This window comes from Scyliorhinus torazame, chromosome 11 (assembly GCF_047496885.1).
Source record: "Scyliorhinus torazame isolate Kashiwa2021f chromosome 11, sScyTor2.1, whole genome shotgun sequence".
Classification (NCBI taxonomy): Eukaryota; Metazoa; Chordata; class Chondrichthyes; order Carcharhiniformes; family Scyliorhinidae; genus Scyliorhinus; species Scyliorhinus torazame.
This window is the reverse complement of record NC_092717.1, coordinates 8864179-8936267: the sequence shown is the minus strand read 5'-3', so window position 1 is coordinate 8936267 and position 72089 is coordinate 8864179. Positions and strand designations below refer to the sequence as shown.

At 48.4% G+C, this 72089-nt stretch overlaps 1 protein-coding gene across 1 annotated transcript; it reads left to right on the top strand.

Annotated features, from left to right (window-relative positions):
- The first annotated feature begins 14943 nt into the window (after window positions 1–14943).
- On the top strand, window positions 14944–43707 carry has2 (hyaluronan synthase 2). Its single transcript, XM_072466918.1, has 4 exons — window positions 14944–15904; window positions 30144–30770; window positions 37710–37811; window positions 40580–43707. The coding sequence occupies exons 2-4, from the start codon at window positions 30144–30146 to the stop codon at window positions 41507–41509; spliced, it is 1659 nt and encodes a 552-aa protein (XP_072323019.1). The 5' UTR covers window positions 14944–15904; the 3' UTR covers window positions 41510–43707.
- The last annotated feature ends 28382 nt before the right edge of the window (window positions 43708–72089 follow it).

Below are 72089 nucleotides of genomic sequence, written 5' to 3'. Positions count from 1 at the left end.
CAGGGAGTGTACGCATACTTTATGGGCGGCATGGTAGCACAGTGGTTAGCACTGTTGCTTCGCAGCGCCAGCAACCCGGGTTCAATTCCCAGCTTGGGTCACTGTCCGTGTGGAGTTTGCACAATCTCCCCGTGTTTGCGTGGGTTTCGCCCCCACAACCCAAAATATATGCAGGTTTGGTGGATTGGCCACGCTAAATTGCCCCTTAATTGGAAAAATGAATTGGGTACTCTAAATTTGTTTTTTAAAAATCATAGAATTTATAGTGCAGAAGGAGGCCATTCGGCCCATCGAGTCTGCACCAGCTCTTGAAAAGAGCACCTACTTTAGTCCACACCTCCATCCTATCCCCGTTATCCAGTAACCCTACCTAACCTAAGGGCAATTTATCATGGCCAATCCACCTAACCGGCACGTCTTTGGACTGTGGGAGGAAACCGGAGCACCCGGAGGAAACCCACGCACACACGGGGAGAAAGTGCAGACTCCGCACAGGCAGTGACCCAAGCCGGGAATCGAACCTGGGTCGCTGGAACTGTGAAGCAACAGTGCTAACCACTGTGCTACCGTGCTGCCCTATGATAAACAAGAATGTTATAACGTCCAGACAAGCTGTTTCTGTGGCGTTGATTGAGGGATAAGTATTGGATGGGGCACAAGGGGAGACTGCCCTGCTCTTCTTCCAAATTGAGCGCGCAGACATAGCCTCAGTCTAACCTCCCACCTGAAAGTTAGCGCAACCAACGACTCAGCTCTGGGGATTTCAACCTGGATATTTTGGTGCTTCGGTTCTGTAGGGGGATTTTGAACCCACAAGGTACTGGGCAAGAGTGCTACCAAATGAGATTTAAGGCCACACCACACTCTATCTTTTGGAAGCAAATAACCTCAGTTATAATTGCTTCCATCCAGTCAGCCCAGAAGCCCCTTATCAGTGAGTGTCTCTATTAGAAAGTTTTGTACTAGATTTGGACAATGTTCCACTGCTATGAGTGCATTCTCCGTGATGTTCATTCATCACCTCATTGTTCTTTCATCAGGTTCCAGGCTTTTAATTCAACTTCCCTACACCCCTCTCACTGACTCACGTATAAGGTCATATATTCAGATATGCTTCATTCTAAAGTGCAAGTACATCTTTGGCTTTTTCAAAACATGTTTGAATCATATTTCCTATCGCGATCTGCTGTTCTTATGATCCCTTCGGATCAATTCTACCTGGTAATTGTTTCCTTGCTCGAATGTCGTGTCTCGTGGTGGTAGTCCGACACGGTTCGCTTGCTAGCACTCTCGCCTCTGAGTCAGGAGGTTATGGTTCATGGCTGAGATTTGAGCGGAAAACGCAGGCTAAAGCTCAGAAGGCAAACATAACTACTTTCTGGATGGCCTCCCGATTTGGAGAGCTTCCAAATTTCAAAAGCACAAAGGGCTTTGTTGGATAACCGAAGCAAAGAAGTGTCACACATCTCAACGGGAGGGGGCAAAAAGAACTGGGAGGCAGGGAGGAGACGAGCGGGATTTATTTGCGGAGCGAGCTGTTGTGATCTGGACCGTGCTGCCTAAAAGAGCGGTGGGAGCAGAATATTAGCTTCGAAAAGCGCAGGGGAGTGGGTCTAATTGGATAACTCTTTCACAGAGTTAGGACTGACATGATGCGCCTCCTTCTCATAGAATTTACAGTTGAAGAAGGAGGCCATTCGGCCCATCGAGTCTGCACCGGCCCTTGGAAAGAGCACGCTACTTTTTTTAAAATAAATTGAGAGTACCCAATTCATTTTTTCTAATTAAGAGGCAATTTAGCGTGGCCAATCCACCTACCCTGCACATCTTTGGGTTGTGGGGGCGAAACCCACGCAGGCACGGGGAGAATGTGCAAACTCCACACGGACACTGACCCAGAGCCGGGATCGAACCTGGGACCTCGGCGCCGTGAGGCAGCAGTGCTAACCACTGCGCCAGCGTGCGACCCGAGAGCACCCTACTTAAACCCTCGCCTCCACCCTATCCCAGTAACCCCACCTAACATTTTTGGATGCTAAGGGCAATTTAGCATGATCAATCCACCTAACCTGCACCAAAATTTGGACTGTGGGAGGAAACCGGAGCACCCGGAGGAAACCCATGCAGACACGGGGAGAACACGCAGACTCCGCACAGACAGTGACCCAAGCTGTGAATCGAACCTGGGACCCTGGAGCTGTGAAGCAACAGTGCTAACCACTGTGCTACCGTGCCGCCCGTAATTAAATGATTCTGTGGGCCATAAGAAAAATGTCTGAAAGTGTTGAAAATAAAATATTGATTTACGTCGTTCGAATATTAACGGTCTTAATTTAGTTGGTGACCCAGAGATAACATGGCGATAGTTACCATATGGCGACCTTAATGGATATGGCAGATTTTTCATGTGAGCTTTAAGCAAGTGCCAATGTGTACAGTTACTGTTTGTGTGAAGCCGTACAAATCACTTAACCAGAACTGATTGTTCAAGTAGTAGTTAGTGGTAACGCGCAATAACCTCAGAAGCAAAACGTATTTATTCAAATGGTAGACAATTTACTTAAAACAAAAGGGGTCAATCTGAGGTTCGAGGCTCACGTAACGTTAGGTTAGCTTCAAAGCTCCAGGATAGGGAAACAAAATATTGATAAGTATTTTATCTTCTGATTGTTATCCCGTGGCCATACAGGCATGTTGCTTACAGAAATATATTTATAAAGCATCTTTCATGGCCTAAGCACATCCCAGAGCACTTTAGAGCCTTTGAACCACTGTAGGAAATGCAGCAGCCCGGTTGTGCACAGCAAGCTCCCACAGCCTCCAGTATGATAATGACCAGATGATTTGCTTTATTTCTGCTAGTTGAGGACGCCAGGGATACCATCCCCTTCTCCCCTTCGAAAAAGTGCCACGGGATCTTTCATTCCCACTCACGTGGACAGGTAGGGCTTGAGTTGGAAAGTGGGTCCCTCTGAGAGTGCAGCCCCCCCTCAGTTCCGCTGTGCAAACATCAGCTTTAATTTTGTGCTGAAGTCCCGGAGTGGGGCTTGATCAATTGGCCTTTTAGGCGTGAGGATAAGATTGGCTGTACTGCACCATGTGTTCAAACGGCTCATAGTGGCTGTTTGAGTGAGTTATTGAAGACTGATTGATGGACTGCGGGAGTTAATGCCTTCAAAAGACAAAGTCGGGGGAGGGGGTGGACATAATTGGAAAGGAAAGCAAAAAAAACCTGCAGAGCTGCTGAGGCAGAAACTGGAGTCCGGGCACAATCTGTTTACCCAGTCAAGGGTTGGGTTCCTTGGGAGCCCGATCCTGAGTGACACTTCTCTCCCTAACCTGTTGAGAGGTGAGAGGAGCGAAGGGTTTCTTATGTGTTTCTTGAATGCAATCGGTAAAGGCGCAAGACTACAAAGGAAACATTGACAAGCATGTCCAAAGAAGGAGGAAGGTAATAAACGACCACATACTGTGATGATGGCACAGTTTGGCTGAAGGTTTGTCAGAAGTCGTATGCACCCCATTCCAAGTCTCCACTATCCAAGCCGTGTTAAACTTTTCTTTCATACTGTGCATTTTACCATGGACATTTATTTTTCCGAAAATCTATGATATAATAAAATACGTCAATGGACACAATACTGTTTCCATCGGCAATTATTAAACCATGGCTTTATTTGTTATTTTGATTTAATTCGGTCACTTCCTGAGAACACAATACATGCCAGTGTCAATGATGATCGGCTTAATGTTAAATTGCACTTAAAACCCAACTCTGTGGTTACGGTTTTGTTATTTTACACAATGGTTTTCCCTTGCAGTTCTGATTTCTTATTTTATGTTGGTCAACTCCCCCGTCCAGTGACTTGTTTGAGATTCGTACTCCATTCCAAAATAAGAGCCGATTTTGGCCAGCTTTACCCCAATGCAAGTTTGCTCCAGAAAAAGACTTTGTTATATAGTTACTTATAACTAATGCTCACCAGGTGCATTCGCTTCCAGATCAAAGGACAGGGCTGTGCTAGTGGGGGGACAGAAATTAATGGCTCAGGTTTTACAGTCAGTGGCAAAGCAATGGCTCTCGCCACACAGCTTGAAGAAAGTTTGCAATATCTGTGACGTGGATTTCCATCTTCCCAACATTAGTTTGAATCTGGCTTCAAGTCAAGGGGATCTCCAGTGTGCAGCAACAGCGATGATATCCTGCATTAGGTAAACAACCAATCATATTGATGTATTCTCACAGAAAGCAAATCAGGATGTTATAGGCATTGATTATCCTTCATTTTTAATCAAATTTCAGAGACAGCAAATTAAATGATTGGGACGCAAGCATGGGAGCTGGAGTATAATAAACAAAGAACAAAGAAAAGTACAGCACAGGAAGAGGCCCTTCGGCACTCCAAGCCTGCGCCGACCATGCTGTCGGTCTAACCTAAAATCTTCTACACTTCCGGGGTCTGTATCCCTCTATTCCCATCCTATTCATGTATTTGTCAAGATGCCCCTTAAACGTCACTAACGTATCTCCTTCCATCACCTCCTCCGGCAGCGAGTTCCAGGCACCCACTACCCTCTGTGTAAAAAATCTCCCTCGCACATCTCCTCTAAACCTTGCCCCTCGCACCTTAAACCTAAGCCCCCTAGTAATTGACCCCTCTACCCTGGGGAAAAGCCTCTGACTATCCACTCTGTCTATGTCCCTCATAATTTTGTAGACCTCTATCAGGTCGCCCCTCAACCTCCGTCATTCCAGTGAGAACAGACCGAGTTTATCCAACCGCTCCTCATAGCTAATGCCCTCCATAACAGTCAACATCCTGGTAAATCTCTTCTGCACCCTCTCCAAAGCCTCCACATCCTTCTGGTAGTGTGGCAACCAGAATTGAACACGAAATTCCAAGTGCGGCATAACTAAGGTTCTACACAGCTGCAGCATGACGTGCCAATTCTTATACTCAATGTCTTCGTCGACCATAAACAAACCTCTTAAAAAATTATTTTCAAAATATGATTTTTTTTTCATCATTATGGAGAAACTTGACAGTATACAAATATAAAACAGGCAGACACAGTGGTTAGCACTGCTGCCTCATGGCACCGAGGATCTGGAGTCAATCCCGGCACTGGGTCACTGTCCGTGTGGAGTTTGCACGTTCTACCTGTGTCTGCGTGGGTCTCACCCCCACAACGCAAAGATGTGCAGAGTAGGTGGATTGACCACGCTAAATTGCCCCTTAATTGGAAAAATAATGAATTGGGTACTTCAAATTTGAAAAAGAACTCATAAAGTTAGCTTTCCAGGGCCAATTTAACAATAATATTTAAGTTAGTAAGTCATTAAAAACCCATATAGACCTCGCTTTTTAAAAAAATTTAGAGTACCGAATTCATTTTTTTCCAACTAAGGGACAATTTAGCATGTTCAATCCACCTACCTTGCACGTCTTTGGGTTGTGGGGGCGAAACCCACACAGACACGGGGAGAATGTGCAAACTCCACACGGACAGTGACCCAGAGCCGGGATCGAACCTGGGACCTCGGTGCCGTGAGGCAGCAGGGCTAACCCACTGCGCCACCATGCTGCCCCATATATAGACCTCACTTAAGAAGCTGTAATGCTTTCATGGGTTTGCAAGGTAGGACTGAGTATGAAAAGGCAAATCCCTGTCAGTTCAATGATTTCTACTTGGTTGCAATCTTGGGGGGGGGGGGATGCTTCAATAGCACACTCTCTGGAGGAGCACGGAATCACTGACAACAACTTCAGGATCTCTGTATTACTCTGCGCATGCTGGGCCCCAGAGGTCGCTGTCGGTTTCAGCTCGAGGAACAATGGAACCGACACTGACAGTCTGACCATCATTACCACTGCAAACTCCAGGCCGTTAATAACTAGGTCAATCTGATACAATTTGCAATGATCAAAACAAACCAACAGTGTCAGCTTTCGCTTCCTTGGTGGCATGCTCACGTCTGTGTCAGAGACCCTTGGACCACAGTCTAGGCCGAGATTTCCAGTTCAGCACCGAGAGAGAGCGGCATTGTCAGAGGCGCCATTTCTTTTGGGTGAGATGTTCAGCCGAAGGTATTCTGGGACACTTTGATGCCAACTAGTACAGCTTTCTTAGTGCTACAATGGACCTTCGCACTGCTAAGTTGGTGAAGGGAAGTTTGGCAACAAATGGTGGCTGCTGAAAAACTGTGTGTATGAACTTGTGGAGGATGTAATAAGACTGGCTATTAAAACAGAAAGAAGTTGCGGAAATGCTGCCCATCTTTGAAGAAAGGAACAGCTTGACATTTAAGAAACATCAATTACGTCATTCCAAAGATGTGCAGGTTAGGTGGATTGGCCATGCTAAATTGCCCCTTAGTGTCCAAAGATGTGCTGGCTAGGTAGGGTTCCAGGCTTACAGGATACTGCGAGGCCTGGATAGAGTGGACGTGGAGTGGATGTTTCCACTTGTAGGAGAAACTAGAACCAGAGGACACCATCTCAGACTAAAGGGACGATCCTTTAAAACAGAGACGAGGAGGAGTTTCTTCAGCCAGAGGGTGGTGAATCTGTGGAACTCTTTGCCGCAGAAGGCTGTGGAGGCCAAATCACTGAGTGTCTTTAAGACAGAGATAGATAGGTTCTTGATTAATAAGGGGATCAGGGGTTATGGGGAGAAGGCAGGAGAATGGGGATGAGAAAAATATTAGCCATGATTGAATGGCGGAGCAGACTCGATGGGCCGAGTGGCCTAATTCTGCTCCTATGTCTTTTGGTCTTCTGGGATTACATGGATAGGGCAGGGAGAGTGGGCCTAGATAGGATGCTCTTTCAGAGGGTGGCGGCAGACTCAATGGGCCGAATGGCCTCCTTCTGCACTGTAGGAATTTTATTCTATGGACCTGATGGAAGGGCATCAACCTCAAACATTGACCATGTTTTTCTCTCCCACAAAACTCTGCCTGGCCCGCTGAGCATTTGCAGCTTTTCCTGATTATATTAGATTTCCAGCATCTGCAATACTTTGCTTGGGATTATCCCCGTTACTCCTGGAATTTGAGTGGCTTGCCAACACTCACTGTGTTGGACAAGGTACTAGATTCCTACATTACAACAGCGGCTGCACTTCAAAAGTGCTCTGCCGGTTGCGAAGCCCTTTGGGACGTGGTGAGGTTGTGAAAGATGTGATAGAAATTCAAGCTCTTTCTTTCGCCGGACGATGCGGGGGGACTGGGCAGATGAAGGGAGCCCGCACCTTCAGGAAAGAAGCAGCAAGTGGGTGTTGAGAAAAAAAAAGCTGGCAGAGAAAGCAGCAAAGTTGAAAGAAAGGGTCACTGTTTGAGATGTCAGAGGAGAGCTGGTGACGGAAATCCGTGCTCCCCGATGAATCGTATAAGGCAGGGTAGAAGTAACAAAAAGAAAATCTGTGCGGCATTAATCAGACATTCCAGTGAGAATGGTGGACACTGCTCGGTTGGGCTAGAAGTGAAAATAAGAACAAACCGGGAAGATCAGTCACGTTCACCTCGTCCTTCCAAAGGAATCTATTCCCACACCTTCACTGCATCAAACAGTCTAATTAATAAATTCTGACTTGGTTCTGACAAAAGAACGTTCCAGTTATTAATCAGACTTTGCATGAACGATGTTTCCTGCGCCCGGTCTCAACATGCCTTTTACTGTTCTTCAGTTTAGGAGTCGATTATCTTGAAATACTCCGCTGGATTAACTTTCCCTTTCACATAACAGTCTGGATTTTGCATGTATGTTTTTAGTGGCGCATTGCCAGAGTTCACCCAGCTGCAGAATGGTGACAGCACTGAAGAAGACCATTTGGCCCCTCGTCTCCATGCCAGCTCTTTTCCAGGGCAATGCTGCTAACCCCCCCACCCCCCCCCCCCCCCCACCCCTCCGCCAGAGCCCTGATTCTTTTCATCTCCTCTCTGATATTTATCCAGCTCCCTTTTGAAAGCTATAGTTGGTCCTGCCCCCACCACGTTGCAGATCCTAATCCACGCGCGATGTTTAAAAACAAAATGCTTTGTCCCACTGCTTCTTTCATCATTTGCCTCACACCTTGCCCCTCGGAAACTGACCATGATTTCAAGATGTAGAGCCTGTTATGGGCCAGGCTCAGAAACTCCAAAGCGTATTATGAAGTTCACCTGACCTATAACCTTGATGTTGAATTTGGCTAGGATGAGCACACACGAGCCTTTACTTCAGGTGTGATTCATCAGACATCCTCGGGGCTTTTATCAAAACAAAGTTTATTATAAGAAAGTAGTTAACATACATAAAACAGAGCAATAATTTGTTATCAATTACAAACATAAAGAAAACACAATAGCTACAGTAATCTCTGTATATAACTCTTAATGAATTCCCCTTAGCTGTTCCAATTCAATAACAAAATCCAATAAACCAAAACCACTTTCAAGGGCGCGGCCCAGCACACTGTAATCTCACTTGAATGGGACTCGTCCTTTCCCTGAGATCCAGCCTCCAACCAGCAGATTCAAAAGTCCTTCCGGAAAGCAACCCTATCTTTAAAGTTACCAGGGCGGTTTGCCACACCCAATGTGCTTTCCGTTCCCCGGAACAGCTTTAAAATGAAAACAGAGAAAACAGGGAAACACTGCTTCTTTCTTCTGCAGTCCGAAGCAACAAACCGGAAATGAAACCCAAATGCTAAACCCCCTCTCACCTGACAGCCACAGCCCAGCTCCACCCACAAATGACATCACTGAAGCCGCGCTACAAGCCATGTGGTCAAACAAAACCTTTCTGAAAGGGACACTCACATGACAAGCCAGAACAGATTAAAGAGGAAATCCTGAGGTTGCGGTGTGACATTTGCGGCCCGACCATAAGCTGAGTCTGTGGCAGCCCTACGCCGCTCAGAGCTAGTAATCATTAAATCAGTTGATGCGTTCCCTTTTCTGCTCTGATATCATACTTGGAAATCCCATTAAAAGTTACACACTTCACATCTGGTTTCAGATTCCAGCATCTGCAGTAATTTGCTTTGATTTAAAAGTTACACATTATTCAGCCGGGTGTAACTGGATTTTTAACTGCAATCTGAGTAATAACTATTGCTGAAGAACGAATCTGTAACAAAAAAAAGATGATGTTTGTGGAATGTTGCTAAACATCACAATTACAAGATTTTTAAAACTGATTTTCTTTAAATAATGTTTTTTTAAAATATTTTCAATAATATTTCAGCTTCTTTTTAACGCCATCTTCAGTTTGCACTAGTTAAAAACATTTTTAAGCTGATTTGATTTTCATTTCCTGCTTTGCTGACTGTGGGGATGCTTTAATGTGAATGGTTGCTTGATGGAATGACTGTAGCTCCACGCTAGGAAGCCCTATTGACAAACATTGCAGTCCACTGGAGAGGGTGAGGGGAAAGCTCTCACCACAGAGACTGCTCCCGTCTCTCAGCAAGGCTTCTCCGAGCAAAATCCAGACCAATATTGTTTTAATGTCTATCCGCTGCTTGTCAGTATTGAGAAATCTGGACCTTCCTCGCCTTTCTTTTTATGATCGGTTCTCTGGCGTTATACTCCGAGAGCGGTGTTAGCCTGAAAACCTCTGCATCAGGGGTAAATACCAACGAGAGTTACTGATCCATGATCATGCACTGGTCACAACTTGTTGGAAATGTTTGCTCCCCTATGCAATGGTAAAATATGAAGAAAGGTTTGTATTGTTCTGACACGTTTCGCAACTCTTTGGCTCTTTCCGATCAATGAAATGCATTTGAAAAATAATCACTGTTGTTATGTAGGAAACAGCCACCAATTTTCTTTTAATATATTTAGAATACCCAATTATTTTGTTTTCCCAATTAAGGGGCAATTTAGCGTGGCCATTCCATCTAACCTCACCATGATTGTGCATGGATTACGGTAAAATGATATAGTGTAGATTTATTTGTTCTTAAGGGCAGCACGGTAGCATTGTGGATAGCACAATTGCTTCACAGCTCCAGGGTCCCAGGTTCGATTCCGGCTTGGGTCACTGTCTGTGCGGAGTCTGCACATCCTCCCTGTGTCTGCGTGGGTTTCCTCCGGGTGCTCCGGTTTCCTCCCACAGTCCAAAGATGTGCAGGTTAGGTGGATTGGTGATGATAAATTGCCCTTAGTGTCCAAAATTGCCCTTGGTGTTGAGTGGAGGTGTTGAGTTTGGGTAGGGTGCGCTTTCCAAGAGCCGGTGCAGACTCAAAGGGCCGAATGGCCTCCTTCTGCACTGTAAATTCAATGATAATCTATGATTAATCTAGGGCAAAGGTTCGGCACAACATCGTTGGCCGAAGGGCCTGTTCTGTGCTGTATTTTCTATGTTCTATGTAACCTGCACATCATTGGGTTGTGGGGGTGAAACCCACGCAAACACGGGGAGAATGTGCAAACTCCACATGGACAGTGACCCAGAGTCGAGATTTGAAACCGGGCCCTCAGCGCTGTAGTCCCGGTGCTAACCACTGCGCCACCGTGCTGCCCTCACAGCCACCAATTTAAACACTGCATACTCTCACAAACAACAGTGCGATAATGGTAAGAATATCTGCTCCATGAATAAATACTCCTCAGGACTCCGGGCAGATCTCCCTTCTTTTCTTTGAATGTGAACATCAGGACCGTTTACAATTAGCTGACGGGGGGGCCTCAATTTAACATCTCACCTGGAAGCCAGCACATCTGAAGGTGCAGCAGTCCTTCGGTGTTAAGTGTCAGCTTGGATTAGTTGCTCAAATTCAGGCGTGGGAACCTGTGACCACCTGTCCCAGAAGCAATAGTCCAGGGAGGCACAAACACAGGACTCAATAATTGGCTCTGACCACAAGTATAGTTGAATAAGATGGCACTCATTAAGCTCCACGGGCGAAATCATGGTGAGGCATTCAAATATCGCTGGCTCTGGAAAGAGTCACTACCTTCAGAAGAGAATAAGGAACTGGGGGACTCACAGGTTCTACCACAGTGACAGCAATAACACACAATTCACCCTTTCTCAAAGATCAAGAAGTGCTTTGGTAAACTTTGCTCTCAAAAGCAATCCTGCCCATTTTGAACGCCCACTTTAGAAACTGTAGCCAAATGTAACTTTGCAAACTTAAACACACAGGGCTTACTTCTAAATATAGAATCACAGAATGGTTACAGTACAGACGGAAGCCATTTGGCCCATTGCATCCCATGCTAGGTCTCTGCTAGAGCAATTTAGCCCGTCGCACTCTCCTGCCCTTTCCCTGCAGCCTGGCAGTTTTTAACCCCTTCATTTGCTCGTCCAAATCCCTTTTTAAAGCTATGATTGAATCTGTCTCCACCACACGCTCAGGAATTGCGTTCCGGCTCCAAAGCACCCACGGAATAAAATAATTTCTCTTCATGTCACCTTTAGTCCTTTGGCCAAACAGTTTCAAAATTTGTCTCATCTGGTCCCTGATCCCTCGGCCAAGGACTTTTGAATTAACCCTCGGGGATGACTGTTTGAGCAGTGGTTTATGAATTTTTGAAAAATAATTTCCAATTAAGGGACAATTCAGCGGGGCCAATCCACCTACCCGGCACATCTTTGGGTTGTGGGGGTGAGACCCACGCGGATACGGGGAGAATGTGCAAACTCCACACGGACAGTGCCCCGGGGCCAGGATCGAATCCCGGGTCCTTGGCCTGTGAGGCATCAGTGCTAACCGCTGCGCCACCGTGCCGCCCCAAGATTTATGAATTTTAACCCGTGGGAAGGAAGAGTGGGGGCGAGTGACCATGCCGACAATACTAATGACAATCTGCAACGTCCTCGCTCCCCACCCCTCCCTTCCAAGGTTGTTCAGGAAAGAGGCAGAGACAGAGGTAAAATTGGCTTTGTACCTTTGAAGTACATGCACCTGAAGTAGTGTCATTTCAGAGTTAGATTTACGGAGGATGTTCATCTCCTGGAGATGCCATTGAATAACAAGAAGCCAACGACATTCAGGCACATTAGGAGATATTGGCATAGGTGGCCAAAAGCTTGGCAGAAGTGGCAGGCGTGTCTTAAAGGAGCAAAGAAGCAGCGAGGAGTTTAGGGAGTTTGAAACTGGAGGCGTGCAAGTGGCAAGCATTTTCAGAGTGCAGAGATCTCAAAGGGTAGGGGGAGGATACAGATATGTAGCTCGTTCTTGGATATTGGTAATTTGCGGGGCTGAGGTGAGTCTTAAAGTGAACATTTCCCCCTTTCAGGAGAAGCAGGGTGGTTATTAGCGAAACAGGATTCTGTGCAACTGTGCTTTTTTTTTGAAAGAAAAGTCTAGTGAATGCCAGACACTCTTTAAACAAGAGTCATCCCAGGGCCCAGCCCTGCAGTGGGAGAGTCACCAAACACGGCTCCAATTATACAAGAACCATCCTTTGAAAAAATGGTTCGCTCGCTCACTCCGGGAAACCCTGTTAAATGTTCTGAGCTTCCTTTTCATTATTAAACTCTAAACCATTACTTCTGTTGCCAGAAGAACGTTTTCCTTGAACCAGAGCCACTTCTGACCAAATTATATTCAGTATTTGTGAGTATTTGATGAGATTCTGCGAAACAGGAACTCAAGCTGCATTTCCCCCAAAAACTGAACTGAACTATATCTAAGAATTCCACCGACGTTATAAACCGTGCTGCCAAACAGATGTGATTTGTACTTATTATAGCGAATGCACTTTTATGGACCCATAAATTTTTTTTAAAGACATATTTTAACATTGTAAGATTGCCTTTAATTTATTTGAAAATATCCGAACTCCAGCAAAATAAACGTTTTGTAAGCATCGTTACTGATATATTTTAAACTCCCAATGGGTTTCTTTTAAAGTTTTAACCTCTTTGTCAGATTTTTGCGAAGCATTCTTGTAAAACATGACATTGAAAACTCCGCTAAGACGTTAACAACACATGGGCTTTCACGAGGAGCCATGGTTTTGTCAGAATGATGTCCTCGGTGTAACCGTTCTGAAGAGGTGCGAGCGTGTATGCACCTCCTGGTGAATCCTGGCAGCTTTATCCTCCCCATTGCTCCTAGAGAGGAGTCACAAGCCTTTATCCCCTCAAATTTAACCCCTCTTTACCCGGAGCGCACTCGGTATCTGCTATCAAGACCAGTTAATGCACTTTACAACAATAACAAAATATTTGCAATAGGGAAGAGCAGGTCTTCATTTGTTGGAGGAATTCAGAACTTGGGCACAGATGACAGGCACTCATAAATCCAAAAGGGAATTCAGGAACGTAAGATCTTTATTCAGAGAGTGGTGAGAATGTGGAACTCACTATCACTCTGCTTATGGCGGATAGCATTGATACATTAAAAGGGAAGATGATCAAACAATAGCGGGAAGGAGGATAAGGAGGATATACTGACAGGCTGAGATGAAAAGGGGTGGGAGAAGGCCAGTGTGGAGAGCATAGACACCAGCACGGATGAAACGGGCCGAATGGCTTCTTCTTGTACTGTAAAAATCTATTCAATTTCACCTGAACTTTCAAACAAGCACCCAGACCTAGCTTGGCTAGTGGTGAGAATGGCCCTCCCTGTCAGATCCTTCCTATACACCCGGAGCCTCACTCCATCCGCACCTTGTCCTTGAGGTGACTGTGGTGGGAAAGAAACCATTGTCCACCTCCTTGTGGAATGTTCCTCTGCAAAGAACGTCTGGAGAGAGACGAGGTGTTTTTTGTCGAAGTTCATTCCGAGCCACTCCGTGATGCAAGACTCTGCTCTACTACGGGCTGTTCCCAGGGATGCACACCGAGTCTAACATTGGCTGTTGCTGGAGGACCATCAACTCGGTGAAAGATGCTCTTTGGACTGCCCGAAACCTGTTGGTCTTCCAGTGCAAAGAGTTGTTCCAGACCGAGTGTTGCAGACGGGCACATTCCAAAGCCCAGGCCTACGTGCTGAGGGAGGCACTAAAGCTTGGGGCAGCCGACACAGTGGCGCAATGGGGGACGGTCGTTTTCTAAAATTTACCAGCGATAGTGAACTGAGGGGAGGGGAATTGTATAGAACATAGAATATACAGTGCAGAAGGAGGCCATTCGGTCCATCAAGTCTGCACCTACCCCACATAAGCCCTCACTTTCACCCTAACCCAATAACCCCTCCTAACCTTTTTGGACACGAAAGGCAATTTATCACGGCCAATCCACCTAACCTGCACATCTTGGGACTGTGGGAGGAAACCGGAGCACCCGGAGGAAACCCACGCACACACGGGGAGAACGTGCAGACTCCGCACGGACAGTGACCCAAGCCGGGAATCGAACCTGGGACCCTGGCGCTGTGAAGCCACAGTGCTAACATTTTTTGAAGAAAAAAAAATCAGTTCACCTCGGGACTGGCCTTAAAGTGTTAATTCGGTTTCACCACTGTGTGAATATCCGCTGGAAGCGGATTTCTTGCACATCCCTTGCTGTCCCTGGGCTGTGTACAGTGTGGCCGCCAGCGGCGCCCTCTGTTGACCGTTCCAGAGCCATTGTTACAGAGCAGACGGAAAGGAAAACCTTTGGTAAAGCGAGTCTCCCGTATTCTAAATTCCGTCCCATTGTCTTTTTACAGAGGCCCGCTCTCTCAATCACACCCCAGATAAGACAATAGACAAGTTTTAAACTAGCCAGACGCTGCAGCCACTGAGTGAATATCAAGCACAGCCAGAAATCTTTGCACTGGCGATGGGCGGGGGCGAGGGAGGGGAGTGGGGACTGAATTTGGACAGCTCTTTCGGTGGGCTAGCACGCACACGTCGGGCCGGATGGCCTCCTTCCTAGCTGCATTATTCAATGTATGCATGTGTGTGTCTGCGAGAGAGAGAAGCAGACACTCAGATTGCACGCTCAGGTAAGCCTAGCATGGAATCATGGAATGGTAAGAACCAGAGAGAGGCGGCCATTCGGCCCCTCCAGTGCGGGCTAACTCTTTGGAAGCGGCACACAGCTTTCAAAAGGCGGCTGAGTTTGGTCCAGGTGATGTTCACCAGCAGTTTCTTGGGAAGGATGGACTGTGTGTGTGCTGAGTGTCTGCAGGGGCAAACATGTCCAAAGTTTAGGGGCTACTTTTTATGTGTGAGGATAAGTAAAGTGGCCGATTGAGCTTTCAAGGAGCTCTGATATGGCCATCTGTAAAGTCAGTGTGTGCCAGGGGGCGGGTTCAGACGTCCCACCCCCACAGGAACCCCCCTCCCGAAACCCCACCGATTCATTATCAAGGGAGAAAAAAAAAGGTTAGGCTTGTTATAAAAGTCCGCGACACTTCCTCTCGGCTGCACTTGGAGTTAGAAAAAAATCAGCTCAGAAGTAGGAGAACCGACCCACCAAAAAAAAAAAGGTTTGGCTTGTCCGAGAGTTTAGTTTAAAGGAACTTACGTTCATTTCAGTCAACCTGGGGGCTGGCTGCATTGCTGGAACGTGTACGAGATTCAATTGTGAATATATCACTTTTTCGTTTGGTCAGGAACTTTTGAGACATTTCGAACTATTTAATTATTTATTGCTGGTTGTGAAGTCTGCAGTAGCAGCGGGGGAAAGTCCTTTATTTAACACCCCAAAAAACTGCAATTGGAACTTGAAGAGTCCTTTTTATTTGGAAAGTTGGTGCGGGTTTTTTTTTTTGGGGGGGGAGGTGAGTGTTTGGAGAAGGAGGATTTCTGCACAGAACTCCGGTTTGAAATCCCAAGGAGTCTTTTTTCCCCCCTCCCTCCTGCTCCTCCTCTGATGCAAGTACATCATGAAAGGCACTGACTTCAAAATCCTGAAGACTTGAACATTTGAGAGCGATCAGACTTGTGGACCACACACACACACACGGGGGTCCCAGTGAACTTTGAAATCCAGCAGAAAGAAGCAGGACAACTCCAAACCGCGGATCAAAGGTAAGTCCAAACCTTTTGTATTAACACGTTCACCCAGAGGAACTCGCCTTTAGTACTTTTAATTGCAAGCAGAGGTTGGGGTAGGGGGGGGGGGGGTGATGATTGTGAATGTGAACTGTAATTCCAAGTGACTGATTTGGAAAGATTAGGGCAAGAAATGAAAGAATCTCTTGTGTGAAAACCTCCTCCGTTTTATTTAAGTGAAGATTTGGATGAAGCTCTGGCCAGATGCCCTGACGGTTGTCTGTCACAGTGGTCGCATGTACCCAGGGATCACCATGCAGACCCCAGACACCAAACCTTGCCTCGGAGGAAGGTACAGAAAGCGAGGAGCCTCCTCCCAGCCCAATCCACCCCCCCCCCCCCCCCTCCATTAAACTGCATTTCTGGTGTGTTTTGGAGGGATTTGAAGATCATGTTACACAGGGATACAGCACAAGGCGTTTCCACACTGCCTTACACTGGAAACACAAATGATAATGCCCGTCTCTGTAACCCACAGCCTGCCACTTACAGCTTTGATGTTAAAGAAACGGTACGTTTTCAAACACAATTTTTACGCTCAATTATTGACCAGTTTTCAGTCTTACTTTGAACTAAGACTTAATTTTCTTTGGGAGGGAGCCTGGGCTAATTATGCATGTTCCAGTTGGGAGTTTTTTTGCCTGGTTTGGGGGTGGGGGTGAATGAGAAGCAAGTTGGAGAAGGCAGGTTTTTTTTGGTTTGTGTCAGTGGGTTTGGGGAGTGAGTGTGTCCGAGACCGTCTGCACTCTGGACTGGAACCCTCCTGTCTGCAGCCTGGGGAACTCCCCTTCCCTCTCCCCCCCTCCCTCCTCTCTCTGTCACAGCCCCAGCCCACGTCACTCCCAAAGATCCCATTGGCTGCAGAGGAATTTCCCCACTCGGGATTCGGGAGCTCCCCGGGAATGACGCGTGAGGAGCAGAAGATGAGAAGCTTTAACAATGGATCTGGAGGATATCCCCATCATGCTACTGTAAAGCACCTGGTAATGATCCAGTACTGTGTGTGTGTGTGGGGGGGGGGGGGGGGGGGGGGGGGGGACCGGGGGGGACATTCCCTCTTCCATTCCTGATTTCTGGAATTAACTCAACTGATACCAACTTGAAATGTCACCAAGTGAAAGCAGAGTCCTGACCAGGTCTGGTGCCAACTTGCAGCCTGCCCTCAGACTGCCCAGTCCCCCTGGCCAAACCCACCCTTGTGCATTGACAAACATCTGGGTCATCCTCAAATTAAATGTTTGGGCTCTCAATAGACAACACAAAGAAATCCCTGTGTCCGAGAAAGGCAGAATTGCAGAGCCCAGCTCAGTTAAACATTGATGCAATTGTGTCCATCTCACAAACACACACACTCTGAATCGCGCCCTCTTCCCTTTTCCACCAGGGTGTGTGTGTGGAATATTCAGTCCTGAGTCTGCCTTGAGGTGTCTGCAAGTTGGTAAAAGATTTAAACGCACTGACTGACTAGCTGACAGGAACATGGTCAGAGGCCTGAATATTAACAATCAATGGGGATCCATTGAGTGGAATGTGCCCGTGTCTTTTAACGTTCCCATCAAGGTTCCAGGCAGGAAATGATCGTTTCATCGCCCTGGCCGCAGGGGTTAAATATGATGGGTGAATGATATCTGTATTTAAAATTACAGCATTGTATTGAGATGGCGGTGGACATGCATTCATCATTAGTTACAAGTGCAGCCAATGTTTACCTCCCCTCACCATGGAGGGGGGGGGGGGGGGAGGGGGACCCTCCCCAACCCTCCCCCTATTCCTCCCTCCCCAAATCCCACCCTCTTCCTTTATCCTGCTCGCCCTCAAAGGCTGAGCTGGCTCTTTATTCATTGTCGACAGGGACCCCATTGCAATCTCCGCTTCTCCCACCACAGGAGCTATTCTTCAATTGAGCTCAGAGCAGTCACTTGATTTCTGACTGGCTCCTTATCTGGAAGTGAAATTATGCGGGATCTGTGAATCCAGGGATTGTTTTAGCGAGCAGGGTACAGTGTCCTGATTGTTGCTCGGTTAGTTCAGTAAATCAGTTCCAGATGTAACCCCGAACTCCGCATCTGCAGGGTGGGACTCTCAGTGAAGTCAGGCTCACTGCTTACCAGATGGACGTGATTAGCGTTGAGGCTGGGTTTGAATGTTATTAGAAACAAGTTCCTCTGAGCTTTAGTGCAGAGAGAAGCGATAACCTGTCCTACAATAACCATATGCAATAAGAGACCTCGGCCGGGGTCATCTGGTTTCATTCTGTGGGGACAATCACACTCCTGTTCATCTCTAGTTAATCTGACTCCAAACTCCCTCCTCATGACATTCATAAAACCCATAGAACCCCTACAGAACAGATGGAGGCCATTCGGCCCATTGAGTCTTCACCAACCCTCTGAACGAGCACCCTACATAGGCCCACTCTGTCGCCTCCATGCCTGTAACCCACCTAACCTGTACATCTTTGGACACTTAGGGGTAATTAAGCACAACCAATGCACCTTAATAATCATTAATCTTTATTAGTGTCACAAGTAGGCTTACATTAACACAGCAATGAAGTTACTGTGAAAATCCCCTAGTCGCCACATTCCGGCGCCTGTTCGGGTACACAGAATTCAGAATGTCCAATTCACCTAACAGGCACGTCTTTCGGGACTTGTGGGAGGAAACCGGAGCACCTGGAGGAAACTCACAAAGACACAGGAAGAATGTGCAGACTCCGCACAGTCACCCAAGATCAGAATCAAACCCTGGTCTCTGGTGCTGTGAGACAGCAGTGTTAACCACTGCCACCCCACTCTAAAAATATGGATGCTTCATGAATTTGCACAGCATTGGTAAGAAAGTAGTAAGACTTCTGGAACCACAAGGCCATCATTCAATCCATTGAGTTATCGAGGCGCTGGTCTCAGCTAGTGCACCTTTGGAAAGATTTTCATTTATATAACACTGTTCACATTGCAAAGCCGTTGGAAGAGAGGGCAATGCAGCAGCCAATTCATGCACAACTTCCCACAACAGTAACATGTTTTTAGTGATACTGGGTGAGGGATAACTATTGGCCAGAAGTCCAGGTGGCAACTCACCTGCTCTGCTGTTCAAAATAGTGCCATAGAATCTTTGACGTCCATCCGAGAGGCCACTTTCCACAGTGCCGGCCTCTCCCCCCAGCCTCCCTACCACCCCCCCCCCGTACATACCGCCTCACTGTAATGTCAGCCCCAGCCTCTGGAGTGAGATTTTAGCCCGCAACGCTCTTGACATAGAGACCAAAGTGTTAACCATTGAGTCAGGGCTGATACAGCTACCATTCATCAGAATGAGTGCCCAGGTCTGGAGGTCTCACTACCTCCATGTGTAAACTGTGCTGTATATTTTGTATACTGCGGGATCGATGTTTGACCAGGTGTTCAACTATTTAAAACCTAGACTACCAAGCAGGCAAACCCTCTTAAAAAGCTCAGCACTGGGTAATACCATAAAAAACACAAGCAGAATTAGACCATTCGGCCCATCGAGTTTCCTTAACCGTACACACTTAGCCACGGCTGCCGTTTCATGGAGAGAGTGTTCCGTTAAGTGATATTGTTACAGGAACCTTTGTGTTTAACTGTGACAAATTTTGTTTCACATGTGACATCATAGATTCTGCCTTGTCCTGTCCCTCAAATACCTAGCACATCACTTTTTTATTATGCTTTCATTCATGAATAACAAGGAGCTTTGGATATAGAGTTTGATGATGTATCAATCTGAATTATCAAATAGATCGAAGCTGTTTGAACATATTCTATAGATAGAACATGGAAAATAAAATGGAATGTATGCACCAATCTTCAGACTGTCGTCTAGTTTTTGTACCTCGCTGACTTACTCCCGGGAACAGCTTCATGCCAAACTAGTAAAAATGCAAGGTATATTTACACTTTAAAAAAAAAAATTATTAAAGTTTTTTAACACAATTTTTCTCCCTTACAAACAATAACCACCCCCCCCCCCCCGTAACAAAAAAAACCGAGAAATCGCACAGAGCAAGATATATACAAGGCAAAATGATAGATTTACACAGCTTTGTACACTGGCCCTCACCCGTACGTGCCAGTTTCCCCAACCCTTCATGTTATCTCTTGCTCATCCACCCTCCCAGACAGTCCCCCCTTTCCCCCCCCCTCCCAGGACGTCCCCACCAGCCCCCCCCCCAAGGTTGCTGCTGCTGCTGACCGATCTTCCTCTAACGCTCTGCGAGATAGTCTAGGAACGGTTGCCACCGCCTGTAGAACCCCTGCGCAGACCCTCTCAAGGCGAACTTAATCCTCTCCAACTTTATGAACCCAGCCATATCGTTTATCCAGGCCTCCAGGCTGGGGGGCTTCGCCTCCTTCCACATTAGCAAGATCCTTCGCTGGGCTACTAGGGATGCAAAGGCCAGAATGCCGGCCTCTTTCGCCTCCTGCACTCCCGGTTCGTCCACTACTCCAAATATTGCTAGCCCCCAGCTTGGCTTGACCCGGACTTTCACCACCTGAGATATTGCTCCCACCACTCCTCTCCAGAACCCCTCCAGTGCCGGGCGTGACCAAAACATATGGACATGGTTCGCCGGGCTCCCTGAGCACCTTCCACATCTGTCCTCCACCCCAAAGAACCTACTCAGCCTCACCCCCGTCAAGTGCGCTCTGTGGACCACCTTAAATTGTATCAGGCTGAGCCTGGCACACGAGGAGGAGGAGGAATTAACCCTACCTAGGGCATCAGCCCACAGATCTTCCTCGATCTCCACCCCTAGCTCCTCCTCCCATTTACCCTTCAACTTTTCTACCAGCGCTTCCCCCTCTTCTTTCAACTCCTGGTGTATTTCCGACACCTTGCCCTCCCTGACCCATACCCCCGAGATCACCCTATCTTGAACTTCTTGTGCCGGGAGCAACGGGAATTCCCTCACCTGTCGCCTCACAAAAGCCCTCACCTGCATATATCTAAAGGCACTTCCCGGGGGGTATATTTACACTTTAACAATCATTGTGTTACAAGCAGAATAATCAAATTCCTTGCTCTGAACAAAATTCTTATATTTCCATTCATCTTTTTCATTAAAAAAAATCTTTTTCAAAGATATTTGTTTTGTGGGATAATGTGGGTTGCCAGCTTTACTAGCCCCAAGGGGTTTGACGGGGTTGATGCTGGATAGAGAGCTTAGAATTTAGGGATAACAGCTGGGCCACACAGCACAGAGGTGAGGAGAAATTTCCTCAGTCAACGGGCTGCGAATTGGATTGGATTGGGTTGGATTTGTTTATTGTCACGTGTACCGAGGTACAGTGAAAAGTATTTTTCTGCGAGCAGCTCAACAGATAATCAAGTACATGGGAAGAAAAGGGAATAAAAGAAAATACATAATAGGGCAACACAAGATAAAAGATTAGAACGAGTATAAGTTAAGTAAAAAGTGGATCTGTTGGGGAGAGTTCGCAGAGAGTCGCCTCGCTCCGGCGCCGCCTTCTTTGATGAAGAATCTTGTGAATCTTTGGAACTCTTCACCCCAGAGAGCTCTTCAAGTTGAACAATTTTTGGACACGAAGGGAGTTGAAGGATGTGGGGATAGGGTGGAACATTGGAGTGGGATAGAAGGTTGACCATGATGTGGAATAGGGTTGCAGAGCTAAATGGCCTACACCAGCTCCCACTTCACATGTTCTTAGACTTGCTCAAGTCTACATATTTCATGTGTGAGTTTAGGCAGTCAATATGAGCAGGGTATTTAACCATGCGGGGACCCAACCTGTCCTTGTGAGAACCATAGAATCGCTGCAATGCAGAAGGAGGCCATTCGGCCCATCAGGTCTGCACCGACCCTCCGAAAGTGCACCCTACCTAAGCCCACACCTCCACCCTATCCCCATAATCCCACCTAACCTTTTGAACACTTTTTTTTAAATTTAGAAGACCCAATTCTTTTTTTCCAATTAAGGGGCAATTTAGCGTGGCCAATTCACCTACCATACACATCTTTGGGTTGTGGGGGTGAGACCCATGCAGACAGGGGGAGAATGTGCAAACTCCACACGGACAGTGACCCAGAGCCGGGTTTGAACCCGGGACCTCGGCGCCATGAGGCAGCAGTGCTAACCTTTTGGACACTAAGGGCAATTTAACATGGTCAATCCACATAACCTACACATCATTTGGACTGAGAAGAAACCGGAGTACCCGGAGGTAACCCACACAGACACGGGGAGAATGTGCCAATTCCACACAATCACCTAAGGTCGGAATCGAGTCCGGGTCCCCGGTGCTGTGAGGCAGCAGTGCTAACCACAGTGCCACTCACCACGGCATACCCCACTTTTAATGAGGGCAGTATGGGATGGAGGAGGGAGGAAACCATTTCATGGTGATCACAACTGAGGAAATGATTTGATTTCCCCCTCTCGGATCCAGAATACTGCTTACCTGAGCCTCTTGATCAACTCACTCAGTCAGCATTGACAGCATATTGAAGCCAAAACATCCTGTCTGATTTACACGGACCCAGGTACTGATCTGAGTCTGTAAGGAGCTTGGGACCTGTTCTATTCACTGATATTTGTCAAGTCATTTTTCAGAATCCAAAAATAGGGGGCTGGAATCTCCCAAAATGGTGCTATGACCCACACCAGAGTAAAAACGCTGGGGTTTTACTCCAGAGATTCCTGTTAAAAGATACAGCTAAGGGGGGGTGCATGTGGCGCAGTGGATAGCACTGAGACTGTGGTGCGGAGGGCCTGGGTTCGAATCCTGGCACTGGGTCACTGTCCGTGTGGAGTTTGCACATTCTCCCCGTGTCTGAGTGGGTTCCGCCCCCACAACCCAAAGATGTGCAGGGTAGGTGGATTGGCTAAATTGCCCCTTAATTGGAAAAAAATAATAATTGGGTACTCTAAATTTATTTTTAAAAAAGGTACAGCTAATTCAATGCCCTGCAGGTGGCCAGCAGGGACCCGGAGTAAATCTCGCAGCTCTAGCTGCGGATACGGGCCCCCGCACCTCCGGTATGGAGTTTGCGCGTGTGCACGGCGGCGGCCTCAAGCTCCATGGCGGATTCAGAGCCAGGCGCAAAAATTAGACCCCCTGATCAGGCGCGTGCCCGAGCATCTATCTGCGCACAGGCACTCCCCGGCCACCTATAAGACCCACCCTGGTGTGCGATCACCCTGCCCCCCACCAGGGTGGCCGCGGACTGAGTCTGCAGCCGCCACGCTAGCATCTCGATAGGCGGTTAAAACCACGTGGTCGGGAACTTGGCCGGTCGGGAGCGGAGGATCGCTGGGCGGGCCTCTTGTCAATGAGCCCCCAGCCGCTCGGCATACTCCGCGTCCATGCCGATTCTCGCCAGGCCGATTTCGGCGTGAAAGTGGTTTCTCCGCCCCCGCGCCGAACGCGATTTTGGCACGGGGCTGCGGAGACTCCAGCCCAGGGCCTATGAATAAGACGGGCGCTACTGTATCCAATCAAGAATTCAAGCGTAACTTCTTCATACAGAAAAGTGGTGGGAATGTGGAGCTCACTACCACAGAGAGCAGTCGAGGTGAACAGTATCGATGCAATTAAGGGTAAGCTGGATAAACAAGCGAGAGAAAGGGATACAAGGATATGTTGACAGAATGAGATGAATATGGGTGAGATCAGACTCATGTGCAACATAAACAAGAGCGTGAAGCAGCCTGGTTGCTGTGAATTGGATGTAATTAGTTTGGTTATTGAATCGTTAAGTAGTGTGAGAGAGAAGCTCAAAGGTTGGGGAGGCAATTGAACAACTATCTTGAGGGCCATAAAACATAAATAATGTCGAACAGAAAGAAATGCTCCATTAAACAATTGAATGGAGAGATTCTGAACTCCACTTACTGATGTTCTCACTTATTGGCAGTTCTTCAATCCACTATCTGCTTCCATTTCCTTTTGGGAATGGGCTGCCTCTCCTGTTAACCCTGCAACATCCATTAAACTTCATCATCATTTCCAGACCTTCCTGACAAGGTTTCTCAATAAAGTGAGATCCCCCAAACTCCCTTCCAGCTTGGTGTTGGTCATGCCATACACTCACGTTGAGTGCAAGCTACGCTGAGGCATCTCAGCTGTGGCTCTGACTCTGAAGGCCCTGGGTTCAAGTCCCATTCCAGGACCAAAGTGTGACAATCCATGCTTGATGCTTCATTGCTGTCTTTTAGATGTGACGTTAAACTGCAACCCAGTAATCCCCCTCGGGGTGGGAATAAACGATTTCCTGGCACCGTTTCGAAGAAGAGCAGGAGAGTTCTCCCCAGGGTCCCGGACAATATTTATCCCTCGACCAACATCGCAAAAGACGGGGTATCTTCTCACAATCACATTTCTGTCATGGGAGCTTGCTGTGCACAAAATGGCTGCCACATTTCCTACATTATGATTTTTTTAATTTAAAAAAAACGTTTCCCAATTAAGGAGCAATTTATTTATTTATTTTATACCTTTAGAGGGCCCAATTATTTTTTTCCAATTAAGGGGCAATTTAGCGTGGCCAATCCACCTACCCTGCACATCTTTGGGTGGTGGAGGGTGAGACCCATGTAGACACGTGCAAACTCCACACGGACAGTGACCCGGGGCCGGGATCGAACCCGGGTCCCCAGTGCCGCGAGGCAGCTGTGCTAACCACTGCGCCACCGGGCCGCCATTTCCTATATTATAACGGTGGCTCTTCAAAAATGAAAAGCACCTCATTGGCCGCAAAGCACTTTGTGGCATCCAGTGGTTGTGAAAGGTTCTATATAAGGGGGCAGCACGGTAGCATTGTGGATAGCACAATTGCTTCACAGCTCCAGAGTCCCAGGTTCGATTCCGGCTTGGGTCACTGTCTGTGCGGAGTCTACACATCCTCCCCGTGTGTGCATAGGTTTCCTCCGGGTGCTCTGGTTTCCTCCCACAGTCGAAGGATGTGCAGGTTAGGTGGATTGGCCAAGAGAAATTGCCCTTAGTGTCCAAAATTGCCCTTAGTGTTGGGTGGGGTTACTGGGTTATGGGGGTAGGGTGGAGGTGTTGACCTTGGGTAGGGTGCTCTTTCCAAGAGCCGGTGCAGACTCGATGGGCCGAATGGCCTCCTTCTGCACTGTAAATTCTATGAATATAAATGCAAGTCTTCTTTCACAGGTATGTTATCAAACCAAATGTGACATTGAGCCACGTAAAGAGATATTAGAATGGTGACAAGAAAATGGGTGTTTAAGGAGCATCTTAAAGGGGAAGAGGGCGGTGAAGAGGTTAGGGAGTAAAATACGGAGCTCATGAAAAAGAAAACAGTGGTTCAATGAGCTATTGATTCCTCTGGATAAGATTTCACTTAGATTTTATCAAGTCTTAACCCTCTGAACTTTCCTCAACTGAATATAAGATCATTGATCATTATTTTGGGAAATTCAAATACTTTTCGATAGTGGAAAAGGTTGCTCCGTTACGGTACAGGATGATGCCGACGCTCAGTGAGATTAATCTTCTCCCACTCGCCGAGAGGTCAGGGAGACCAGTTGGGAGTAACACACTCCCATGTTCACAACCATGAAGTGATTTTCTTTTTCATCAACAAATGAAGTGCAAAGGAGCAGAGGCCTGGCCGCCAGATGGGGGCGATGGCATTTCAACGAGAGCCATCCCCAAGGCAGCGATTGAATAAACAATCCGTGGGAGGGGGTGGGTTGCGGAGGAAAGGAAGAGCGAAAAATGAAATGTTTGCCTAAATGTAGCTTCTGTCAAATAATGGGAGTGCAGAGTCCCATCTGTTGGTGGGACGGGTGGAGGTGAGTTAATGAGACATAATCCATTCTGCTGCTTTGATTGGCCCAGTTATAAACTGCGGAAAGTTAATTGCCCATTTTGCGAAAAATGAAATTTAGCATCCTCATATAATATTTCTAATATTTAATATTTCAGGATTCTCACTCTTTCAAAGGAAATGATTAAAAACCCCCTAACAAGAATGGTCTGGATTAGTTTTGCAATGTGTAGGATTATTCACTGCAAGCACAGCTGTGAGATTTCATTATTTTAAGATTCAGTTCGCATCATGTGCAATAGTAAAGATGTTAGAATCAGTGCTTAAACCAATGACCATGAATGAATAGGGCTGTATAGCATCAGCATTGATTCAGTAGGCAACACTCTCACCCTGAAGGCCCAAGTCCCATTTCAGAGGTGTGATCACAAACGCCAGCCTGTTGGAGGCGCTGTCTTTTGGATCAGATGCGGAGCTGAGGGCCCCGTCTGACTTCTCGGGTGAATTCAAAAGATCCCAGAGCAGAATTTCAAAGACGTTGCATGGGAACATCTCTTTGGTGTCCTGGGTCTGGTATCTCTTAATCGACACCCAAAAACATGATCTGGTCATTATCCCATTGCTTCTTGAGGGATCTTGCTGTGCACAAATTGGTTGCCACATTTTCTATGTCACAACACTGACGACACGCTAAAAATACTTCACTGGCTGCAAAGGACTCTGGGACATCCTGAGAGCTTGAAAGGTGTTATAAAAATGTTGCTAAAAGTTGGGCCGTACGCCTGGAGCGGGTCTGGATCTGATTTTGGAGTGAAGTGGTATGAAGGTGCAATCTTGAGGCTGGTAGCTGCAGTTCCATGTTCCAGCCCCACGGTAACTGTACCATGTTCCGATTGCTTGGATTCTGCCCGATTGCAACATCCAGTCATCCTGCCCAAGATGTCCATCTACACATGAGTCCTTTTAATATGGAGCCAAGGTGGGTAGAAGGAGTTAGAATACAAATCAGCCACGATCTTAATCAATTGTGGGATAGGCTTGAAATGCTGAATGACCTGCTTGTTTATGTGGGCAGAGAGGTAAGTGTTGCGAGGCAGGTGTGGGAAGTGGCAGAGTGTCTCATTCTCCAAACAATTAAATTGAAGGTCAAATGAGGCTGAAAGGGTATGCAGGATCTAGCACTGCACAAATCTGAGCCATTGGATATGGACTGCTCTCCACCTATCATTCCTCTGTGCTTGCTGACTTGCATTCTTCCCGTACCAGCCTCCCCGAACAGGCGCCGGAATGTGGCGACTAGGGGCTTTTCACAGTAACTTCATTGAAGCCTACTTGTGACAATAAACGATTTTCATTTTCATTTTTCATTTCTTTCCAAATCTGGCAATGCCACAATTTAAAAATCCTCTGTTTTCAAATCCCTCCATGGCCCTGCACCTCCCTGTGTCTGTAAACTCTTTGAGCTCCTTCAAGATATCCACCCTCCTCCAGTTCAGACCAATTTCCATCGCTCCCTCATTGATGACCATGCCTTCAGCTACCTGGAATTCCATCCCGAAAACTCTCCGCCTCTCTACCTCAAAACCTGCTGCCTTGACAAAGCTTGTGCTCACATCTCCCTTGCAGCTCAGATTGTTAAATTTTGTTGAGATAATCACTCCCGTGCAGCGTTTGGGAACATTTTGTTGTGTAGGCAGGTGCCACACAAACACAGGTGGAACCATCAACAGTTTCACACTTGACAGGATGAGTGCAAAATGAGAATGACTTCGAATATTATGGAGTGTGCAAAGGGAATGCACACACAACAGAGTCCCTCAACCAGGGGGAGGAATGCATACAATACATGAGGAGAGGAGTGACAACGTGGATTAATTAAGCGGATGGCATGTCTTGAAAAGTAATTTCTTTCACTAAAGCAGGGTGAGCATTAATTACCTGGCCAATACCGGGGCTCCTTCCAAAGGACCTCTGGGTTTGTTTGAAAATGCTCAACCCTGTGTGGGGGTGATGCGGGGGATGAGGGGTTAATAATGCGCAGTTCTGGATTATGTGGAACAGGTGAATGGAATGCAGAGGTTCAAGAATGCAACTTGCCACGTTCTCTCGGGCAATTAAGGAACGGGTCTTGCCAGTGATGTCCATGCGCCCTGAAATAACATCAAAAAAGACACAATTTTTTGCAACTTTGAAATGAAAATCGCTTATTGTCACAAGTAGGCTTCAATGAAGTTACTGTGAAAAGCCCCTAGTCACCACATTCTGGCGCCTGTTCGGGGAGGCTGGTACGGGAATTGAACCGTGCTGCTGGCCTGCCTTGGTCTGCTTTTAAAGCCAGCGATTTAGCCCAGTGTGCTAAACCTGCCCCATATCCCATGCATAAACCATTTATGCCCCACGCGTAAACCTTTGCATACTCTTCTGGGAATATGGGGGCAGGAGTAGGCCATTCAGCCCCTCGAGCCTGTCCCACCATTCAATGAGACCATGGATGATCTGTCGCCCAACTCCATAAACCTGCCTGTGACCCATATCCCTGAATATCTTTGCCGTTAACACATTTTAACAAAAATTTTATCTATCTCAGATTAAAAATTAACAACTGTTGTTTACTGCATAGTTTACAGCACAACAAAAATATTGCATTTATACGGTGCCTGGTAAAAATCCACCAACGCACTTCACAAATGCGTTATCAGAATAAAATTGACATCAAGTCACGTTATGAGATGTTAGGGCAGGTGACGAGAAGCCTGGTTAGAGAGGTCGCTAAAGATTACCGGAAAACTGTCCTAACGCAGCTGAAAGCAGAATAGAGCAGGACTGAAGGGTTGTCCTGGAAACATATTCCCTGAAATGATGACATGTGTATAAGACGTCTACCAGTTTAATTCCAAAACCTTTTCATAAAAAGAAAATTTAGTGTGTGTGTGAGCCGACAGAAGGAGCACTGTCCCTCGTAAGGTAACATAAACAGTCAAATGGAAAATCAAACACAAGAGCATGAAGTGTAATAAATATACCCGGCCAGACGCGGGGTCGCTTCAGATTGCTGTTGCTGTACTGACACTCATTCCTCTTCACTCCTCAGCTCATTGATTCTGGGAGGGGAACAAAAATAACACTTTGCTCTTCCTGTCTCGTTTATTGCTCGTGGATGGATAGCTTGTCATCAGGATCTGCCTGGCCTCTCATGTTGGTAGACCAAGACATTCTCTGAATTTCTTGGCTCGACTGTCACAGCTGCACCCACGGTTATTGCTGAAGTAGAAATATCGGAGGGAGAGGAAGGCCATTCGGCCCCTCGAGCTCGTTCCTTCATTCGTGAAATTTTCAGTTGAGGCCCCCCCAACCTCAGCGGCTTTTTGGAGGGAGAGAATTCCTGATTTCCGCTCACTGTGTGAAGAAGTACTTCCTGTCATCGCCCCCTGACTGCCTCGAATTTGAAGATTTTGCCCATTCTCTCAGACTCCCCCTATCAGAGGAAAGAGTTCCTCTCTGCCTATCCCGTTAACCATCTTAAAACATCACTCAGTTGGAGACTTGGGCGACAAGGCGCCACAGTGGTTAGCACTGATGCCTCACGGCGCCGAGGACCTGGGTTCAATTCTGGCCCCGGCTCACTGTCTGTGCAGAGTCTGCACGTTCTCCCCGTGTCTGCGTGGATTTCCTCCGGGTGCTCCGGTTTCCTCCCCCAGTGCAAAGATGTGCAGGTTAGGTGGATTGGACGTGCTAAATAGCCCCTTAGTGTCCAAAAAGGTTGGGTGGGGTTACTGGGTTATGGGATATGGTGGAGGCGTTGGGCTTAAGTAGGGTGCTCTTTCCAAGAGCCGGTGCAGACTCGATGGGCCGAATGGCCTCCTGCTGCACTGTAAATTCTATGATTCTATGGTTAGCACTGCTGCCTCATGGCGCCGAGGACCTGGGTTCGAACCCCGGCCCTGGGTCACTGTCCGTGTGGGGTTTGCACATTCCCCCCCGTGTCTGCGTGCGTTTCGCCCCCACAACCTAAAGGTGCGCAGGGTAGGTGGATTGGCCACGCTAAATTGCCCCTTAATTCCTGAATAAATTACTGGGCACTTTAAACTTATTTAATAAAAACATTCAAGACTCAAGGAATACACGAACCTGCACAATCTGAGTATTTTAAACCTTTCAGCCCCACTGAAACTTCCGGTGTGAGATTAAGCAACAATTTGAGGTGACGATATGATAGCAGGACAGGATACAATGTAGAAGGACCTCCAGTGAATCCATTAAAACATAGTGCACTCGTGCAGATGAATCAATCTGGCAAAGCTTGCACCAAGTGGACAGGTAAAAATAAAGTTAGCCGTTGACTGTTGCATGGAGTGTTAATCAATAACATTTTAATTTCCAAAGAAATACATATTCAGTTTCTTTTTTTTCTCCCTGTGTTTTGTGATGTTACAGATGTGTTGCAAAAACCTGACCTCCATCCTGCGGATTGTGGGGACAACGCTATTCGGTCTTGCTCTTCTGCTGGGGATCGCGGCGGCCTATATCGTGGGATATCAGTTCATAGCCACAGACAATTACTACTTTTCCTTTGGACTGTACGGAGCAATCCTAGCCCTACACCTCCTCATTCAAAGCCTCTTTGCGTTCCTGGAACACCGGAAAATGAAGCGTTCCTTGGAAACCCCCATTAAATTGAACAAGTCGGTGGCTCTGTGCATAGCAGCCTTCCAAGAGGACCCGGATTACCTGAGGAAGTGCTTGCTGTCGGTCAAGAGGCTAACGTACCCGGGAATGAACGTCATCATGGTCATCGATGGCAACAGCGAGGACGATCTGTACATGATGGACATATTCGGCGAGATCATGGGGAGGGAGCGGTCAGCCAGCTACGTGTGGAAGAGCAACTTCCACGAGAAAGGCCCGGGCGAGAGTGACGAGGCCCACGGGGAGAGCATGCAGTATCTCACCAGGCTGATCAGGACCAACAAGAGCGTGTGTGTCATGCAGAAGTGGGGAGGCAAACGAGAAGTGATGTACACGGCGTTCAAGGCACTAGGACGCACTGTGGATTATGTGCAAGTAAGACCCTTGAGACCATTCCAAGTCAAGTAGAGAAATCAGGGAACAATTCAATAAATGTTGTGCTGTAAAAGGAGTCCTATATAATATATAATGTTCCAATAAAACCTCTTGTGTCCCGTTAGGCAAATGTTTGAAGCAAAAAGCACTGCCCTTGTAATTTAGTGAATAATGCACTGAAGCAAATTCTGCTGATGATAAAGAAAAGGTTAAGATGGGCAGCACGGTGGCACAGTGGGTTAGCACTGCGGCCTCACGGCGCCGAGGTCCCAGGTTCGATCCCGGCTCTGGGTCACTGTCCGTGTGGAGTTTGCACATTCTCCCCGTGTTTGCGTGGGTTTCGTCCCCACAACCCAAAAATGTGCAGGCTAGGTGGATTGAACACGCTAAATTGCCCCTTAATTGGAAAAATGATTTGGGTACTCTAAATTTATTTAAAAAAAAGAAAAGGTTAAGATTTTATACACCTTACACATTAGCCTGTGCGGCCCAGCACTGTTCCAAATAAATGATAATAGAGGTCATTTAAATGAACTAACTCATGTCATGGATGGGGTTACTGGGTGACGGGGATAGGTTGGAGGTGTGGGATTAAATGGGCTGCACTTTCCAAGGGCCGGTGCAGACTAGATGGGCCGAATGGCCTCCTTCTGCTCTGTAGATTCTATGATGTAAACCCCACAGAAAAGATTTCTGTGAGAACTCTTATCACTTGCCTCAGGAAAGAAATCTGGTAAATTCCATGCCAATCTTCCGAGATGTGGGCCGTTGCCCACTAGTCACTACCATAATAGTTGTCACTGATTGGAATAACCTTCCTTCTAACTTCCTCACATGGAGATTGCATCCAGCTTCAGAGAGCCAGGGATCTGCATTAGCCTGAATGATACATTCCCCTCTCGCATTGTGTTATGATATTGCAGCTGCAAGCAGATAGCCGTTCTTCCCTGTGTAGACGGTGTATACCCACAGAATATTCATTGATGGGGAACGTCAGCGCCGGGTCATTTCCCTCTCCTTCTGTTCAATAGGAGTTGGACGGGGAACAGGAGTGCAAACCGGGCTCATTCTTCACCTCCGCTAACCCACCGACTCTTTGTAGATCTGGGAGTGAAATCAGCTAACTGGGTATAGGCAGCATGGTAGCACAAGTGGATAGCACTGTGGCTTCACAGCACCAGGGTCCCAGGTTCGATTCCCTGCTGGGTCACTGTCTGCGCGAAGTCTGCACGTTCTCCCCGTGTCTGCGTGGGTTTCCTCCGGGTGCTCCAGTTTCCTCCACAGTCCAAAGATGTGCAGGTTAGGTGGATTGGCCATGATAAATTGACCTCAGTGACCAAAAAGGTTAGGAGGGGTTGTTGGGTTACGGGGATTGGGTGGAAGTGAGGGCTTAAGTGGGTCGGTGCAGACTCGATGGGCTGAATGGCCTACTTCTGCACTGTATGTTCTATGATTGGGGATCAATGCTGGGATATTTGGCAGCACATTTACCAGCAGGAAGTATCAACATATGTTTGGTTATAAAGCTGTAATTAAAAAAACAGTTAGCAGAAGTTTGTTTCTTTTGGAATTGTGCAACTGGCTTCATGCCTGTAATCAATGCCAACAATGTGATCAGGTTCCCACACGTATCAGCTTTCATATCACATAGAGGTGCCATCAAGAAACAGGCCCAATGATCCGTGGTCCACACGAGCCTCTTCCACCCCCACTTTTCATCTCACCCAACCACCATATCCGCCTATTCCTTTCTCCGTCAGGTGTTTATTCAGTTTCCCTTCGAATGTATCCCGTGTTATTCAGCTGTGGGAGCCAGTTCCACATTCTCACCACTCTCTGGGTAAATACATTTCTCCTGAATTGCCTCTTTGGGTTATTGGTGATTATCTTAATGGCGCTACCTTTGAACTTGTCTGCAAGTGGAAATAACGCCCCCCACCCCCCGCCCCGCCCTACCCTACCAGACTCTTGAATCATCGTTAACAACCCCAGCTTTCTATTTTCTAGAGAATGGAGCCACAGTGCATTCAACCTCTCTGGGTGGGTACAGCCTCTCAGTTTTTTCACTGTCCAATAATACGCTAGTTGCTGAATTCCCTCAAACAGCTGGAAACTATCGCTTGACAATAAGTAACTATTCACCGGCCATTGGGATTTTCAGTTCCTGTCGGCCCGTCATCCCCACCCGTTGGTTTCCCGGTGGGGTGGGGTGGCTTCAATGGGACACCCCATTGACTATGGGGGGGGGAGGAGAATTCCGGGACAGCGAATTGCTCGCCGCCGAGAAACAGGCAGCTGGGGGCCCGGTGAACCCCGCCCGACTTCACAGCTCTTTCTCCTTTCGTGGGGCTGGCATCATCCACGGCTATCCATTAGGACCAGCGGGTGGGCACGAACATGGACCCGATGCCGAACAAATAATATCCTCCGATATGCTTTCAAAATAATCAGGGGATCTTGAGGGGCTCGGAGAAAGAATTGCAAACCATTCAGACTCCTCACCCAGTCTCCGTGACAACATGTGAAAGCCCGCAATTAGAGAGCTGCCTTATAATCATTCCCAAGTGTCCATGAATTTCTGTATTATCACGAGGAGGTTGTTCAGGCAATCGAGTCGGGGACGTGCAACTCAGCAGTTCTGTGAAAGCAAATTGTGCTAGAAGCATGCATTGCCACGGTTAGAGTGCTGCCATCAAAGGTATGGAGGCTAGCCAATTGCTATTGCAACATGGTCCTCACAACGTATCGATTTCATTGTATGCCTTTGAGGCATCTGATTTATGACATTTCTTGGAGAACTGCAAGTATTGAATTGTCGGAACCGTTACAGCACAGATGGTTGCCGTTGACACATTAAACTGTGTCGATTCTCTACTCGAGAAATGTAACTAATTCCTCTCCCATGCACCTTTCCCTCTCGGCCTGCACATGTCTCTCTTCAGTTGCTTATCCAATTCCCTTCTGAAAGCCACGGTTGATTTTGCCTCATGATTCCACCACACTCCCAGCTAACACCCTCTGATTTGTAAAACATCATTATTGGTCCTTTCGCTAATCACTTTTAATTGGTGCCCTCTGGTGCTCAATCCACCTGCCAATGAGACCAATATTTACCCTGCCCAGATCTTCCCATTATTTTGAATACTCACGATCAAATCTCCTCAACATTCCCTTTTCTCTGGAGAACAGCCCCATGCTTTGCAGAACTGAACTCCCGCATCACTGGGACCATTCTTTTCAATCTTTCCTGCACCCTCTCTAAAGCCTCCACACCCTTCCTAAAGAGCCATGCCCAGAGCTCGACACAATACTCCAGTTCAGGCCAAGCTAGTGTTTTATAAGGCGGTTTCCTTTTTTGAAAAAAATATACAAGATCCTCAACAAAAGTATATCTGGGTCTTGGAGGATTTCCAAAGTGATCTGAATAGTTTCCCGTCCAGCTTTCACATACAGGGAGTAAAATTCACACTTCCTCGACAAAACTAAAAGTTCTGCTTGCACCGTCGTGAGTAAAGTGATTTCAGCCTTGCTGATCTACAGTAAATTACAACAGAGACATGTGCAAGATATTTGATGTAGCAAACATGATTCTTCGTGCGTTAATGGGTCCCAGGTTGACCCTGTCAGCAGCTGATGTAGTGCTACATAGTCAGATTGAAGGCTTAATTTTAGCAGCAATTGATCTGTCAATGGTTTTCAGACTGAAATATCTGCAGAACCAATTTCAAGTTGGACAGAATTAATCCAGTTTCCTCGCGCCAAACCCGGTCTCCAGACCATTTCATTTAGATTTACCCCTAAGCCCTCCCCAGAAAGACTTGTGAAGCTTGTCTGATGAGTATACAAGCCCAAGAGTCCAGGAATGTCTCAGAGTTCCATCCCTGGTCTGTTTTGCGTTAAGCTTAAAGTTTGGAGTCTAATGGGCCACTCCCCACTTGCCTGGATGAGTGCAGCTCCACAACACTCCAGAAGCTCGACACCATACAGGACAAAGCAGCCCCGCTTGACTGGCACCCAACCCATCCACCACCTTCAACATTCACTCCGTCCAACGCCGATTCACAATAGCAGCCGTGTGTACCATTTACAAGATGCGCTGCAGCAACTCACCAAGGTTCCTTGGACAGCACCTTCCAAACCCGTGACCTCTACCACCTCGAAGGACAAGGGCAGCAGATGCCTGGGGAACCCCACCACCTGGAGGTTCCCCTCCCAAGTCACTCACCAACCTGGCGTTGAACAATATCGCCGTTCCATCAATACCACTGGGTCAAAGTCCTGAAACTCCCTCCCTAACAGCACAGTGGGCGTACCGACACCACAGGGACTGCAGCGGGTTCAAGAAGGCAGCTCACCCCCACCTACTCGAGGGGCAATTAGAGATGGGCAATAAATGCTGGCCCAGAATAGGGAAAGAAGGGCTGCCAGTGTTAATCGCCATTCAGTTAGTGTCTGTTTCTGGGAGTGGGCATGCATAGGACCAGTGATGCTCTCTGTGGTTGAATAGCTTCCCAGCAGTCGTGACTAAAAGTCATGACACAAGATGCTAGTTGGTAATTGGGTATTTGTTGAACCCCGTACCACTGAGAAGGCATATTCTAGAAACGAAAAGTAGAAGATTTGAATTGGCAGAGAAAGAAGGAACAAACCTTGCTAGTAATCGGGAATATGTCCGTGTTAATGAGCCCAGTGCAAGACCAGGCATGGGAAGACTGTTTGCCAGATATCCATATCCCAGCAAAGCTTAGGGCGCCCGGGGGGGTGCTGGTGAGGTGCTATATTGACAATCCCCAATGCATTACATTCCTGACCTTAGAGATGTTCTACTCCGACCTTTCTGGAATAGTATATTCTAAACTATAAGGCATTTTAACGCACTGATCCAAATTCGTATCGATAGGGTGAGATCTTCCAGCTGTTTACGGTGGTGGGATCTCCAGTCCCGTCAATGGCGTGCGTGTCCCTGCTCCGGGTTCCCCGGCGGTGTGGGGTGGATTCAATGGGAAATCACAACGACAGCGGCGGGATCAGGAGATCCCGCTTCAGCCGCCTCACTCCGCCGAGAAACACACTGCGGGGCGGCCAGAGAGAGGCACCCATAGATTCTGACTTGTCCACTGAGTTTGCAAGAAGGGAAAGAGTGCGGCTTGACAGTGTCTTAGCAAAATTCAGCAAAGCAAAGTAGAGGTTTTAGAGTCATAACGTTTGCAGCATGAAAACAGGCCCTTTGGCCCAACTTGTCCATGCCGACCAGTTTTTAACCACTCAGCGCGTCCCAATTGCCCTCATTTGGCCCATATCCATCTATAGAATCAGAGAATTTACAGTGCAGAAGGAGGCCATTCGGCCCATTGAGTCTGCACCGGCTCTTTTGAAAGAGCACCCTACCCAAGCCCACACCTCCACCCTATCCCCACAACCCAGTAACCCCACCCAACACTAAGGGCAATTTTGGAGACTAAGGGGCAATTTATCGTAGCCAATCCACCTAACCTGCACATCTTTGGACTGTGGGAGGAAACCGGAGCACCCGGAGGAAACCCACGCACACACGGGGAGAACGTGCAGACTCCGCACAGACAGTGACCCAAGCCGGGAATCGAACCTGGGACCCTGGAGCTGTGAGGCAACAGTGCTAACCACTGTGCTACCGTGCTGCCCATCTTACCCATATCAGTGTTTAAATGCTTTTTAAATGACAAAAATTGTACCCACCTCTACTACTGCGGGTACAATTTCAAAATATTAACAGATCAAGGCAAAACAAATTAACTTATTGGCAACATTTGAAAAACCAACATTTGATACGGAAGATTACCAATGTTGTAATTTATACTTTTATGTGTTAGTTCACAATTCTCCCACTCAAAGCGGGGCGATGGGGCATGGAACTGTCCTGGGTGCATTTACTAAATGGATAAATATTTCATCTCAGTTAGCATAAGGTATAGGAGCAGAATTAGGCCATTCGGCCCATCAAGTCTTCTCCACCATGCAATCATGGCTGATATTTTCTCAACCCCATTCTCCTGTCTTCTCCCCATAACCCCTGATCCCCAATGAGATCCATCTATCTGGACAATCTCTCCCAACCCTTGCAAACCTCACTCAATAAATTATTCACAAGAATACTAAATGTAAAAGGACAACAATATACGCTGCATGGGAAGAGAGTGCGGATTGGCTGGCAAGTAGAGGTAGAGGTATTGGTAGAGGTGTTGCCACGGAGACTATACCAGATAGCTGATGACTGAAAGTTGCATGCCAAACTTTGTTTCAACTCAAACCGAGGGCAGCACTGTGGCGCTGTGGTTAGCACTGCTGCCTCATGGCGCCGAGGTCCCAGGTTCAATCCCGGCTCTGGGTCACTGTCCGTGTGGAGTTTGCACATTCTCCCCGTGTTTGTGTGGGTTTCGCCCCCACAACCCACAAAAATGTGCCGGGCTGGTGGATTGGCCACGCTAAATTGCCCCTTAATCGGAAAAAAAGAATTTGGTACTCTAAATTTTTTTTAAAAACTCAAACCGGGTGGGTTGGCTCTGATATGTCAAGGCATTGCCCTGGAAAATGAACCATAACTATTTCGTTGAATTGGAACAGGCGCAATGTGTGTACATGTTCTTTCTGTCTGCAAAGACGGGCTTTGACGACATGGATCGTTTATACTACCAAACGACTATATATAAATTATATTATTACGACCAATCATGTCAGATGTTTGTTGGATCACTGAAGGCAGGTCTGAGTGAAACATTCTGACCGGTAGAGAACTGTACTGACCTGTATAGACCAGTACATACCATTTCAGACCAGTATGGACCAGTACAGACCAATATAGACCAGTTTGTTTCTGTGCTGTAGACTGATTTTATAGCAGAGTAACAGGATGCATTTTTTTGTGCTTTTCAGTGGTTAACACACCTACATTCCTTTCGCCAGGTTTGTGATTCTGATACAATGCTGGATCCTGCTGCCACTGTGGAGATGGTTAAAATTCTGGAGGAGGATCCAATGGTTGGAGGGGTTGGTGGAGATGTCCAGGTAAAGTACAGAGGCCTCGGCTATTTCCTGAAACTGGTCTTTGTACATTGAGAAAAGTTTGTAAATATCATCTGGAGTGAGTGGGTAAATTGTAGAGGTCATTGCAGAGAAGGATGTAAGTAAGGGGGAAACAGCCTCTTTATTGAACATTGGACCCCTGAGAGAATTAAATTCCCCAGCATCCAGGAGAATCTAGAACTAGGGATCGTCCATTTAGGATAGTGATGAGGAGAAATCATTCCTCTCAGAGGGTCGTGAGTCTCGGGAACTTTCTCCCTCGAAAGGCAGTGGAAGCAGAGTCTTTGAATATTTTTAAGGCAGAGCCAGATAGATTGTTGATTAACGAAGGGGTGAAAGGTTTTCGGGGATAGGCAAGAATATAGGGTTGAGGTTACAATCGAATCAGCCCACGGCGACGTAGCGGTTAGCACTGCTGCCTCACGGTGCCGAGGTCCCAGGTTCGATCCCGGCTCTGGGTCACTGTCCGTGTGGAGTTCTCACATTCTCCCCGTGATTGTGTGGGTTTCACCCCCACAACCCAAAGAAAACCGGGTAAGTGAATTGGCCAGGCTAAATTGTCCCTTAATTGGAAAAAAGAATTGGATACTCTAAATTTATAATTTTAAAAAATAGCTTAAAATGAGTTGAATACTGACTCAAGTGTGCTGTTTGGTCTCAACTGCCTGCAGTTAACTAATTGCCATAATTATGTGTTGCTCCTGGTGCTGGTTTGATTGCTTTAATTGAGCCACAGTAATTGCTGAAAGCAGAAAACACAAATGTTAAATAGATACAGACGATGAAAAGGAAAAGTGTCGGAATGGAAGAGGAGGTGGGAGGGGAGAAATTGGTTCAGCTTTAGGTAAGGTTCAAGGGACACATTTCCACCCATAGCGAGCTGTTGCCCAGGCCGCAGTGCATCATTACTGAGCCAGTCCTGTGGCTCCGGTCGTTTCCCTTGGCACAGAAGGTACAGGCAGCCCTTTGTAAACTTGCTAAACCGTTTTTATCAATCACAGGTTAGACCTCAGCTGGAGTATTGTATCATGGCAAATAAATGATTTGGAAAATTATTGTGAATTGTAACCAAGGTGGTTCAATAAAATCTTATATCCTGATTATAAGAACATAATAAGAACATAAGAACTAGAAGCAGGAGAGGCCCTCTGGCCCCTTGAGCCTGCACCACCATTCAATAAGATCATGGCTGATCTTTTTGTGGACTCAGCTCCACTTTCCCACCCACTCACCATGACCCTTAATTCCTTTACTGTTTTGTGCGGCACGGTGGTGCAGCGGTTAGCACTGCTGCCTATGGCGCTGAGGACCCGGGTTTGATCCCGGCCCCGGGTCACTGCCCGTGCGGAGTTTGCACATTCTCCCCGTGTCTGCGTGGGTCTCACCCCCACAACCCAAAGATGTGCAGGTTAGGTGGATTGGCCACGCTAAATTGCCCCTTAATTGGAAAAAAAAATTGGATACTCTAAACTTTTTTTTTTGAACATTCAATGAGGTAGCCTCAACTGCTTCACTGGGCAGGAAATTCCACAGATTTACAACCCTTTGGGTGAAAGAAGTTCCTCCTCAGCTCAGTCCTAAATCTGCGCCCCCCCCCCCCCTTATTTTGAGGCAGTGCCCCCCAGTTTTAGTTTCCCCTTCCAGTGGAAACATGGTGGCGCAGTGGTTTGCATTGTCTGTGTGGAGTTTGCACATTCTCCCCGTGTCTGCGTGGGTCTCACCTCCACAACCTAAAGATGTGCAGGGTAGGTGGATTGGCCACGCTAAATTGCTCCTGAATTGGAATCATTTTTTAAAAAAAGGATGTTACCAGGAATGAGGGACTTCAGTTATGGAGAGAGACTGCAGAAACTAGGATTGTTCTCCTTCGAGCAGAGAAGGTTAAGGGGGAGATTTAATTGAGGCGTTCAAAATAGTGAAGGGTTTTGCTGGAGTAAGTAAGGAGAATTTCCATGATAGGAGAGGTGGTAACCTGACAAATACACATTTAAGATAATTGATAAAAGGAGCAAAGAGGTGGTGAGATTTTTTAATGCACAAGTGGTTGTGATCTGGAAGGCACTGCCTGAAAGTGAGGTGGAAGCACAATAAATACATTTTAAAAATAAATTTAGAGCACCCAATTAGCCTGGCCAATCCACCTACCCTGCACATCTTTGGGTTATGGGGGTGAGACCCACGCAGACACGGGGAGAATGTGCAAACTCCACACGGGACAGTGACCCAGAGCCGGAATCGAACCCGGGTCCTCGGCACCGTGAGGCAGCAGTGCTAACCACTACGCCACCGTGCCACCCCAGCAGATCCAGTAATAACTCTCAAAAAATAATTGGATAAATGCTCAGAGGAAAAAATGCAGGTGAGGAAACAGGAGGACGCGGGGGGAATAAGAGCGGACAGCTCCTTCTAACAGTCAGCAACGTGACTTGTCAACTGAGAAGACAAGATCCCGACAGATGTTGTCCTCCAAATGTGCCAGCACCTGCCGATGTGGGTGTTGACGTCCTGGGTGCAGCCAATCGGGTATGATTACTTCACCCTGCTTTCTTAGTGCCTCTGAAACCAAGCCTTATTGCCATTGATCGGAGCAGAGCATCCTCTAGTCTGGTTATTATTTACATAATGTTAGCCAGCCTTTTGGATATGTTGTCCCAAAAAACAGGTATTCCCCACCCTCCCTATCTTTCCTATCACGTTTCATTGGGTCGTTTTAGACCTATTAACATGTGTTTCTCTTCATCAATTGACAGATTCTCAACAAATATGACTCCTGGATTTCATTCCTCAGCAGCGTCAGGTATTGGATGGCCTTCAACATCGAAAGAGCCTGCCAATCGTACTTTGGCTGCGTGCAGTGCATTAGTGGCCCCTTAGGGATGTACAGGAATGACTTGCTCCACGAATTTATGGAGGACTGGTACAATCAGGAATTCCTGGGCTCGCAGTGCAGCTTCGGGGATGACAGGCACTTGACGAACCGCGTCCTGAGCCTCGGATATGCCACAAAATACACAGCGAGATCCAAGTGCTTGACTGAAACCCCAACGCAGTACCTGAGGTGGCTGAACCAACAGACCCGCTGGAGTAAGTCCTATTTCAGGGAATGGCTGTACAATGCCCTGTGGTTCCACAAGCATCACTTGTGGATGACGTACGAAGCGGTAATCACTGGATTCTTCCCCTTCTTCCTCATCGCCACCGTCATCCAACTTTTTTACCGGGGACGGATTTGGAATATTCTCCTGTTTCTCCTCACCGTCCAGTTGGTGGGTCTCATCAAGTCTTCCTTTGCCAGCTGCCTGAGGGGTAACATTGTGATGATCTTCATGTCTCTCTATTCAGTGCTCTACATGTCCAGCTTGCTGCCGGCCAAGATGTTTGCAATCGCTACCATAAACAAAGCGGGCTGGGGGACGTCGGGGCGGAAGACCATCGTAGTGAACTTCATTGGGCTGATCCCGGTCTCGGTGTGGTTCAGCATACTTCTGGGGGGGGTCATGTACACGATCTACAATGAGACCCGGGATTCCTTCTCTGATTCAGAGCAGACCGTCCTGATCGTTGGAGCAATCCTCTACGCCTGCTACTGGGTCTTGCTGTTAACTCTGTACGTTGTGCTGATCACCAAATGCTGCAGGCGGAGGAGCGAGCAGCAGTATGACATGGTGCTTGATGTATGATGTTTACATGTGCGTGTATCATTATTACTGACACATTACAAAATCTGGAGTTTCTGGTGGCATTAACGGATGGTTGTTGCCAAAGGATATGAATCATTGCTGCTATCACTTCAAAATAAAATGCAATAAGAGTTCATACGGTTATGCCAAAGAAACTATTAATGTTTTTGATCTGCCGTTGCAATTCATGCTGAAGGAACCAATCTGTGTGGAACAATTGTTGACCGTTTCGATGTCTGCACTTTTTTTTTCCCTTTCATGGGCAAAATGCTTGATGGTGTCTCGGAATACCTCACCGGCAGTGCTTGTGGATAGCGGGGTGAATTTAACATTCGAACGCTTGACACAATTACCTCGCCCACTCCTTTATTCGACCTCAGCTGATACCTTCTCAAACCAAGCCATACTGACTGCGTGAAAGTAACTGGGCCCCAGCTTAACTTCCTCTTTCACAGCTCCTGGCTTCCAGCACCGGGAGTTTGACTCTATTTTTCAAAAGAAAAAGTGTTTTTCGGAACATTGGCTGAGACTGTAGTGTTTGTGTAAGTTTACCTATATTTGTATTTACATGGGAAACCAGCAGACCAAATTCTGCCTCGCTAAATGATTGTTCATTCCATTTTTTTTTTAAACAAGCAAACCAAAGATTTATTGCCATTATTAAACTTTTCCTTAAGTGACTTTATGTGAATACGTGAATGAAAATGTGAATTGTTGCAACAGCTGACTTTAGACCAATGACAATTTTAACGTACTGCAATAAACAATGTCAAGGGTCAACTATGGGCCTCGGGTCAAGGGGCAAAGAGGAACTGGAGAACATATTTTGCAGGTCAATCTGTCAGGTTTTCTTTTGCTCCCTGTGGGGTTACTATATAGATAGACATGTCAGTGCTGGGTTCCATGAGGGATTTCATTGAGTCCTAGAGTTTTACAGCACAGGAAGAGGACCATTGGCCCATTGTGTCAGCGCCATTTCATGCCAGGTTGGCAAGTAGACTCAAGAGCCACTCTTGAGCCCAGCTGCTTGGCATTGACTAGTCCGAGTGGGGTGAGTTTTGTTGGATATTGGCTAGGCTGGAGAGTGCTTTATGGGGGTCTAAACACTCCGCCTTGTCAAGGGGTGGGGTTGTTGGGTGAAGAACCAAAAATGTTCTCTTTCGCACTGTTGCAAGCGCGAGCCGACTATGGGCAAGTTGTTGAACCCCATGTTTTATTTAAACCTGCCCTTGTCCAGTGACGCGAAGATGCACAAAAAAAAATCCCTTGGGCCAACGTCCTCCCATTTCTGATGCAGAAGGACTCGCCTTTTCCAAAATCTTGGGGTTATGAATGGAAATACAAGGATTATTGAGGGTTACTCGCATACCACTATCAGAAAGAAAGCATCCATTCAGAAGAGTTACTTAAGAGTTAAGTAGGGCAAAACAGACGTAATGGAGCCAATCAGTTATTGAAGAACTGAGCAGATTTCTCCTTGGAGGAGGCTTTCCCCTCCATCCCCACAATAAGTGCTCGCATGACAACTTGATGTTTCTACAGCGCATTTACGGGCTTAACGCACACATATTAGCAACTGAAAGTATCAAATCGCTGATAATAACACCTGCAGATTACTTTAAAAGAAATGAGATTCATGAAATTCTTAAAAATGAGAACCATGATATTCCTCCACCCCCCCCCCCCCCCCCTACTCCCACCCCCACCGAGACAGGCATGAACATACAAACACATGCATGTTCGTGCCTGTCTCTGGAAAAAAATACACATTGTGAACAAACTGTCATAACCGAACAAAACCTTCTAGTGAGAGGTGGAACCTGGGATTCTGAGGAACTTCACTGCGTCGGCCAGACGTTGAATATTTGTTTACATTTCTTGGTTGAAACTGACTTAATTTTCCAAAGTAAGTCGAATGAATGGTAACTTTCTTGATGTATTCCGCATTATTACGTTTTTTTTTAAGGTAATTCTCGACATGTTATTGCAAATAATAACCAAAAGTGTACATGCAAATCATTAAATCTCAAAAATTTGCAAAAGTTTCAAGTCTTATGTAGCCTATATCACTCACTCCCTGTAGAATGTTAACCCAGCTGCCTATATTTATTTAAGCAATGTTGCAACATACTCCAAAATACGGATTGTAATAGATAAAGTTCTGATTCCTACATGAATAAATATTTTTGATAACACAATCCGGTTGTTCATTCTTTTGCACTTGGAATATAAGAGGTGGGTGATCTCCCAGTAGTTCATTGGGTCAGTGCTAGGTGCAGTATTGGGAGCCACGCAGCGTAAGAAAGCCCCCAACCTGAATGGGCTTGAACAGCAGCGAAGGTACAAGCAGCCTGTAGAGAAAAACACAAAATGCTGGAAAACTCCCAGCAGCGCAGGTAACATCTGTGGAGAGAGCGTTCATTTTTCAAGACAACCTCCATTCATTTTCTAAAATGTTCTTTCAGAGGATGTCGGTGTGACTAGATAACCCAGCATTTAATGTCCATTTCTAATGGACTCTTGAGAAGGTGGTGGTGAGCTGCCCTCTTGAACCGCTGAAGTCCACGTGGCGTAGGAACACCCACTGTGCTGCTAGGAAGGGAGATCCAGGATTTTGACCCAGCGACAGTGCAGGAACGGCCGGCCGATAGGTGAGCTGCTTGGAGGAGAGCTTGTAGGTTGTGACGCTCCCTTGCATCAGTTGCCCTTGTCCTTGTTGTGGCAGCTTTGGAAGGTGCTGTCGGAGGAGCCTTGGTGAGTTGCCGCAGTGCATCTTGTAGATGGCACACGCTGTTGCCGCTGTGTGTCGGAGGTGGAGGGAGTGAATGTTGAAGGTGGTGGATGGGGTGCCAATCGAGTGGGGCTGCTTTGACCTGGATGTTGGAAGCTAGAGCAAGATTTAAGAGTTTTTGAACAAAGTCCTGTGACAGGGAGGGGGAACGGAAGTACAAAAGGAGCTGGTGATGCGGTGGGAAGCAGGAACAATTAATTGATAATGGGAATGTTCATAGAATCTATGGCATGGAGGCAGGCCCTTCGGCCCAAACTGGTCCATGCCAACCAAAAAGCCTAACCCCATTTGGCCCCTACCCCTCTGAACCTTTCCTACCCATGTATCTGTCCAAATGCCTTTTAGCTCATTCCACATACGTCCCACCCTCTGTGTACACAAAGTTGCTCCTCAGGTTCCCATTAACTCTTTCCCTTCTTAACTCAAACCTATGTCCTCTAGTTCTCGATTCCCCAACCCTGGGAAAAAGACTGAGTGCGTTCACCCTATCCATGCCTCTCATGACCTTATCCACCTCTATAAGATCACCCCTCAGTCTCCTACGTTCCAGAGCAAAAAGTCCCAGCCTGTCCAATCTCTCCCTGTAACTCAAGTCCCTTGAGTCCTGGCAACATCCCTGTAAATCTCTTCTGCACTCTCTCCAGTTTAATAACAAATTTCCGACAGCAAGGCGACCGAAACTGACCACAATACTCCGGGTGCGGCATCACCAACGTCCTGTACAACTGCTACATAACTTCCCAACTTCTATACTCAATGCCCTGACTGATGAAGGACAGCATGCCAAAAGCCTTCTTCTCCCACCTATCTACCTGTGACTCCACCCTTAGAGAACCGTGCACCTGAATTCCAAGGTCCCTCTGTTCCATGATACTCCCTAAGGTCCTACCATTCACTGTGAAAGTCCTACCCTGATTTGATTTTCCAAAATGCAACACCCCAGTTATCTGTACTGAACTCCATTTGCCAATATCCTGCTGCACTTATTGATAACCTTCCTCACTGTCTACAATTCCACCTATTTTAGTGTCATCTGCTGACTTACTGATCGTGCCTTGTACATTCTCATCCAAATTGTTGATATAGATAACAAATAGCAATAGGCCCGGCACTGACCCCTGAGGCACATCATTAGTCACAGGCCTCCAGTCCGCCAAGCATCCTTCCACCATTACCCTCTGCGTCCTACCATCAAGCCAATTGTCTCCAATTTGCCAGCTCTCCCTGGAATCCTTGGCCGGGATTCTCCTTTCCGGGGACTAAGTCCCCACGCCGGCGGGAAAACCGGCGGCAACGACTCCGGTGTCAACGGGCCCCCAAGGTGAGAAATTCTCCACTTACCTCCACTTTCTCGGGGGCTAGGTGGATGCCAGAGGGGTTGGCGCCGCTCCAGCCGGCGCAGAAGGGACTGCGCGAGCGCGCATGCGGCAAAGGGCCGGCGTGATCTCGCGCATGCACGGAACCGCCAGCGTGTTTTGGCACATGCGCCGGGGGTTCTCGTCTCCGCGCCGGCCAAGCCGGGGCCGGCGGGGAAGGAAGAAGTGCCCCCACGGAACAGGCCCGCCCGCAGATCGGTGGGCCCCGATCGCGGGCCAGGCCACCATGGGGGCCCCCACTGGGGTCAGCACCCCCCACGCCCCTCCGAGTCCGCCCCAGCCGACCTAACTGCCAGGTCCCGCCGTGTGGGACCATGCGTAACCCACGCCGACGGGACTGGCCACAAACGGACGGCCGCTCGGCCCATCGGGGCCCGGAGAATTGCCGGGGGTGGGGGGGGGGGGGGTGCTGCTGCCAATGGCCCCCGACCGGCGTGGCATGAACCCCACCCCCGCTCGAAAAACGGCGCCGGAGTATACGGCAGCCGGCGTCAGGGCGGTGGGGCGGGATTCACGCCAACCCCCGGGAATTCTCCGACCCGGTGGGGCGTTGGAGAATCCCGCCTCATGTGTTCTAACCTTTAGTGCCGGGTGTAAAAGGGGATAGTGATGGAAGCAGAGGCAAAAGGTGGATATGGAGGAGGTATCAATGGTTACAACAGAATAGCAGAGAGTTTGGGAGGCTGAAGATGTGACAAAGAGAAGGCTGCTCTAGCTCGGCAGGGGGAGCAATGGGCAGAGCCTAGGGGCACGGCTGTGTGTCATAAGGGAACTCCACCGTCAACACCAACCCACTGCTCCAACCTCTAACTCGGTGCAATCATTACCCCATCGAGATTGTTTTCACAGTCTCTCTTTTTATATAAATTTAGACCACCCAATTCTTTTTTTTCCCAATTAAGGGGCAATTTAACATGACCAGTCCACCTACCCTGCACATCTGTGCATTGTGGGGGTGAGACCCACGCAGACACGGGGAGAATGTGCAAACTCCACACGGACGAGGGCCGGGATCGAACCTGGGACCTCGCCGCTGTCAGGCAGCAGTGCTAACCACTGTGCCGCCCCTCCATTTTCACAGTCTCCATAGTTCAGCATCTGCTGATCACCGTCCAATGATTGCTGGAATGTGTCTGTATGTGTGTAGGTGTTGTGGGGGGGGGGGGGGGGGGGGGGGGGGGGCGGTGGCGCTGGGGGATAATCAATGTTCCTGAGATTGTGGGATATAGCCGTGCTCACACATGATAATATTGCTGGGACCATTGCGCTTTGAGTCAATGTCATTTAGAGCTGGGAACGGTGGTTATGGACAGGAAGTTGGGAAAGAAAATTGCTTAAAGCAAACAATAACTTTCGAACACTCTGCCATTGTGACAACAAATAGGGGCTGTTTAGCACAGGGCTAAATCGCTGGCTTTTAAAGCAGACCAAGGCAGGCCAGCAGCACGGTTCAATTCCCGTAACAGCCTCCCCGAACAGGCGCCGGAATGTGGCGACTAGGGGCTTTTCACAGTAACTTCATTGAAGCCTACTCGTGACAATAAGCGATTTTCATTTCATTTTTCATTTTCAAGTGTTAACTCCACCACCATCCATTGATCCAATTTAGTGGCCTCAGAAAGGAATCTTGACACCTTTTACAACGAGGCCAGGGAGCAGGATTCATTGAGAATGGAAAGTTAGTGAGAGCAATGCATGCAGCCAGATGTAATGATCGATTCTCGAGACGTCAGCACGCAGCCAGCCGTTTGCAGCTCAATTCTGTTCCAGGTACCTCTGCTCACGTAGCTAACTTGTTGCAGGTTCTTCTCGCGACAGCTGTGTTTGCTCCATTCCTCACATTTCCTGCTTTTTTTCTTGTTAAGCCGCTGCCATTTCAGTTCACATTGTAATCAGGACCATCGTGAAGCAGCGCTGTAATGAATGGAATGACTGTTAAAACAAAGGACAGAGCAAAATAGAAGATTCAAAATGAAGACTGGTGACAAAACGGCGATGTGCCCTTGATAGAACCAAATTACCGTGGATGCTGGAATTTGAAACAAAAGAGAAAATGCTGGAAAATCTCAGCAGGTCAAGGGCGATGTGCCCTTGTTCCGCCTGTCACTTGGCCCATCGGGAAACTGCAGACTGAGATGGAGGCATTGGGGCTGAGAACGGAGAGATGGAGGGAATTGGAGAGGAAAGGAGGAACAAGGGCCGAGGGAGAGACAGGAAATTGTGGCGAGACAGCGAGAGACGGGAGTTGGAGAGAGATTGGGGACGCAGAGAGGGTCTGGAATGTGGAGCGAGAGGAACTGGTGACAGAGAGAAGGATTCGGCTTGAGTGAAATGAGAGAGCCGGGAGATGGAGGAGAGAGATAAAGAGGATTGGGACAGGAACTGAGGATGGAGAGGGAGAGAGACTTAATTTTAACTTGGTGTTAACATTGGTGTCATCAACGCCAAACAAGAAAAATAAAGATTTGTAATTAGATTGTGCCTTTCACAGCTCAGGATGTCCCAAAGGAGTTTACAGCTAATTAAATATGTTTAATGTGTAAGTACTGTTGGAGGAAACAGTCATCTCAATTTCCTTCCAGCTTATGTAAAAGTGTGGGCTGACAACCTTCTATTTAGCTTTGCATTGTGTCCTGAGCATGATTTTACTGTGTGAGTTAGATTACTTGACTGTTGTGTTGTTCTAGCTCCCAACAATATTGTTCCATCCACTCTGAATATCTTACGAAAACACCCAACAATGAGAGAGTGTCAAATTCCCTTTTGGCAGGTTTGTATGCTGAGTAGGAAAGTAGCAGAGACTTGGCTGTTCTGACGGATGTTTAATTGTTCTTGATGATAGCCAGCTTGTTAAAGGCAGCAACTGCCTTTTTCAGTGTCGCTATGTTTCCACCGGTAGAATTGCTGGGTATTCTATGAGCAAGGTACCTGAAGGAGGGGCTTCACGCATGTTAACACGCATGTTAACATTGGCCTCATCCATTCCAAGCATGATTATCTTTCTATTCTTTGGAAATTCCACGTGTCTTTTCTCAGTGTGGCACCTATTAAAACACAACTGGCAGGAATGGTGCCAGTTCCTGTCAGCTGACAGATATGACTTCACCACCCATACATAGTGTCATGGGTGCAGGCGTAGCTCGAAAACAAAGCAACAACACTGGTTTAGAGAATCCGTACGAAGCAAATTTCACTTTTATTTCCAAAGGACCAACTGGATTAAATCATTGGAATAGCACAATAGCAGTGGTATAGAATTATTGATGCAGCATTTACATACATATATATTAATTTCATATGCTTGTCACTGATGGAGAGGTATGTTACTAGCAGAAATTGTGATTTCCCTGTTTTGACATGAGTTACTCACAGGTTATGCACATCTTGAGTCTAATGCGGAATAATTCTCTATCCCAACAATGTGCTTTACATCAAAGTTCAAATCAGTGCCATTTGTCAGGTATCCATGTGGAAAGACTCCTTATTAGGGCAGAGTTATTAGTTTTTTTTTAAATTAAGGGGTAATTTAGTGTGGCCAATCCACCTATCCTGCTCATCTTTGGGTTGTGGGGGCGAAACCCACGCACACACGGGGAGAATGTGCAAACTCCACACGGACAGTGACCCAGAGCCGGGATCGAACCTGGGACCTCGGCGCTGTGAGGCATCAGGGCTAACCCATACATGCTGATCTGGACCACACCCAGTGAGGGCAAGATCCAGATCGCTCCGTCTCCTGAGAATTCGTTGAATCTCACAAGACGTTTTGAGTCTTGCTAGAGGCCTCTCGGGAGATTCAATCGCCTCGTCCCAGTACTAGAGTGGACATAACCAGGCCGCTGAATCGCATCGGTTGATTTAGAATATTGCTTAATTTATAACACCGCCAACACATACAGGTTAACCAGTTAGGTTAATTCATGATAGACAAGTTCAAACAACAGATAGGAGTCATTCATTCTCTCCAACCAATTTCCACATTTAGGAGAAGGCCCATTATGAACAGTGTAGAAACAAGGTTCATTTCCAATGAATAGGTCAAGACTGTACGGACTGGGGGCGGCATGTGGTGCAGTGGTTAGCACTGGGACTGCGGCGCTGAGGATTCGGGTTCGAAACCCGGCCCTGGGTCACTGTCTGTGTGGAGCTAACACATTCTCCCCGTGTTTGCGTGGGTTTCACCCCCACAACCCAAAGATGTGCAGGGTAGGTGGATTGGCCACGCTAAATTGCCCCTTAATTGGAAAAGAAAAATAGTTGGGTACTCTAAATTTATTTTAAAAAAGACTGTACGGACTTAAGAAACAGGGAACATTTCCAGATTCAGTTTCTACCTCACGGCTCCATTATGAAGACATAAACATTCGACCTTTCAGGCAGCACGTTGGCGCAGCGGTTAGCATTGCTGCCTCACGGCGCCGAGGTCCCAGGTTCGATCCCGGCTCTGGGTCACTGTCCGTGTGGAGTTTGCACATTCTCCCCGTGTTTGCGTGGGTTTCACCCCCACAACCCAAAAGATGTGCAGGCTAGGTGGATTGGCCACGCTAAATTACCCCTTAATTGGAAAAAATGAATTGGGTACTCTAAATTTTAAACAAATAAATAAATAAACATTCAACCTTTCTCATGCCCCGTGGCACATGAGGCAGACATAACACATGCTTGTGTCTGCTTCCATGGCTGGTTTTTCCTGGAACAGTTGCCAACCGATTGCCAGAGGGATGCCCACTCCATACCAGGCATGGCTGACTGGGAGGCATTCCCGCTCCTACCGCATGCCATTGGAAGGATTTAAAAGCTGACAACCAACCTGTTTGGCCACAGTCTGAAGATACCTTCCTCGGTCATCCAGTCCTGGGATGGGTCTTGAACCCAGAGCTTCCAGCTTAGAGGCAGGGACATTACCCATTGTGTAGACCTCCTATCATACCATAAACATTACATTTATTTAATCAATGCCCAAAGGACCACACAGCCCTTCAAACCCCCCCTCCCTCCACTTCTACCAAATGTTCTGTGGACATCAGTTCCTATCAAACCTCACTTCACAAGCACAGGGTGCAGGATGCCAGACGTACTCGGAGGAAGTTCCATTGATGCATTCCACACTTCAGAGTGTTGACTGGAATCCCAAGATCAGGGGCGAGATTCTCCGACCCCCCACCGGCGGGCGGGAAGCCCCCTGATCCGGCTGATAACTTGGAATGTGAGAGGCCTGAACGGGCCGGTCAAGAGGGCCCGGGTGTTCGCGCACCTGAAGGGACTGAAGGCAGATGTGGTTATGCTCCAGGAGACGCATTTGAGGGTGGCAGATCAGGTCAGGCTGAGAAAGGGGTGGGTGGGGCAGGTTTTCCACTCGGGGTTGGACGCAAAGAATCGAGGGGTGGCGATTTTGGTGGGGAAGCGGGTGTCGTTTGAGGCACTGAACATCGTAGCAGACAATGGAGGTAGATATGTGATGGTGAGTGGTCAGCTGCAGGGGGTGCGGGTGGTCTTGGTGAATGTATATGCCCCGAATTGGGATGATGCCGGATTTATGCGGCGCATGTTGGGCCGGATTCCGGACCTGGAGGCAGGGAGCTTGATAATGGGGAGGGGGGGACTTCAACACGGTACTGGATCCAGCATTGGACCGTTCCAGGTCCAGGACGGGAAAGAGGCCGGCAGCGGCCAAGGTGCTGAGGGGGTTTATGGACCAGATGGGAGGAGTGGACCCATGGAGGTTTGTCAGGCCGGGGGCCAGGGAATTTTCTTTTTTTTCCCACGTCCATAAAGCCTACTCCCGGATTGACTTCTTTGTTATGAACAGGGCACTAATTCCGAGCGTGGAGGGCACAGAGTATTTGGCCATAGCCATCTCAGACCATGCCCCGCATTGGGTGGAGCTGGAGCTGGGGGAGAAGAGGGACCAGCGCCCGCTGTGGCGCCTGGATGAGGGCTTGCTGGCGGATGAGGAGGTGAGCGGGCGGATCCGGGGGTGCATTGAAAGCTATCTAGAGGCTAACGATAATGGGGAGGTGCAGGTGGGGTGGTCTGGGAGGTGCTGAAGGCGATGTTTAGGGGAGAGCTAATCTCCACTAGGGCCCACAAGAGGAAGAAGGAGAGGTGTGCGAGGGAGAGATTGGTGGGGGAGATTTTAAGGGTGGATAGGAGGTATGCAGAGGTCCCCGAGGAGGGACTACTCAAGGAGCGACGAAGCCTCCAGGCCGAGTTCGACCTGTTGACCACCAAGAAGGCAGAGGTGCAGTGGAGAAAAGTGCAAGGGGCGGTGTATGAGTACGGGGAGAAGGCTCGCCGGATGTTGGCACACCAGGGGCGAAATTCTCCGGAAACGGCACGATGTCCGCCGACTGGCGCCCAAAATGGCGCAAATCAGACGGGCATCGTGCCGCCTCAAAGGTGCGGAATGCTCCGCATCTTTGGGGGCCGAGCCCCAACCTTGAGGGGCTAGGTCGGCGCCGGACGAATTTCCGCCCCGCCAGCTGGCGGAAAAGGCCTTTGTTGCCCCGCCAGCTGGCGCGGAAATGACATCTCCGGGCGGCGCATGCGCGGGAGCATCAGCGGCCGCTGACGGCATGTCCACGCATGCGCAGTGGAGGGGGTCTCTTCCGCCTCCGCCATGGTGGAGACCGTGGCGGAGGCGGAAGGGAAAGAGTGCCCCCACGGCACAGCCCGCCCGCGGATCGGTGGGCCCCGATCGCGGGCCAGGCCACCGTGGGGGCACCCCCCGGGGCCAGATCGCCCCGTGCCCCCCCCCGGGACCACGGAGCCCCCCCCGCGCTGCCTTGTCCCGCCAGTAAGGTAGGTGGTTTAATTTATGCCGGTGGGACAGGCATTTTAGCGGCGGGACTTCGGCCCATCCGGGAAGGAGAATTGAGCGGGGGGGGGCCCGCCAACCGGCGCAGCGCGATACCCGCCCCCGCCGAATATCCGGCGCCGGAGACTTCGGCAACTGGCGGGGGCGGGATTCACGCCAGCCCCCGGCGATTCTCCGACCCGGCGGGGGGTCGGAGAAACTCGCCCCTGCTTTGGAAGCGGGAGGCAGCGAGGGAGGTTGGGGGAGTTAGGGATAAAAGGGGGGAACACGGGGCGGAGTGCGGTGGGAATAAATGGGGTATTTAGAGACTTTTATGAGGGGCTGTATAGGTCTGAGCCCCCAACAGAGGAGGGGGGGATGCGTCGATTTTTGGATCGACTGAGGTTCCCGAGGGTGGAGGAGGAGCAGGTGGCAGGGCTTGGGGCACCGGTAGGGCTGGAGGAGCTGACTAAGGGGCTGGGGAGTATGCAGGCGGGGAAGGCACCGGGGCCAGGTGGGTTTTCGGTGGAATTTTACCGGAAGTACATAGACCTGCTGGGCCCTATATTAGTGAGGACTTTCAACGAGGCGAGGGAGGGGGGCCCTACCCCCGATGATGTCCAGGTCGCTGATCTCGCTGATCTTGAAGCGGGACAAGGACCCATTACAATGTGGGTAGTATAGGCCAATCTCTCCCCTCAACGTGGACGCGAAGCTGTTAGCAAAGGTGTTGGCTACCAGAATTGAGGACTGTGTCCCGGAGGTGATTCACGAGGACCAGACGGGTTTTGTGAAGGGAAGGCAGCTGAATACCAATGTGCAGAGGCTCCTTAACGTAATCATGATGCCTGCAGTGGAGGGGGAGGCGGATATAGTGGCGGCGATGGACGCGGAGAAGGCCTTCGATAGGGTGGAGTGGGGATACCTCTGGGAAATGTTGAGGAGGTTTGGGTTCAGGGAGGGGTTCATGAGTTGGGTTAGGCTACTTTACGAAGCCCCGGTGGCGAGTGTGGCCACGAATCGGAGGAGGTCGGAATACTTTTGGCTGTACCGGGGGACGAGGCAGGGGTGCCCCCTATCCCCCTTGCTATTTGCATTGGAAATTGAGCCTTTGGCTATGGCTCCAAGGTAGTCCAGGAACTGGAGGGGGCTAGACCGGGGGGGGGGGGAACACCGGGTTTCGTTGTATGCCGATGACCTGTTACTGTATGTGGCGGGCCCAGTGGGGGGGATGCCAGAGGTGATGCGGATCCTCAGGGAGTTTGGGGACTTTTCCGGGTATAAGCTCAACAGTGAGCTCTTCGTGGTACACCCAGGGGACCAGGGAAGGGGGATAGATGAGCTTCTACTGAAGAGGGCGGAAAGGAGTTTTTGGAATCTGGGGATCCAGGTGGCCAGGAGCTGGGGGCCCTACACAAGCTCAACTTGACAAGGCTGGTGGAACAGATGGAGGAGGAGTTTAAAAGGTGGGATATGCTGCCACTCTCCTTGTCGGGTAGGGTACAGTCGGTGAAGATGACGGTGCTCCCGAGGTTCCTTTTTATATTCCAGTGCCTCCCCATCCTGATCCCTAAGGCCTTTTTTAAGCGGGTCAGTAGGAGCATCATGGGATTCGGTGGACGAAAAAGACCCCGAGGGTGAGAAGGGTGTTTCTGGAGCGGAGTAGGGACAGAGGAGGGTTAGCGTTACCTAATCTGTGTGGGTACTACTGGGCTGCCAACGTGGTGATGATAAGCAAGTGGGTAATGGAGGGGGAGGGGGCGGTGTGGAAGAGGCTGGAGATGTCGTCCTGTGTGGGCACGAGTCTGGGGGCGCTGGTGACAGCACCGCTGCCACTCCCGCCGACTAGGTACACCACGGGTCCAGTGGTGGCGGCAACTTTGAAAATGTGGGGGCAGTGGAGGCGTCACAGGGGTGAGGTAGAGGCTTCGGTTTGGTCCCTGGTCCGGGAGAGCCATCGGTTCGTCCTGGGGAGAATGGATGGAGGGTTCCTGAGCTGGCACAGGGCAGGAATTAGAAGGATGGGGGACATTTTTTAGATGGAATGTTTGTGAGTAATGGGGCGCTGGAGGAAAACTTCGGGCTTCCCCCGGAAATGCCTTCAGGTACATGCAGGTAAGGATGTTTGTAAGACGGCAGGTGAGGGAGTTCCCGCTGCTTCCAGCACTCAGGATCCAGGATAGGGTGCTCTCGGGGGGGTGGGTTGGAGAGGGCAGGGTCTCGGCGATCTACCAGGAGATACAGGGGGAGGAGGAGACCTCGGTGGAGGAGCTAAAGGGTAAATGGGAGGAGGAGCTTGGGGAGGAGATAGACGAGGGTATGTGGGCGGACGCCCTGGGTAGGGTTAATTCTTCCTCCTCTTGTGCCAGGCTTAGCCTGATACAATTTAAGGTTCTTCACAGAGCGCATATGACAGGGGCGAGGCTGAGCAGGTTCTTTGGGGTGGAAGACAGGTGTGGGAGGTGCTCGGGGAGCCCAGCAAATCATACCCACCTGTTCTGGGCGTGCCTGGCGCTGGATGGGTTCTGGAGGGGTATTGCGAGGATGATGTCTAAGGTGGTGAACACCCAGGTTAAGCCGAGCTGGGGGTTAGCACTATTTGGGGAATCGGACGAGCCGGGAGTGCAGGGGACGAAAGAGGCCGGTATTCTGGCCTTTGCGTCCCTGGTAGCCCGGCGGAGGATTCTGCTACAGTGGAAGGATGCGAGGCCCCCGAGCGTGGAAGCCTGGATCAGCGACATGGCAGGGTTCATTAAACTGGAGAGGGTAAAATTTGCCTTGTGAGGGTCTGTACAGGGGTTCTTCAGGCGGTGGCAACCGTTCCTAGACTATCTTGCGGGTGTTAGGAGGTGGTCGGCAGCAGCAGCAACCCGGGGGGGGGGGGGGGGGGGGAGAGGAGGGGGGGGGTGCACTTTGTGTTTTCTACTGTGTTTATTATTGCTTAATGGGGGGTTTGTATATTGGGGGAATTCGTGATGTAGTTGTAAGATGTTTATTTATGTGTTCTTTGTTTTTCTTTTTTCTGTAAGGGGGTGTTTTGTTGAAAATATGTAAACATTTGAGAAATATTTCTTTTAAAAAAGGAATTCTGAATACACGATCAAATGTGTTGTGTTATGCTGCTTGGGATAACACGGGCTGCTACTTGATGCAGTCTTAACTAAAGGATGCTCCAGACTCTGAAATGAGTTCAGCGTGTTTATTGAACTATTAACACAGTTCTCAAATGTGTCCGACTCTCTGCTAATCTAACTGCAGTAACTCAGTCTAACTGGAGCAGCTTGCTCTAAGCCACGTGCTGGGGTGTGATGCTGAGGATACACCCTGTCTAACTCTCTAGATGTCTGTCTGTGGAAAGGGGCAGGGTGTGAGTGCCTCATCCCTTTTATAGTGTTTGTGTCATGCCCCCTTGTGGTGATGCCACCTCTGAGTGTCCTGACTGCCCATTGGTTGTGCCTATTCTGAGTGTTCATTGGTTGCATGTTTGCATATCATGACAAAGTGGTTCTCCATAAAGATTGAAGCAAAACATTTAGATTTTGGCTGAACAAACTGTGCTAATCAAACTCTGTTTTTAAACAATGTTCTTCACCAAATGTTGCAAAGAGCTCTGATTTTGGAAGCATCGATGCTCTAACAGCACGGTGGCACAGTGGTTAGCCCTGCTGCCTCACAGCATCAGGGACCCAGGTTCAATCCCCACCTCGAGTGACTGTCTGTGCGGAGTCTGCACGTTCTCCCCGTGTCTGCGTGGGTTTCCTCCGGGTGCTCCGGTTTCTCCCACAGTCCAAAGATGTGCAGGTTAGGTGGTTTGTCCATGTTAAATTGCCTCTTAGTGTCCAAAGATGTACAGGTCAGGTGGGGTTACGGGGATAGGGTGGGGGAGTGGGCTTGAGTAGGGGGCTCATTCAGAGGGTCGGTGCAGGCTCGATGGGCCGAATGGTCTCCTTCTGCACTGTCGGGATTCTATGATTCTGTGAACGGGACACTTGCTGTTGAATGTTATTAGCACTTTGCTCTAATGGTTCCTACATCACAATAGTGACTGTGCGTCAGCTGTATTCCATTGGCTGTAAAATCTCCGAGACATCTTGAGGTTGTGATAGGTGCTGTATAAATGCAAGTCTTTCTTCCTTGGAGTGAAATGATACTTACTGATCAGGTGCTATCCCAGTTAGCTGATCTCAGCCAAGGTGGGAGCAGCAATAGTGATCATGCCACTTGTGTTAGAGAAGGGGAAATCTACAAGATTTCTTGTTCTTTGTTTTTACTCTGATGGCAGTGGAGTGAATGGGTGCCCGGTGAGGACATGATCAGGGTTAGGTTTTATGCCTGTCTTGGAAAACAGGCAGATGACCCTCAAGATAAGGGTTTCTAATCGGGTGTTCATCAAGAAGTACTTTCTTCCTTGTTTACAAATATCTCCATGGTCTCACCCCTCCTTATCTCTGTTCTCGCCTCCAACTCCACAATCCTTCCCGATACCTCTGCTTTTCTAATTCTGGCCTCTTACACATCCCTGTGATCACTGTGCCCTCAGCTGGCCTAAGCTCTAAAACTCCCTCCCTAAACCTTTCCAGCTCCTTAAAACCTACCTCTTTGTCCAAGCTTTTAGTCATCTGACCTAATACCTCCTTAATCCAGAGACCCAGGGTAATATTCTGGGGACCCGGGTCCCAATCCCACCACGACAGGTGGTGAAATTTGTATCAATAAATATCTGGAATTAGAAGTTGAATGATGACCATGAAACCATTGTCGATTGTCATAAAAACCCACCTGGTTCAGTAATGTCCTTCAGGGAAGGAAATCTGCCGTCCTTACCCGGTCTGGCCTACATGTGACTCCAGACCCCACAGCAATGTGGTTGACTCTTAACTGCTCTGTGAAATGGCCGAACGAGACACTCAATTCAAGGGCAATTAGGGATGGGTAATTAATGCTGACCCAGCCCAGCGACACACACATCCCATGAATTAATTAACTAAAAGGAAAGCACCTTGGGGTGTTTTACACCTTTATCGGAGCTGTTTCTATTGTTTGTTTGTGTTCGCCACATGCTGACCTTCTTGATTTCATTTACAATGTGTGGGCAAACACCTGGGATCACACGTTACTCACGAAGGACAAATTTACAGGGATGTTGCCACTTAATTAGAAAGAACAACTCTGGCCCACTGAATTCTAGCCAACCTCGAGTCAACGGCTTCTGGAGAAAGTTAAGGAATGAATAAATTTTTGTTTGTTAACCCCACACCTTATAGGTTGGACATATTCTTTATCCCCCTTTCAGGTTTTCTGCCGACCATTTCTCCCCCCACCCCCCTAAAGACACTGGCCCTCCGCGAGGCACAGTTTCCAATTAATGTGGCCATTCCACCTACTCAGCACATCTTTGGGTTGTGGGGGTGAGACCCACACAGACATGTGGAGAATGTGCAAACTCCACACGGACAGTGACCCAGGGCCGGGATTCGAACCCGGGACCTCAGCGCCGCAGTCCCAGTGCTAACCACTGCGCCACATGCCGCCCTTCGCAAGACATTGATGTGCAGTTTGACTGCGGGCCGGAGGCAGGAGTGGTGGAGTATGTCATAGGAGGTCACCTGACCTTATAACCATCCCATGCACACGCACATACACACGCACACTTGTAATGCATGACCCCAAAGCATCGTAAAACAGGAATCAAAGCTGGGGAGCTTCTGTTTTGCGTGGCTCAGAAACACACTCCATGATCCACAAGCCATTCTCCTCTTGGCACACTCACCATTGCAACATGCTCTTTTATTTGATTTCCAAGGCAGTAAGAGTCCTCAATAATTTATTTTCCCATTTTGCTGAAGGCATATCCCAACGTGAGCTGGGTCAAAGCAATAATTTCCCAAAGCAACAAGGCAGTGAAACATTGTCCCTTATCTGATATGTTCTCTGGTATACAACAGGTCTAGGAATGCAAATGCAGCCCCAGGTATTCTCCTTGCTTGTGACGGGCTTATGGTGGCTGTTGTGAGAGCTGAACATTGCAATTCTGTGCAACACTTGGCTGTTAACCCTGAGAAGCAGTACAAGCAAAGCAACAGTTTTAGGGAAGCTGACGGCATTCTGAAAAGGCTGTCAATCTAAGGAGCTCGATGGGCTTTATCGCTGTGTGCGGACTCGACATTCATTCCGTATATCAATGGGAGAAAGCATGTGCAGGGCACTCTGCACCAGAAACCCAACTGCACCAGACACGAGATCAATCAGCACTAACCCCAGCTTCCAGCTCCCAATCCGGTTTAGAGAGAGTCATCCCTATTGCACACCAGGGCAAGTTACACGTCATCCGACCACAGGGAGAATTATGCCTTTCCCAACCCTTCCTTTAGTCACCTTGGCACCGTTGCCAACCCTATTCACACTGGTCCCCTCTCCACCTTTACCCACCCCTATTCAAGCTAGCACCCTGTTCACGTCTAGTCACCCTCGCACCCCTCCACTTTCACTCACCCCAGCACCCCTGCCCACCCCTAATCACCCTGGCACCCTCCCCACGGGAATTTAGAAGCCAAATATAGCATAAATCAACTTCAGTTTCCTCAATTTTTCTACATTCAATAAACCCTTTTCTTCGGTGCAGATGTGATAGCTTTCTGTGGCCAAAGCTTCTTGGATGATTTGACAAAGGATGTGCTGAAAAAGCTGTTTTTTTCAAAATGGCTTTTCAAGCTGTTTTGGCTTATTTACATCTGTATGATTCATACAAAATGAGGCTTCACTGGCCACTTTTTAAAATGTGGTGCAATAAATCAGGTAGAATCATTCTGAAAAATATTACTGAAAAGAGAGACATGTTGCTGAAGCTTTTCACCTTGCACTGATCTGGACAAATGCAAAAATGCCAAATTTCAAACAATCACAACTTATGCTATAGGAGAAGACGGCACCTGTTTGGTTGGCAAGTCGACTCTGATTGGTAGCGGTGTGGAAATGGGGAACTATAGGCTCCTCAAGCTCCTGGTTAATTCAAAAAAGGTGTAAATCTTGAACATATTCCTTTTGTTTGCACAGTACAGGTCTCTGTGTGTGAATGTGTGTCACATCTAGCAAACGTGCTGTGTTAAAGCTTGACTGATTATCTTAAATTGTTTGTTTGTGTAGCATGGTGTAACTCAGGATTGTTCAGCAAGTGCGGCCCAATCGCAGAATCACATCTGAGAGCAGACATTTTGTTTTAGGTTTCACAAGCGCTGGGTTGGTTGGGTACAGCCTGTACTCTGCCCATTATGATCAAATGAAGGAAGATGCTACTTGATTTGTGATCGCTTGAAATTTGGCACTCTTGCATTCGTCCTGATGAGTGCAGAGCATAAAGCTTTGACAACATGGGCAGAATTTTCCTATCCTGCCTCTATATCACAGCCATACTCACGCTCTCTCCCATGACCCCATTATGTCTTTAGTGTCTGGAAATCTATTTGTTTCCTTTTTAAATTTATTCAGTGATTTGGCCTCCGCTGTCTTCTGTGGTAGAGAATTCTTCAGGTTCGCCACCCTCTGGGTAAAGGAATTTCTTCTCATCTCAGTCCTAAATGGTCCACCCCATATCCTGTGACCCCTTGTTCTAGACCACCCCCTCCAGCCAGAGGGAACAACGTCCCTGCCTCCAGTCTGCCCAGCCCCGTCAGAGTCTCATACGTTTCAATCCGATCCCCTCTCATTCTTCTGAATTCCAGTGAATCCAGGTCCAGCCGACTCAATCTCTCCTCATCCGACAATCCCGCCATCCCAGAAATCAGACTGATGGACATTCACTCCCTCGATGGAAAGTATATCTTTTCTCAGGCAAAGAGACCAAAATGACACACAATATTCCAGGTGTGGTCTCACCAAGGCCCTGTTCAGCTGCAGCAACACATCCCTGCTCCTACGTTCAAGTCCTCTTGCAATGAAGGTCAACATACCATTTGCCTTCCTAGCTGCTTGCTTGCTCGACACACTCCCTTATAGGGGAGAACATAGGGCTTCTGCAAATGCGCTTTATAGAATCATAAAATCATAGAATTTACAGTGACGAAGGAGGCCATTTGGCCCATCGAGTCTGCACCAGCCCTTGGAAAGAACACCCTACCCAAGACCACATTTTCACTCTAGCCCCTTAACCCAGTAGCCCCACCCAACCTTTCTGGACACTAAGGGCAATTTATCATGGCCGAACCACCTAACCTGCACATCTTTGGACAGTGGGCGGAAACCGGAGCACCCGGAGGAAACCCACATACACACGGGGAGACTCCACACCCAAGCCGGGAATCGAACCTGGAACCCTGGAGCTGTGAAGCAATTGTGCTAACCACTATGCTGCCCCTTGGTAACTGACCGATAAATAGAGCCCAGAATGCAGAAACTGGCCTCAATGGTAAAGGGAGGAGAGATCAGATTGGAGAAGAGACGGCTTGCGATGTTCAAGTCGGGTCTTGCAAAAATATTGACTGTCTGCTAGTGTCAGTTGTGACTCAGCGATAGCCTTTTAGTCATGTATGTTGTGAGTTCATCGTCACACTCAAGAGACATAAGTTGAGCACAGCTTTTAAGCTGCAAGCTCATTACAGTACCGAGGGAGTGCTGCACTGTCAAAGATCTTTCAGATGTGTCATTCAAATGACATAAGCTGGGGTCCCTCTGTTGCAGACATCAAGGATCCCATTGCATTACTCAGAAGAAGATATTCTCCTAAAGCCTTGGTCAAATACTTATCCCTAAACTAACATCAGAGAAACCAGTGATCTGGTGATTTGTCATCTTGTGGTTTGTGGGTGTTAACTGTGGGTAAATTGACTACATTTCAAAAAGTACTTCACTGGTTGTAAAGCACGTTGGGGCATCATGGAAGATGCAAGTCTTTTATCCTTTGGTTTGGACTTAGCGTCTCCAGACACAATCACTGTACTCACAGAGCTGCTGGCAAAGCTGACAACATTAAAATGACAAAGGGCATCACCAGAAGAACATGAATGAAGCAAGAAGACCATAAAATAAACCAACTAGACATGAGGGAGTGCTGAACTACAAGAAGCCCAACAAAGCCTCCTTGGATTGATTGACCCAGCCCTGGCAACAGGAAACATTACCAGCGTTGACCTGCGTGGATAGAAAGTGAAAAGTCCAGAGAAATGCTGAAACAAATGTTCACTCGAAACAGGACTGAATCTCGGGACTCAGAAGACAGTGAGTTCCTGAACTCCAAGGGGGAAAAGGTCCATTCTGGCAAAGCGTTATTGTGTGTCACAAAGTGAGGAGGAAATGGTACTTTGGAAAGGAAAATGGGCATTTGAAAGCGAATATTGAACTGGGCTGTGGCCTTGTTAATCTGCGCCACCAAAGCTGTAACGATCTGTGAGTCTGCCCTGCCACGCCTCTAATTGCTACTCTGACCCAGTCATTTTCCAAGGAGTAAGTAGCTCCTTACCCCATCCAGCAACATTTACCACTTCAAACACATTCCACCCAATTTAAACATTGGTATCCCGTGCCGCATCAAGATAGACAAAGAAAAGCTGGTCCCATTAGCCGATAAGGTGAGGAATGGGGAGGGGGGGCGTGGGGCTCATATATTGGGTGAAATCTTGAGGAAGAACTGTTTTTCAGGCAGCGAGAGACGATGACCTGGAAACCACTGCCGACGAGGGCGGTAGAAGGGGAGATGGCCAATGAGGGAAATGCAGGGATATGGGGATAGACTGGGTCTTGCTGGATTACCCGACAGAGGTCATGGACTTGATGGATTTCTTCTGTGTCATATTGAATCAGTGTAGTCCACTAACTTGAGCATAAATCAGGTCGGTGATGTAAAATGGCTCCGTGATCCAATCCCAGTGGCTTCCTGCTGGATGGATTGGATTCACACAACTCCTCTTTGCAGACTACCAGATGTGTGGCAGACGCTGAAGGAACATTGTGGGCTACAGTCCCAACATTTCCTAAGATTTGCACCATTCCACACTGGAGGCTTCAGGTTACAGAATATTCATATTATTTGCTCTGTTTTCACAGCTATTTGAGAAAGCGAGTCAATGTCTGTCCTGTTCATTCGTCAATGTAAAGTTCCTTCCAGTGTAAAGTCCTTTTGGAGAAATAAAATATTGGCTGCTCACCATTGATCAAAATCTTCCCTCCCAAATGGTTGCGGAGGACATGTTGCTACTGTATCATGGAGTGTGTCCTTTTAACTGTGCTCAGAACTCCTAATGTATAACTGCAGCCACCTCAAGACAATATTAACATGATGATGGACACGGTTAACTTCCTTGCTCCTGTGTGATTCTCATTTCAGTCCTCACAGTGTTTCCTCCTTCGTGATGTTCAGGAATATTCGGTCATGGTGCCGTTTGCTTTCCACGGCCGCGGCTGTGGTCTGCACGTTTTCTCACAGTCATTGGCGCCAACCAATGCAGCGTTTGACTTGAGCAGCTGACCCTCTGACCCAACGCCAAGTGCTCTATCCCCTGAGTCATTACCATGCCCAGTGGTAAGTTCACCTCTCGCACTTTAAATTTCCGTTTACCTCAGTTCATCTCAAACAGATGCAGATTTGTCTTTACACCAACACCCAATCTGTCACTGGTTTGGGTACATTATTTTAAAAATTCATTTACGGGATGTGGGCGTTGATGGCGAGACCAGCATTTATTGCCCATCCCGAGTTGTCTTCGAGAAGGTGGTGGTGCCTTCTTGACCCACTGCACCCATAGTGCAGTTAGGGAGGGATTTTGACCCAGCGACACTAAAGGAATGGCCGATATTTTTCCAAGTCAGGATGATGAGTGACTTGGAGGAAACTGGAACGTTGGCACAGTGACTTAGTCTTGAGTCTTGTTTTTTAAAATAAATTTAGAGTACCCAATTCATTTTTTCCAATTAAGGGGCAATTTAGCGTGGACAATCCACCTAGCCTGCACACCTTTGGGTTGTGGGGGCGAAACCCACGCAAACTCGGGGAGAATGTGCAAACCCCACACGGACAGTGACCCGGAGCCGGGATCGAACCCGGGTCCTCGGCGCCGTGAGGCAGCAGTGCTAATCACTGTGCCACCGTGCTGCCCCTGACTTAAGTCCTGTGATAAGCGAACCATTTATTGGCTGGTTAATGTTATTCAGGAAAGGCTTTATTCTATAGACAGCTGTATCACTGACTCAAGGAGATAAGTTTGGCCAGTGAGCCAAGCACTGCCATGAAATCGGCCAGACTGAAAGCACAGTTGTTAGTACTTATGGGGGTCCTTTTGCCAATTTGATTGAGGAATTTAAGAAGCACCAATCCAAATTTTCTGCTGCCAGATTTGGTTCTGGAAGAAAGTGCAACATAAAATATTACTGATGACCACTTCGACTGTTTAACAGAATCAAGATGCACAAATAAAATCTCTCTGGAAGGATCCACGGAGCTACAATATTCTGGTGACCTATATAAGCCAGTACGGCCCACGATCACAGCAAAACACTATTTGTAATTTTAAAAACACAGTTAAGAGCAAAGAAGAACAAAGAAAAATTACAGCACAGGAACAGGCCCTTCGACCCTCCAAGCCTGCACCGATCCAGATCCTCTATCTAAAACTGTTGCTTATTTTCCAAGGATCTGTATCCATCTGCTCCCTGCCCATTCATGTATCTGTCTAGATACATCTTAAATGACGCTATCGTGCCCGCCTCTACCACCTCCACCGGCAATGCGTTCCAGGCACCCACCACCCTCTGCGTAAAGAACTTTCCACTCATATCTCCCTTAAACTTTTCCCCTCACACCTTGAACTCGTGACCCCTAGTAATTGAGTCCCCCACTCTGGGAAAAAGCTTCTTGCTATCCACCCTGTCTATACCTCTCATGATTTTGTAGACCTCAATGAGGTCCCCCCTCAACCTCCGTCTTTCTATTGAAATTAATCCTAATCTACTCAACCTCTCTTCATAGCTAGCGCCCTCCATACCAGGCAACATCCTGGTGAACCTCCTCTGCACCTTCTCCAAAGCATCCACATCCTTTTGGTAATGTGGCGACCAGAACTGCACGCAGTATTCCAAATGTGGCCTAACCAAAGTCTTATATACAACTGTAACATGACCTGCCAACTCTTGCACTCAATACCCCTTCCGATGAAGGAAAGCATGCCGTATGCCTTCTTGACCACTCTATCGACCTGCGCAGCCACCTTCAGGGTACAATGGACCTGAACTCCCAGATCTCTCTGTACATCAATTTTCCCCAGGACTCTTCCATTGACCGTATAGTCCGCTCTTGAATTAGATCTTCCAAAATGCATCACCTCGCATTTGCCTGGATTGAACTCCATCTGCCATTTCTCTGCCCAACTCTCCAATCTATCTATATTCTGCTGTATTCTCTGACAGTCCCCTTCGCTATCTGCTACTCCACCAATCTTAGTGTCATCTGCAAACTTGCTAATCAGACCACCTATACCTTCCTCCAGATCATTTCTGTATATCACAAACAACAGTGGTCCGAGCACGGATCCCTGTGGAACACCACTAGTCACCTTTCTCCATTTTGAGACACTCCCTTCCACCACTACTCTCTGTCCCCTGTTCCCCAGCCAGTTCTTTATCCATCTAGCTAGTACACCCTGGACCCCACGAGACTTCACTTTCTCCATCAGCCTACCATGGGGAACCTTATCAAATGCCTTACTGAAGTCCATGTTAACCAATGTTGTCTTCAGTCCAGCTTTCCCATGGTGTCTGCGTGTCGCTGACTGGGCCAGCATTTGTTGCCCATTCCAAATTGTCCTTGAACTGAGCGACTTGCTGGGCCATTTCAGAGAGTCAGCTGCATTGCTGTGGGTCTGGAGTCACATGTAGGCCAGACCGGGTAAGGACGGCAGATTTCCTTTCCTAAAGGACGTTAGTGAGCCAAGTGGGTTTCTTTGACAAGAATGAGATTTGCTTCATGGTTGTCATTACTGAGACTAGCTTTATAATTCCAGGTTCATTAACTGAGTTAAATTCCACAGCTCCCACGGTGGGATTTGAATCCCTAGCATTATTACCCCAGAGCATTAGCCTAGGCCTCTGGATTACTGGTCCAGCAACATTATCACAATGCCACCTTCTTCCTTACCTTTCAGAGCAAGGAAAATAACACCCCTACATTGATTCTACATACACCTCCCGCTCCCTCTGGAAGGCAGACAGCATTATCAGAGACCCCTCCCACCCAGGCATTGCCTTCTTCCAGACCCTTCCATTAGGCAGAAGATACAGAAGTCTGAAGACCCGCACTTCCAGACATAGGAACAGCTTCTTCCCCACAGCTACCAGTCTCCTCAACGTCTCCCCCTCGGTCTGATCTGTTCCCTGTAAGAACACTATTCACGATGCCCTATGCTGCTCTTACTCGTGTATTTGCTTTTTTTGGCCCCTTGTTCCGCACTGTAACCAATCATGTTTGTCGATGTACCATTTGTCAATGTTCTCTGTTGATTATTAACTTTGTCTACTATGTACGTACTGTGTACGTTCCCTCGGCTGCAGAAAAATACTTTTCACTGTACTTCGGTACATGTGACAATAAATCAAATCAATTAATCAGTGCTTTCTTTCTCTGCGGGGAGGAGATAGCTAAAATATTCAATTTGTACATGTTATATTTCTTTGTTGCTGCAAAGAGAAAAGGTAAGGAGCTGTCCACACTCTGGCTCCTTGTAAAAGACAATGAGAGGCAGGGTGTCAATACATCAAGAGGGTCACTCTCTGCTGACGTCACTCCACACACACGATGCAGAGCCAGCCAGAATGTATTCCCAGACACATAACATCCCTCCTTCTTTACTTAATTACTGCAATGACAACAATTAACATTTATACACCAGACCCCCTGTTATTTCTACACATACAGTTCAATAAGACAGTCTCTGGGGTGGGTGTTGATTCCTTTTTGATAGACTGTGGCTTTCTTGAACTCTGATAATTGTGACCTCAGGCGTATCCTCGTTCCATTCTGTAGATGGTGCTGCATGAGTAGTTATTTCAGTTTCTGTCACTGTAGGTATTGAACAGTCCACTGAAACAGAATCTGAACTCGTCACTGCCTCTGGTGTCTGTTCCAAAGTTAGCTCTCCAAACCTTCTCAAAGTAAAGATGTCTCCCTGGTTAAATACCCTTCTTTTAGAGATTTGCTCCCTCCCAGCAATTTGTGTTTGTTGTTGTCATTTGGCAATCTCTGAAGTATCAGGTGGAGTTAAATCAAACTGTGTTCGTAGTTTCCTCTTGGACAAGAACATTGACAGTGAATTTTGCGTGGTACCAAGCACGATGTTCTGATAAGATATTAGACATTTGTTTACTCCTCTTGATAATGTTCCCTGGTCCTTCGATACTTTGACAGAATGTTTTAATGATTGCACAAAACATTCGGCCAATCCATTCATTGCTAGATGATATGGAGCTGACTTGATTTGGTGTATACTGTTCCCACTTCAAGTAGTCCTCAAACTCCTCAGAAGTAAACTGCGAACCATTATCACTGACAATCCGCTCCAGTGTTCCAAATCTTGCGAATATTTCATCTAGTTTCTCAATGGCCTCCTCATTGTTGGTGACTTCATTATCGCGACTTCTGGCCATTTTCAACGGTGTGTCCACAATCACCAAGAACATGTGACCCTCCAGTGCAGCAGCATAGTCGATGTGTTTTCTCTGTCATGGCTGCGTTGGCCAATCTCCAGGATGTAATGGTTGTAATGGTGGAGCATACCTTAGTTTTGCACAAGGTTGGCATTGCCCAACTTTCTCTTCAATTTGAGCATCTAATCCTGGCCACACAAAAAATAATTATGTGGCAATTCCATCATCTTCACCACACCAGGATGTCCCTCATACAATGGGTCAAGGATTCTACTACGTAAGCACAGATGAATAATCACACGGATTCCCCATAATAGAACTCCATTTTGCACTGTCAACTCAAGTCTTTGTGTGATGGAGCGCTTGAGGTCTGGATTTTACTTATGAACGTTTGATAGCGTACCTTTTTGGACCAAGTCCATAGTTATCCCCATCACTGGGTCAGTTCTTGTATATCATTGAGCTGGAGATGAAGTCACAGGTACACGACCCAACAGCACAATTTCATGCTGCTCTGACTTGCGTTACTAGATATTGTATGTGTGCCGACTGTCATGTTGGGTGTTCTGGTCTACAAACAGGTCAACACGGCAGGAGATGGTGTAACTCTATTTTATTAACAACTCAACTGCAATAACATACTGTAAGCTTGGGTACGTGCATTACCAGCTAATCTGTGGACCCTGTCCTATCACTATCTGGGTGAGGCACTCAGCACATGGTGAATGTCTGTGATGCAGGCTGTGAGCTCTGTGCTCTGAGCTGGCTGCTGCTAGAATGAGCGGGAACTCTCCTGTCCCCTGTCTTTATAGTGCTTGTGCTCTCACTGGTGGTTGGCTGTGATGTTGTGTATGCTGGTTGTTCCTACTGTATGTCCATCAGTGTGTGTGTGATTGCACCATGATATGCTGATGTATATCATGACATCCCTCCCTTTTCGCAAAGAATATGTGCCTACATGAGAATAAATAAAGTGTAGTGAGTGTGTCTGATCATGTGTGTGCATTATTTACATCAATATGTACATGTGGCTATGCTATATACACGGGAAGGTGCCAGGTGCAGAGGAAAACTATGTTTCACCAAGAACGAAACAAATGCTATTAACAAACGATGAAAAACTCGTAAAAAGTACGGCAGGACAAGTCAGTGAGTCCAATAGTGCAAGGTTTATAAATCAAGTCTTTGGGGTGGGCGACGAATTCGGGTTGACCGCCTCAAGGGTGGTTCAGGATCCACCGGCTGAGGAATGGGCCGGGCCACGGTCGAGTGAGGAGGAGGCAGGGTATCCGGAAGCTCAACAAAGTCCATGTCAGGGACAACAGGAGGGCGTGGCACCGGTGCAGAATTTCGTAGCGAGCGTGGAACCAGGCGAAGGGCACGCCAATTGCGGCGGCGAATGGAGTCATCAGGCAAACAAACCAGAAATGAGCGGGGAGCCACCTTTCTAAGAACCTCAGCAGTTGCCGACCAGCCACCCTCCGGAAGATGTATGTGGACATGATCTCCAGGCACCAGGGCAGGAAGATCAGTCGCCCGAGCATCATGAGCCGCCTTGTGTTGCTCACGCTCTTGTTGCATCCGCCGAAGTACCGGAGCATGGTCGAGGTCTGGGACGTGAATGGACGGCACAGTGGTCCTGAGGGTGCAACCCATAAGCAGTTGGGCCGGCGATAGGCCCGTGGACAGTGGGGCCGAGCGATAGGCCAGCAAGGCGAGGCAGAAGTCAGATCCTGCATCAGCAGCCTTGCAGAGGAGCCTTTTTACAATGTGGACGCCCTTCTCTGCTTTGTCATTTGACTGAGGATGCAGGGGACTGGACGTCACGTGTGCAAAGTTGTATGCACTGGCGAAGGAAGACCATTCCTGGCTCACGAAGCAGGGGCCATTGTCTGACATCACGGTGAGCGGAATGCCGTGGCGAGCAAAGGTCTCCTTACAGGCCCAGATAACAGCCGATAACGTGGTGTTGTGCAGGCGTATGACCTCAGGATAGCTGGAAAAGTAGTCGATGATGATGATGTAGTCCCTGCCGAGCGCATGGAACAGGTCCACGTCCACCTTCGACCAGGGGGACGTGACCAACTCATGGGCTGAAGGGTCTCACGGGGTTGTGTCGCCTGGAACCGCTGACAGGTGGGGCAATTGAGCACAGTGCTGGCAATGTCCTCATTTATTCCCGGCCAGTATACAGCCTCTCGGGCCCTCCGTCGGCACTTCTCAACGCCGAGATAGCCTTCGTGCAGTTGTTCTAAGATAAGCCGGTGCATGCTGTGTGGGATCACAATGCAGTCCAGCTTCAGGAGGACACCATCCACGACTGCCAAGTCGTCCCGAATGTTGTAAAACTGTGGGCGTTGTCCCTTGAGCCACCCAACCGTCATGTGGTGCATCACACGTTGCAGAAGGGGGTCAGCCGCAGTCTCACGGCGAATGTGGGCAAGGCGTTCATCAGTGGCTGGCAGATTGGCAGAAGTGAAGGCTACATGTGCGTCGACTTGGCCAACGAACCGCTCTGGGTTGGACGGAGTGTCGACTGCCCTGGACAGAGCGTCTGCTATGATCAGGTCCTTACCTGGAGTGTAGACAAGTTGAAAGTCGTACCTCCGGAGTTTGAGCAGAATGTGCTGGAGGCGAGGGGTCATGTCATTAAGGTCCTTTTGGATGATGCCAACCAGCGGGCGATGGTCTCCACAGTGAACTGGGGAAGGTCATACACATAGTCATGGAACTTGTCAACGCCAGTCAACAGGCCTAGGCACTCCTTCTCAATCTGTGCATAACGCTGCTCTGTAGGGGTCATGGCCTGCGACGCATAGGCGACAGGGGCCCACGATGAGGCGTCATCCCGTTGCAGGAGGACCGCCCCAATGCCGGATTGGCTGGCGTCAGTCGAGATCTTCGTCTCCCGTGCAGGATCGAAGAACGCCAGTACCGGGGTGGTGGTGAGCTTGACCTTGAGCTCCTCCCATTCACGCTGGTGGGTGGGAAGCCACTGGAATTCAGTTGTCCCCCTGACAAGGTGCCGGAGAGTTGTGGTGTGGGAAGTGAGGTTAGGGATGAATTTTCCCAGGAAGTTGACCATTCCTAGGAAGCGCAGCACCGCCTTCTTGTCTGTCGGCTTCTGCATGACCGTGATGGCTGCCACCTTGTCGGCATCCGGCCGCACCCCCAACCGGGAGATGTGGTCCCCCAAAAACCCAAGAGCTTGGTTTGGCCAAAAGAACATTTGGCTCTGTTAAGGCACAGGCCCTGGTCCCGTATCCGTTGAAAGACGCGTTGGAGGCGACTGATATGCTCCTGCGGTGTGGTAGACCAAATAATGATATCGTCCACATAGACGCGCACGCCTTCGATGCCCTCCATCATCTGTTCCATGATGCGATGGAACACTTCAGAGGCCGATATGATTCCAAATGGCATCCTGTTGTAGCAGTATCTGCCAAATGGAGTGTTGAAGGTGCACAGCTTCCTGCTGGACTGATCCAATTGAATCTGCCAAGAGCCCTTTGAGGCATCAAGCTTGGTGAATATTTTTGCCCAGTCCATCTCGCACGTGATCTCCTCACGTTTGGGTTTGGGGTAGTGTTCCCTCATTATGTTGCGATTTAAGTCTTTCGGGTCAATACAGATCCGGAGCTCGCCGGAAGGCTCCTTGACGCACACCATGGAGCAGACCCATGGAGTCGGCTCCGTCACCCGGGAAAGCACTCCTTGGTCCTGAAGGTCCTGCAGCTGCTGCTTGAGGCGGTCCTTGAGGGGTGCTGGGACTCTGCGAGGTGCATGAACTACCGGGGTGGCATCCTGTTTGAGCAGGATTTTTGTCTGTGTAGGGCAGTGTACCCATGCCCTCGAAAACATCCTGGTTGTGAGAGAGGAGTGAGTTTAGTTGTGCCCTGAATTCCGCATCTTGGAAGTCAGACGTGCCTTCTGGAGAGAGAGAGTGTACTCGCTGAACGAGGTGGAGGAGTTTGCACGCTTGTGCGCCTAGCGGAGAGTCCTTTGAAGAGCCCACGATCTCGAAGTGTAGGATGACTTTACGCGAGTTGTGCGTCACTTCGAGTTGGCACGATCCCGTGGCGGGGATGACGTTGCCATTATAGTCGACCAGTTGACAGATGGATGGAAGAATTGCTGGCTTGACCCTCAGGGTTTGAAGTGCTGACCAAGCGAGGAGATTTGCGGAAGCACCCGTGTCCAGGCGGAATGTGATCTGGGATCGGTTGACCGTCAGGGTGGCACACCACTCGTCGTCCGGATCAATGCTGTGCACCGACAGCGGCTGGTGCGTTCGACTCGGGGACAGCTTGTTCTTGTTGATGACAGCAATGCGGCAAGGCTCCCTGTCCATAGTGTCCCTGGTCTGAATGATGTCAGGATCTGACTCGGTGAACGTGGGTAGAATTGCCCGAACATTCCTGCGAGGCTGGTTAAACTGTTGCGAGTTGGCAGGCTGAGGTGCTCAACAGCAGGCAGCACAGTGGCCAAGCCTGCCACAGCGTAGGCATTGTCGCGCTTTGGCCGGACAATGCCGCTTTAAATGGGCGGAGCCACCGTTGCCGCACATCATGGTGTCAGTGCGATCGTTGCACCACCACGCATGCGCGGTGCGGTCTTGCATTGTGCGCGCCTGCGCATCGCGTTCCTCCGCGTCAACGTCCCCTCTTTTGGCGCGTACAAGCGCGGGAGGCCATGGAAACGGCTGCCCTCCTCCGGGCCGCGGGCCGGGAGGTACTCGATCGTCTGGACCCACTCCGCCTCGTGGGGCCCGTGCCGCGCCGTTTCAGCCGCCTGGATGTGCGAGTACCGGCTGGTGCCGTTCTCATGCAGGACGCAGGTCTCGATGGCCGTCGCTAGGGTGAGTTGCTTGATTTTAAGGAGCTGCTGGCGCAGGGTGTCCGACATGACCCCGAAAACTATCTGGTCGCGTATCATGGAGTCAGAGGTGGGCCCATAGCCGCAGGACTGCACGAGGATGCGGAGGTGCGTTAAATA

What these genes read in the sequence shown, in the direction of transcription:
- has2 (XM_072466918.1), top strand. Translation starts at nt 30,144, where the DNA reads ATGTGTTGCAAAAACCTGACCTCCATCCTGCGGATTGTGGGGACAACG. An exon ending in GCACTGTGGATTATGTGCAA is followed by an intron (nt 30,771 to 37,709) that starts GTAAGACCCTTG and finishes TCCTTTCGCCAG; the next exon opens with GTTTGTGATTCTGATACAAT. An exon ending in GGGTTGGTGGAGATGTCCAG is followed by an intron (nt 37,812 to 40,579) that starts GTAAAGTACAGA and finishes ATCAATTGACAG; the next exon opens with ATTCTCAACAAATATGACTC.